This window comes from Nesoenas mayeri (genome assembly GCF_963082525.1).
Source record: "Nesoenas mayeri genome assembly, chromosome: 16".
NCBI lineage: Eukaryota > Metazoa > Chordata > Aves > Columbiformes > Columbidae > Nesoenas > Nesoenas mayeri.
The window spans coordinates 2,522,841-2,592,920 of NC_137562.1; the positions used below are offsets into that span (position 1 = coordinate 2,522,841).

A 70,080-nucleotide genomic window follows, 5' to 3' on the forward strand; every position below is an offset into this window, starting at 1 on the left:
TAGCAAAGGGGAAAATCAGTGGTGTGGGGAGGAGGAGAAACAGCGTTGAAACCCAGGGCACAGACACAGGCCTATGGTGAACAGCAGTCATCAGGGAGCAGCTGAGCAGGAGATCCCATTCTTATGTTCTTCCCTCACTTCCACTAACTGCAGAACATGCATAGATGCTGCGGGCTCCATTCCATGGACACAATCCTCTGACCTGGACACTGCGGTCAGAGCTGTACAGGCCTGTTCCAGCAGCCGAGCTGGATGCAGCAATCATCCGCTCACATGCCCAACTAACCTCATTGCCTTGCAACAGCTCTTTGATCACCAAGACATCCTCAGGACGTCCCAGGCCTCAGTCTCACTTGCTCCATGGGGCACTTGTCACAGAATAGCCCCAGCCCCCCCCAGCCGGCAGCTAAAACCACACGCCACTGCTCACCCCTCCCCTGCCCCTGGTGAATCAGGTGAGAATCAGGAATCAAAAGGCAAAACTCATGGGTTGGGATAAGAACAGTTTAACGGAACAGCAAAAACAACCTGAACAAACAGTAACAACAATAATAATGAAAGAATGAGGGACACAGCGCAGCCTCAGCGCGGGGCTGCCGGTGCCACCGGTGGGTTCCCGAGCGCAGCCTGTGCAAAACCGCCCCAGACATGACACCGGCACCGACACAGACACGGCCCCTGTGCAGCCCCTTCAGCGCTGTCCCCCTTCGACTGATTTTGGGTCAGCTGTCCTGGCTGTGTCACCTCCCCTCTCCCTCCCGCTCCCTGTGGAAATTAACCCTCTCTCGGCTGCCCCAGCTCAGCACCTCACACCTGCTTTGTGCCGCTGCACACTCAGCACATTCGGGGAGCGTTCAGAGGACCAAGGGCTGAGCGCAGGCTGGGAGCCCTCTCCTGGGCACAGCGCCCTGCAGCACCTCCCGGCCCGCACTGCAAGAGCAGGAACAACACAGGCTTAAGCCCCCACATCACCCACCGTGTGAGAAGAGGGAGAGGGAAGGTTTTGAGAAGCATTGGAAGCAGAGCAGCTACTCAAGAGCCCAAACCCACCCAGCTGCCCGGCGACTTCAGGTGTGTGATGCTCACACAGGTAGCTCAGCTCTGCGCATATCCACGCACCTATAACTTCATGTACACAGCTGGTCGGGCAGCTCTGAGGAACTCTACCTGGTGGCACTAGTAACGCCAGCCAAAAGGTGCTTTTACTGAGCGGTGATCTGAGAGGAACATAGAAAAAAAATGCTTTACTGCTGGTACCAGACAAAATCTGCCGTTTCAGTACTGAAGCATGGGAAGGCTGACGGAGTTAAATCACATTAGAATTGGACTAGGACCCCGACACGACAATAGAAGTTATCTGGTCTTTTGAAGCAGCAATAAATGTTTTGTCACTGAAGAAGTAAAGGAAGAGGGAGAAAAAAACATAAATCAAAGGTAACATCTTCTTTGGGAATTTAAAAGAATCTTTGCAGAGAATGGTGCATAATAAAGAAGGCGGAACATCTTCCTGCTAATGCAGGAGAGCTCTTGACCTGCCTCCTTCTGCTGAGTAACAAACTGAATGAGAACCCCAGAAGCAATATTAGATCACACTAGTCATTGGTCTTGTTAAGAAAATAAGTCCATTAAATGAACACACATGGGCAGTGTGAACTTCCAGCAACAAGGAACATGCACAGCCCTCCTCAGTGAAGTCTTGGTAATGAAATAAAGTCATTAAATGGCCCGCAGTGACCACGCCCCACAGCTGGGTAATGTGTTTAACAGGTCTCTGCTGAATTGCACTTGGAAGGTCTCTCAGAAGTCTGCAAAGCTCATAGCAATGATCAGCAGACTCTCAAGTGATGCCTTTTAAAGCTTGAAGTGGCTGTTTGAAAAAAACAAAAACACCACCAGACAAGAGGCCGTGCGTAGCACAAATGGAAGAAGTGAGCCCACGAGCCCACCCAGCACTGCCCCTGCCTGAATCGTCTCCTCTGCCCAGCTGCTGCAAGGTCTGACAGCTCATCCCTGCTCCATCGCCTCCTGCCCAGATGCCAGTTCACTTCAGCCAGATGTGCGGCTCTCCCAGGCGCGGCCAGGGGTGTCCTGTGGCAGGGGCAAGGCTGCACCCTGTGCACGGCCCTGCTCCCGACCTGCATGCCACAGCCCTCCCTGCAGAACCATCTGCCAATGGGGACCTGGCTCGGGGTCCCCTCAGCACACCCCTGGGTTGGGGTCACCCACCGTTTAACCTGTCTGAGCAGCTCACAGCAGTGTGAGGGACACAAGGACTTCAGCAGAGAAGGCACAAGCAGCACTGAGTGAATCCTTATTCATGTAGCTACGTAAAATCCTCCAGCAAACCTTATTAAAAGGACAATTTGCCTTCCTGTTACTGGGAATGGTTGACCTCTGCTCGGTGGGAACAACCATCCATGAGGCGCAGGTTACTGTAGAACTGCATGATACAAAGCCTGTTTTGTTGCTCTGTGGAGTAGGCGCTACCGGTGTGGGGCAGCCAGACCCTTTCTGACCAGCATGTGACTGCAGGGCCACCACCCTCCCAGCCAGGGCGGCCAGTACAGACTGAGGACACATCTCTAGGGTAGCAGTGATGGGGCAGTGCTCCCAGGGACAGCCACCCACTATAAACAACTCCTTGGACTGACTGGAGTAAGACTTTCTCCAGACAGCTGCATTAGCTGCTGAGTACTTACAAACAAAAGGATGGATCAGGAAAATAAAGTTGTTCTGTAGCACAACTGCATAAACTACAATATCCAATGCCAAATCTGTGAAGATGGAGCCACCCAGAGGCCCTTCTTCTTCACTGAAACCCCTTCTCTGCGAAAGAGCGACTTTCTCGAGCCAAACACATTTTAACTGCAAAGTTTGTGTTAAAACACGCGATGTAACCTGTGCTGCTGCCAGTGATGCTGGAACCCCCCTAGAAAAGGCAAAGCAAGCGTCCCCTCCCCCCAGAACACAGGTAAAGGCATTGTGGGGGGGAAGCTGTAATAACTCACATCATTAACAGGACTGCTTCAGGAACAGCCTCTTACCAGTTTGCTGAAGTTATGAGCAAATTTCACTGCTAACCTTCCAGTTACAGAATTTGCTTGGAGTACCCAGCATAGGCTCCTGAAGCACAATTAACAGGAACTCCCGCTGTTTAAACAGATAGCTTCATAAAAAATGGGTCAGATTCTCAAGGAAATTCACGTCCCTTGGAGATCTTTTCCCAACAGACATGGCCAGCTCTTTGCTTGCTCAAGTGCAAGGAGAATCTCAAATATTGTCAAGCCAAAAGAAACAGCACTTGTTTCATGCAACTTCTGATACCTGCAAGACAAGAACAAAACCTCACCTGCTTCAACAGTGACAGGCAATGTCTTTTCCAAAGGCATCTTCTTCAACAATATCCTTGATGTCCCTCGTTTCCAAACCTCAGCAGCCTGCGCTAAGCCTTCCTGATGCCACCAGCTCTTCCTCACACTTCCAGCTGCTCCCCAGCAGAGGGAGAAATAAGGGATTTTTGAATATAAATCAACGGCCATTTACTTTTTAAAAATTTATTTTAGAAATACCTGTAGATATGAAACTTGCCATCTGTATTAGGGTTTAAATTTATTGCAGTGTATAAAAATAATAGTAATTATCTTTATGCTCCCATCTCATCCAAAAGAATTCAGTCACAGTGATCAGAGCTGGGGGGAAAAGCAACATTTGCTGCTAAAAATCCACTTCTGACATATATGTGGCTAAACCTGCCTTTGGGTACAAAAAGCAAAACAACAACCAAACAAAAACCAACACAAAACCAAACCAAACAACAGTGCTGAAACCTGCAGCATGGGGTAAAACCGGCTCCCCACCTGGCGAGTCCTGCACGGGCCCCAGGCAAATGCTGGCCCAGCCCAGCGCCAGGTGTGAGCAGCTGCAGCAGCCGCCGCCTCCCGCTCCCTGCCCAGCGCCCGCTCTTCTCACCACTCGTCCTTCACAAATACCAGTTATGTCCTGAACTATTCAATGATTATGGTGGGAAGAGACATAATTTTTACAGGCAAAAAGACAACAAGTAAATGGCAAAGGGACACTGCGGGAGCACTCCTGGCTGTCGGCACCTTCCTCCTACCAGGTCCTCGTGTGCCATCTGTAAGATAGTGACTGAGCTGCAAACTTCCTCACAGAGGGGGAAAACATTCAAGTGTTAGGGCTTCAGTGGTTTGGAGTCTGGGAAACTTCTCTGCGCTTCAGCTAAGCATCCCTTTTGGTGTCCCGCAGGACAGGGAGTCAGCACCTGCCAGCCAGGCCGCTCCGCAGCCCTGCCGATGGCCGCGGGAGATGAGAAGTTGACGCTCTCGTTCCCTGCTCCCTCTCACTTCTTGCCTGCAAAGCTGAGGCCTGGCAGGGGCTGCCTTGGTTTGCAACCACGGCATAACGAGCATGAGCGCAGCGTTCGTGTTTCAGATCCGGGGGGCCCCTCAAGCTGCTGTGGACCAGTGCTGCTGGAGCAGCAGCTCAGCTCTGCTGGAAGCAGACAAGGTGCAGACCTGGCACTTGCTTGGCCAGGGACATACCTGGACCCCAGGAAAGGGTCAATTTCTGCTGCACCCTGACAGCAGCCCCTTCCTCATGAAAACACAAAGCCCCCCAAAGCAAGCTAGAACAGACCCGTCTGGGCAGGTGGGGCAGCAAGTTGGACCAACACATCCAGAGCAGCAGCTCTGATAGTTTGCATATATGGATTTTTCCTCCTATTGATTAACCCATTTGGAGTTTATTTGTAGTAAGGCTGCTTGCAGCTCATTAACGCTCTCTTAATGAGGCCCCTGCCGAGTCAATGCCTCCTGTGCATTAATTGTAGGCTCCAGCACAGCCCATGCTTTACGGAGCATCCTCCCACCCCTGCTCCAGCTCCACTGGTGGTTTGTACCACACGCACCCCGCAGGCTCCTGCACGGCCACAGCCCAGCCCTGCCCAGCACGCAGGCTCGGGGGGCAGGAGGGGGAGCAGAAATAGCTATGAAATAGCTGAGCACATTGGGAAGGAATGACCATTCACGGCACATCCCTTTTATAGTAACGGAGCTGCAGAACAAGCAACTGTCATAGCTTAATTTGACAATGAACAGCAATACCAGGGGAAGATAATTTCCTTTTTCAGATAAATGGATCAAGATGTTCCATTTCATCTTTTTCCATATTCCAGGAGTTCAGTGCCAGCTGCTCTGTCTGCAGCAGCTGGCACAATCTATGTCGAGCTCTCAAAGCAGTAGGAGAAATAAACATTGCTCTAAACAAAGATGGTATATGCCTAAGAGATCCTGAAAAATCTCTCATTCCTGTTAGTTGTTAGAGGCACAAATGGCAAATAGATGCCTACTGCTTGTTATTAGAAAAATAAGGGTACTGTTAAAGAAATGTTCTTGACTCTAGGTTTCCCACGGCACAGTCTCAGACATCTGTGCTTAAAAAAATAATTTAATCAAAAGATAAAATAAAAAACAAAGTGAAAGATACAGCAAAGAAACAGTCTGGACTGGGCACTTCTCAAGGGGAGGGACCCCGAGGCAAAAAGGTTTGAGCTTTAAAACCCTCACAGTCTCTGCACTCACTCTTCAAGCGTAATCCATGCGCCTTTTGGTCCAGTGGTAACTCTGGGGCTTCCTTGTGTCTTACTGGACTCTCTCCATCCTCCAGGCAGCTTTTTTGCTGTCCTTATCTTGATGGTTGGCAGCCTCTGCTGACGGAGTCACCCTTCTGTCTCCTGGTACTGGTCTTCAAGACCCACTCGCCACGTCACCAAGCAACCAGGTTAAGATAAGTTCATGACACACAGCCTGGAATTCCAGCAGGCCTGGCCACTCACCTGTTCGAACAGAACAATACAGCTAACAGAATATAATACAATTTAAAGTCAGTTTGATTAAACTTATTCTGCAACAGTACAATACTAAAAACAAACAAACAAACACCAAAAGCCTAATAAAAACAGGAAAAGACTTGAACTGAAACAAGATGCACACAGAAAGGCTAGGGTTACCATAAGAAAATAATGAGCAAATAATCAAAAATTAAACTTACCGTTAAGCAGTAAAAGTGAAAGCACCAAGGTGGTTCAAATAATAAGTAACCCTCAGTTCACTTCAGATTTAAAATCACAGCACTAACAAGCTACACAGAGTCACTGATCATTTTCTACAGCTTCCCCACCTGCTCCCATCTGTCTTTAGTTTGCATTTAGAGGGCAACAACATCTCTACATGTCTGGGTGGCATCTAACAGTGTACAAAGTTGGTGCTGTTCAAGCTCTGCAAGCACTGCTGTCACAGGAGCTAAAGCATTGCTGGGAGAGCTGGCACATAAAACCAATCTGAGCCGCTGAACTACACTGTGGCTGTTCAGTGACATGAAGTCAGCAGCAGCAACTGAGCTGAAAAAAAGACAGAAGCTGTCTGTCTACCTTTTTGGCAGCTGGGGAGGAGGTGATGGGAATCGCAAAGGAAGCTGCATGAACTGGCAGATCAAGACGTGCCATTTCTCTCCCCAATTAAAAAAGGGATGTACTACAACACCGGGATAAGAAGGCAGCTTTCTACAGCCTCGGGCAGCACATTCCACATCTTTAAATTTGCAGAGTTGATGAAACAAAAAGCAATTCTTTGGTGTGGTGCAGGACAACACAGAGGCCACATACAGGATAAATATCAGTCTCCAAACTCTGGCTTGGAGCCTATAGGAAGCCTATAGGAAAGTGAAAAAACCAACAAAACGAATAGCAGCTCTCATGTTTGAATACACTGACACTGGGCTTTGCAATGAACAAACAGCGTGCTGTGCATCTGCAGGTGTATCCAGTGGTCGGCTCACGCCACTGCTGATCCCCAAGTGATCACCTCACCGGCGCTGGGCAGGGCCCACGCTCCAACACAATCTGCAGTGAAAGCAGTGAGAGCATTTCGCAGCACAGGAATGATGCCAGTTTGCCTCATTTGCACAACTCTGGCATCTGGACAACTCTCCACATAAGCAGGAGGCCAATGTATCTCATGCTTCAGCGCCACTTCACAACGCAGCAAAAGCTGCTTGTCCTGACCTTAATTCACTGCTGAATCAGTGTTGCAAACACATCACATATTACACTTCATTAGCTTGCAGTAATGCGTATTTACACACACGCAATCTCTCTTTTGCTTTCAGATCATTATATTCATCTTAGCTGGAAGTAAGGGTAGTGTCATCATAGCCATAGCTGGCCTAAGACTATATAAGGACAAGAAAATATTCCTTCTGTTACACGTTACTGCTTTCCTTTCACACCCTCCTTCCTGATGACTTCAGCGGCAACAACAGCACTCTTCTCCCTCCCAAAATTTATAAGCCCTCTCTTGCAAACATCCAACATATATTGCTTCATATGTGACAGGCTCCCTTTTCCCCCCAAAGTGCGCAATTGATTCATGTGACAGAGTTGAATTCTGCACACCTCAACCTGCATTTAGCTAAAAGTTTGCTGCTTTTGTTCCACATCCAACAAAGGCACCGTGTCCCCAAAGGCCTTTTTCTTTCCCACCCATTTTGTGGGTCTGATAAGACAGATTATCTCTCTCTGTTAGAACCTCACAAAAAGAAAAAAAGCACAATGGAAGTACAATTATATTCTCTTTTCTCAGTTGCTAGAAGTGTAGCCCATCATGGGAACCTGATTTTTATGCACTTCAGAAGTTAATTTTCAGTTATTGTTTTTGAATTGAACAAAGAGACATTCAAATTAACTTATTCATCAAACAAGTGGGAGCATTGCCAGGCCAGCCCGCACGGCACCAACACTGCCAGGCCAGCCTGCTCTGCAGCCACACAGCGCTCGTCCCTCTCCCAGACACACGGCTATCCAGGCTCCATGCTACCTTCGCTACTTAAATCAGTGGCTGGTGTTCTGCTCCAAAGCAACAGAACCAGTCATCAGGTTGGTGTAAAGAGTCAACAGACTGAAAAGGCGTCTTTCATCAAAGCTGGGACCATTCATTAGAAGTGACGTGTCCAATCGGCAACTGCAAAGACAGCACTGCCTGGGGGTGCAAAGAGCAAGAGGAGAGCAGTCAAAGTACAGTACAAAACATCTCACGGGTGTTAGGGACAAGAAAGCACAGAACAAAACACTTGTCACATTGAAGTAACCTCCCAAAAGGGCCTGTAGTCAATACAATGTATTCAAAATGGACAAAACGAGACACCAGAGCAACAGAGTGCAGAGCCCTTGAGGAAAGGGAGGAAGCAGCACCGAGCTGCAGACAAGGGCTTCTGACAGCCAGTTCCCATGGCAAGTTCCTGATTATCTGGAAACACCTCGGCACGTACCTCCTTCCCAGAACGTGCTGCACTTTGTGCCATGCCATGTATCATTTTACTGTGAGTTGTCCTTGGATGTCACAGATAACCTTGTGATGTTACTTCTGGGGATACTGGACATCCCGATGAGAAAGAGAGGCCAGCGTCACTGTGCTATCAGCTTTGGCTAAATAACTAAAAAAACTATTCATACAGATGTTTTCTGTTGGAAAGGCTCTCTTGAGATTTATTTTGAACTATACAAATCTAACAAACAGTGTTAACTTGTGGGACATGTATACAGACAAATTCCTGAAGCAGTCAAACAGTAGCGAGTGGTCAGACTAAGTCCCTGTACAGCTCTGAAGAAGCACCACAAGTTTTCTTACAGCTGACCTGCGGGAAATGGAGAGAAAGAACTGAAAATACATAAGATTTCAAATTATAACAAAGCAGATGATCCAGTTCATGTGAAGTCTGATCTTCTATCTCTATCAAGATAGCATCTTTTTCAAGACCTGAGTGACCACTGTCTGATAACTCTGTTTCTTGTTACCAAGCTGTAAAACTTCCTTTTACATCAGGCTAAACAGAGTGCCAGCAGTAAATACAAAAGGCTTTAACAGAATGGGAGGAATAAGATACCTCAGTATTAGGGGTATGAAATGGGAGGAATTTTGCTGTGGCTTTGAGTCCTCCTCCACAACAGATCACTGCAATAAATCACAGTAAGCAGCATAAATATCCAATACAGTTTTGAAAGAGTTGTGGTTACATCCCTTGCATTATGCAAGCCTTGGAAGAGCAGAAAGGCTCAGCTCACAGCCTGGGGTCAGGCTGTCAAAGGTGCAATGACCAGTCACGTGGGCTCACATTCCTTGCTCACGGGGTATCAAACTGGAGCAGCAAAGGCTTCAAGTGTAAAGCCACAGACACTCTCCAAACAGGGTGCCACTTCCAGCCCAGGAGGACAGAAGGGATCAGGGATCTAGAGGTCAGCTGAGTACAGAATGAGGAGAACCTGCAGAACAGCCGGGGAAAAAATACAAGGTGTCCAAAGTAGCTGTGTGACAATGCTCAAACTCCTCCAGTAATTCTGGTTTCCTCGAAGAGCTAGGAATCCTCCTCAGTTTTCCACATCTGCTTCTACAGCAGCAAGAGGAGTCAGCTTCAGAAACAGACTCTAGGAAGCTGGCAAGGTTAGGGATGATGTGGAGATTTCTTTTAAAAAGCTGTTACTTTGTTTTGTTTAGTCCACCTGCACGCCCTCTGGAAGTTCCACCACTACAGGAGCGCAGTCATCAGGCTCTGCCTCAAAGTCCCATTTAAATTTCTTCGTTAGGTGAGCCTTGAATTTTTCAGCCTTTTTCCTTAGGGCCCCATCAACAGCAGCACTGCATGTGTAGGAAAAAAACACCTAGAAGAACAGAGTAGAGGTCAGTGAGAACCCAGTCTGGCCCGAGCTCTGCATCTCTTTCCTATAAGGATGTCATCAACAGGGTGCGTCAGGAAAAGGTTCAGGTTAGGCCACTAATAAGAGATCTACTACCCTGAAAACCAACTCCGGCTTTGGAGCTACCTAAACAAAGCCTTCCCTCCTCCTCTCATCCCAGAGTCAAGACAGACACCCTGCCCTCACATCACCGAGTCAGCGTTAGAAATATTTGCACTACGGTAATAACCTTGTTTCAAGCAGGAGTGTACATGTAATTCAATATGTACTATGGAATTTGAACTACTCTTAAGTGTAAACAAAGAAAAATATCTGAGCAGAAGGAAAAAAAACAAAGAGGACTATCAGTTTTCATCTGCAACACAGCCAATTCTGCAGCATGTGTCAAAAAGGCCAACAGGTAATCATACCCATTGTCTTCATGGTTGGATGGACCAGGATATTCCCCAAACTATTTTTGTAATACGGTATCACCAACACCTTAGGATAGAGAGGAAACTTAATAAAATGACCTTGAAGGTAAGTGAAGAATGGGAGCTCTCTGGAGAAAGTCCAGTTATCCCCAGCACAGCCATTCCCTTGAACACAGGGCACTGAAATCTGGACTGACCTCTAAGGCAGTTCCTCTATCATCCAAACACACACAGATCTACTATCTTTTCACAAATTCACAGCTTCTGTTAGCACTGTGAAACCTAAAGCACCTGTGTATGATTAAACAGGGCATTTAGCCTTAGAACCCATCTCTCATCAGCCTGCTTCTGCTCCTCTGCGGAACCTGCGATCCAGAATTCACTTTCATAGGAAAAAGCTTTTACTTCAAAGCCAAAGAAAAAGAAAAATAATTGCAGGATGCAAATAAAGGAAAAGGCGTCTGGGGAAAAAGCGGGTTGTTGTTTGGGAGAGACCTACTGACAGCCGGATAAAACACTGACAATGAGCAGCGAAGTTCATTGCCTTGTTTATGATCATTTGTCTTTCCCTTGTTCATTCTACTGTGAAACTGCCTCTCTGTAACAGAACTCCCTTACACAGCAAGGCTACTATTAAGAACAAAAAGATCAAAAGATTATACTTCCCACTCTTCCTCAACGAATTGCACATTAAATTAGTTATTTCATCTTTTTTTTTTTAAACACTGCTAGGGCTGCATATTCAGTGGAGGTTATGCTGTAATTGTCTTGCCTTAGATCAAACTCCAGAAATAAAGTTGCTGTATTGAAAGCTGAGCAAAAGCTAACCCAGATAATACGCCCCCCACACTGTTTGGCACTTCTGCTGCTGCACCTGCCCACATGCAGCTCAGACTGCTCACCGACAGCTGTGCGCACAGCGTGACTGGGGAAGGTGAGTCCCTGAGGTTCCCCGGCACTATTTGAGCACATCAGGGAAGTCTTACAGGAGCACAGAAACAGAGAACTTCTAGCAAGGAAAGGCTCCGTTCAACCATAAGGCAAGTTTGTTACTAGGAATGTGGTGGCTCCTGCTGGGGCTTAACAGTGATCACTGAAGCCAGCACAGCCACCTAAAGGCATCAGCTTCCACTGCTTAAGTGGAAAAACACAGACTGATGAAATTCAAAGGCGTACAAGACTCAGGTATCAGAAAAGGAAATATAAACAGCAAGACAGGTGCTTCCGAAATGCTCCTCAGATGGAAAGAATGGCATTCTTTGTACTGCTGTAAACTGACAGTTCAAAGCGTCGCTGGGAGTGTGCTGCAAAGAGGCAGGTTTTCCACCCTGTAATGGGACGGAAAAAAACACCAACAAAAATAAAATAAAAATATCAAGACTTCTATGAATCCAAATTCAAAAAAAGTGAAGAAGGTGACTTGATTAAAGCAATTAAAGCTATACCCAGCAAATTAAAAACAAACACTTTCTCTCTCACCAAATCTGCAGCAAGAACTTGTAACTCCAAGTACAGAAATGAAAGTATTCCCCGAGACAGGCAAAGGCGTTAGTGACGTGCAGCAAGCACCTGCTGGGACTAAGTTTCCATTGCTGAGTTTCACCAGTGTATCTAGTGTGTGGTTTTTTTCTTGTTTTAATTTTAAAGCAAGATTTGATTGGGCTGTTTGCTGAGCTGTTAGCATGGTTACAATCAGCAGGAGTAACTGGTATTACTAGTGCTGAATTGCAGGTGTGCCCACGACAGTCTCAGCAGCAGCAGTGTTTTCTGCATTTTGGACTAACCATAAATGCCCTCTGACTAAGAACTTGATTACAGAAAACCTTCAGCTTTGCTTAAGGCTAACAGGAACGAAGAAGTTTCTTAAATGCTATCAATGTCCTAAGATCAATAAGTTTTCACTGCAACTTCTCTGCAGTCTTTTATGCCAAAGTTTTGTGTTGTGGTTTTAGGAATTAATGGAATTTGGGAAGAAATAACCTGACAGACATCATCTCGCACTTGCTCAGCCTCTCTCACAGCTGTTCAGCTTAATGTAGTCAAAAGCCTTAACAATTTTTAGAAAAAGTATGCTGGTACAGTCCAGCCACATTAGATGCGCCACTCCAGAACTCTAGAAGCATGCCAAGGTAGCAGGCTACTTTCAGCATAAGAAAAAAGACAGCGTCCCCACTCTGTGTTGCAGCCATCTTCATTAGCCTTCCCCTTCGTCACCTTGCACTGCTGGCCTCTCTGCACGTGGCCTAACTCAATTTTATACTGCATTAGACTCTTCTAGGCACAGCTTGAGCAGATCTAACTCTGCGATGACAAGCAAATGGCATTTCTTTGTAAATAATACAGGGAAAAAGTTTAAGAAAATATGTGTGGGCTTAGATAGGCTCACTATCTCCCATGCAGCTCAACAGTAGCTTAATTCTTTTTGCAGCTTCTCCCAAAATTTGCTCTGATGTTCTGTATGCCCTCTCCTCCTGCTCCCATTTTTCAAGAGACAGCCACAAACGTACCTGTAAGGTGCTGGTTAAAAAGTTATCCTGGGAAATAATGTCCACAAAAAAATCAGCTGGGATTTCACTGAGCTGGTGATACAGCACAGAAATGAGATTGATGTAAAGGTCTTGATACTTCCCTATGGCATCTTCAGATCGGCACAGGATGTTTAAGAGTCTTTTCCAGTGTTCAAATGCATCATACACATTCCCGATCAGGAAGCAGATGAAAGCAAACTGCAATTCAGCTGTGTGTATTCAGCACAGGAAAACAAAACAAAACACATATAAGATTAAAAACATATCCAAGGTATGTGCCCTTTCAAAAACTCTGTAAATGATTGCATAAAACTCTGGGTTTGCCTTTTGCATAAGTAACCTGCCCTCCAGCGATTCTGCTAATAGCAATCAATACTCCAAACACTATTTACTAGTGTTCTGCTCTTCAGCTGGACGAAAAGCAAAGACTAATCCAGGCAGGGCCACCTGTAATGGTAATTTTTATCTTTGGAGAGTGACTTCACTGGCAATCAGAGTACACAGCCACCTAAGGGCTTCCCGTGTCATCTGTGTTCTCAAAATGACACTCAAAGAAGTAAGTCAGACGTCGCTGTTATTCTGCAAACACTCACTCCACCTGTGCATGGGTTTCCAAAGCCACACAGGAGTGCAAACGCTGCTGCCCTTCAACACAAAGGCTGTGGGAACACTGGGAGAGGTGAGCAGCACATTAACAGATGTTTCTTCCTCGTCAAATTAAGAGCCAGGGATCATCTCACTGGATGTTGAGCATCAGCTATTTTGCCAGAATGATGGCATCATCATTTCTTAAAGTGATTTGTTTTTTGTATATCCTAGAGTTGTCTTTGATAATTTTGATAAAGAATAAATTATATAATATTAATATACAAAAAAAAAAAAAAAAAAAAAAGGAGGACAGGAAAACCAAAGGCTTATTCCGAACCTCAGTAGCCTTGAGGCTCCAGCTCAGCTGGGTTCCCAAGCCCTCCATCCTGCCATGAAACAAAACCACACTTCAGGACTGCCACAGATTTTATATTCATTCATATTGGAGGTTGTCAACAAAGGCTGGCAAGTACTAAAAGACCCTGTGACGGGGAGCCACAGCCCTTGCCATGGATGGCAAACCCCAAGCGCTGCCCAGAGCTGAGCTGCCATCTCTCCAGCCAGGGAGGGGACCGGCTCCCACCTCGGGAACTGATTGCAGCGAGATCTGATACCACCTCATCACCAAAATGGGATCAACAATCTGAAAATTAAAATGCTCAGCCCCAATCAATGCTTCTAGGCCTCCATAGCCTCTGTTCTCAGATGTTCACTTTACAGGCAGATTGCCAGCTTGGTGCCAGATGACAGGCCCGATTTGCACGAGATGCTGTTCGTGGCAACATGCAATTGCTGCTTTTGACTTGATTTGAAGCAATCTGGGCTCTGAGTGCAGCACTCAGGAGCGAGAGGGACAAACGTGGCAGCTTCAGACACCGAGCATCTCATCCTCACACCAGCGCAACTGAAACAGGCCCAAGAGCTGCTAAAAACTCTACTAACTCCTGTCCTGCGATTAAGAGAGATGCTCCAGGGTGCCGGGGCACAGGGCCCACAGAACGGGTGCAGGTTTCATCCCCGGGCTCTCGTTTTGCAGAGAAATGACTTCACTCTCCCCAAGCACCCCAGGGCTCTACCAGGCAACAAATGGGACTCACCGAGCAGGTCCAGAGGCTGGCTGGCATATCGCTGCTGAATCACCTTCTCCAGCGCATAGCTGAGGTCCATGCTGTGCCTGGTGATCTCCTCCGGGGTCGCCCCATCGGGGAACATCTGCGTCGGCAGCTCCGTGAACCTGATCTCGGTGCCGGCTCTCGGCTCCATGCGGGGCAGCCGCGCCAGCCCCTCCGCGTAGCTGCGGCACTCGGCGCCCAGGGCCGCCCCGCGCGGCTCCGCCCGGTCGCTGCTGAGCCGCCCCGCCACGACCGGCAGCACCTCCGCGAAGGCGCAGATCTGCCCGCTCTCCGGCTGCAGCTGCTCCATCACCGCCTCGCCGATGAAGCTGGTGAGGGAGACCCACTTCTTCAGGGTCTCGTAGGGGTAGGGCCCGAGGAACCGGTCCATCTCCTGCAGGTTCTCTCGGAAGGCCTCGGCCTCGGCCTCGCCCGGGGCGGGCGGCGCCGGCCCCAGCGCCTCGCTGGCGGCGTCCCAGCGCAGCAGCCGCACCTCCCGCCGCCGCAGGCTGAGGAACTGCCCGGTGCGCGGGCCCGTCTCCCGGCGGCCGCCGCCCGCCCGCCCCGCGCTGCAGTGCACGAAGTGGACGCCCGGCGGGATCATCTTGACGCCGCGGAACCTGGGCCCCACGGCCCAGCTGCTGTAGTCGATGCCGAACTCGGTGCCCTCGGGCACACCCAGCACCACGACCGCGGCGCCCTCGAAGAAGAGCTGCCTGGCCAGCTCGGGCTCCAGCCGCGGGCCCGCCATGGCGCGGCCGCTGCGGGGCCCTCCTCACCGCCCGGAACCGCCGCCGAGCCCGCGCGGTCCGCTCCGAAAAGGGCCCGTGTGGCACCGCCGCTCCGGGCACGGCGGTTCCGGACGCGGCCGATCGGGGGAGCCGCCGGCACCGACAGCCCGGGCTGGGTGTCCCGGCCCTCACTGCAGGCCGGCGGGCTGGGGTCCCCTCACCCGAGACCCCAAACTCGGCGGCTCTTCCCCTTCGGCCTCCTGGGGCCCTCCATGGCTGGCGGCTGCTCCTCTCTGACCCAGCGTCTCTCAAGCCAGTCTCTGCCCCAGCCTGGGCCCCCAGCCCGCCCAGCTGGGGATGGGGAGCCCGGCGGCAGGACAGGTGGACTGAGCCCCATAGCGCGACAGACACACAGGGACCCTCACAGCAAGACAGGCGCGCAGGGCCCTGCAGTGGGAGCTGCCGTCACAGCACCGCGTCCTCCCTTCCAGGAGGACAAAGCCAGGGTCCTCGGGGCAGCTGCTGCCTCCTGTGTTCCGAGCATCCTCACCAACACCTTCGCTGGCCCACACGGCCATACCAGGGCTGCCGCTGCTGCACCAAGCCGGTCCCAGCTCCAACAGCCGCAACACCCGGCCCGGCAGCGTCTCCGCTTCGGGCAGAGCAGAATCCAGTATTTCCATGTGCAGAGACCCTGGTTGCAAGGTCCCCCCTTCACTTCTCCGTCCTCTTGGTAGGAAAGAGTCCACTGAGGCCCCAAGCTGATTTAGCATCAAACACATTTATTTCACTTTTATTGACTACAAGAACAGTGAGCACACACGCATACACCACCGAGCACTGAAAAAGAGTATGACCAAAGCGGGGAGAGGGAGAACAAGGGAAAAGGAGAGTTAGCGAAGGAACAACAGAGCATTGCAGTTGGTTGGTAAGGTGCTTCTCAAATAAAAATAAATATTATTATTATTTTTATTGTTACTCATGCGATCGCAGGCCAGGTTTGGAATGAATTTGTGAGACTGGGTAAAAACAGGCACTCGTGTCTCCCGCCCCTTTCAACAGAAAGGCCCCTGGAAGAAAACAAGTAGTAATCAGCTATCTGAAACAGAGCGAGGCGATGGGCAGGCTGGGGCTGCTGAGCCCACGGGAGCCTCGGCTGCTGCTGAGCAGCAGAAACCCACACCTCGCCAGGCAAAAAAGGAGTGAGCTTTTTTCTTTACTTTTTTTTTCTTTTTTAAAATAGTTTTTAAACACTGCCACCCATTAAACACGCTGCGGAAGCCAGATGAGTGAGCCAGATCTGCTCACTCCAAAAGTAACTCATCTCAGTCCAAGCACACATCAAGTCTAACTCTGTAAGGCCACTAATTTTAACAGTAACCTTTGATTTCATAACTGTACACAATGTCAAAAGCAAGTATCTGGTTTCACAGTAGCCTCTGGTGGGTTGTAAAGGTGTCAAAGCCAGGTGGGCTCATCTGAATATGCAGTGGCTGATGAACAGCAGTGCCATCTGCAGATCACAAGTCCTCTGCCCCCCCAACCCCGCCACTCTCTCTGAAAATGCCACTGCTGATTGCAGCTGGCTTGGGTCTATTGAAAAAAAGAGAGAAAAGTAGCCTCGTTACAACTGGCTTAATTCTTTTTTCAGTTGGGAGTCTGGTCTCTAAAGGTACCTGAAGGTGCTGGGGAGACCTTCACAACTTGGCAGCACTGGCACCAGCCAGCAGCTCTGTCCACTTCCCAAGCAGCCTGTGCTTGTGTCTTTCACGCTTTCAGGAGAAACCTCCCTGCCAGAAAGAACAGACTTCACAGGGACGTAACAGCAAGCAACTGGTGAACCGCAGCTGCCAGGGAGCAGGCTCTCTGCTAGGACAGCAGAGGCGGTGAGCAGGGTCTGCCCAGAACACTCTTGCAGCGCAGGCTCTCCTGCTCTCTGTCATCTTCTGAGTCACTGCAGGACCTGGCAAAATGCACCTATTTCTGGGCACAGTTTGTGTGAGGGGTGGGAGACTAAAGGCAAAATGGTGCAGAATCATGGGCCCTTCTGTTTCTGCAGAGCTAGAGATGATTCCAAGAAGGAAACTTGTTTACTTTCCTTTTCAATTTTGGTTCCATGTCTACCCTAACTGCCTGGTTCACAGTGTACAAGGCCCTGGTCTTGGCCCATGATCCCCTTCCCAAGGCAGCTGTAGAGGAAGCCTGTGGCTAATGGCTGAGCTGGGATGAGCTGGGGGAAGGCAGCTCCACGGACATCTCCTCGGCACCCACCTTCTTAGGCAGAGGGCCTGGGCTCTCTCGTCCAGCCTGGGACACTCTGCAGGGATGGAGACAGCACAGTCTCTCCACTGTCCATCCCCAGGCAGGTCCTGAAGGAACTGCCATCACCCTGCCACCACTGTCACCAGCCCACAGCGCCTTGGGCAGCCCTTGCCATCACACCCTGGGCTGCAGGGCAGGCAGGGCAGAAACAACCCCTCTGCCTTTGACCCTACTACAAAGCTCAAGTATCTTCATTACTGGGATCCAGAAACTAAGCAAAACCACCCCAACCACTGGCACAGCTCAGTGGGCTGAAGAGGAGCAATGAACGCAGTCCTGTTGCTGCTGCCTTGCTCCCAGATGACTCCCATGTCAGCTGCTGGAGCAACAGCCCCAACCTCCTTCCCTGCCCCTCCGAGTCACCACTGGCCCTCCAAATACAACCCCCATACACTGCAGATCAGCCGGCGAGACATCTCCCGTCTCTCGCCCTCTCCCTTTCCCTCCCAAACAACGGCGGCTGAAACCCTCCCCATTCTCCTCTTGCAGGACTGAGAGTCCCACGTGTGATCTAAGAGTCTCAAAATACACCAACCACAGTCAATCAAAGAGTTAATAATTTAAAAATGTCGTCTTCATATTTACCAGCACTGTTGAATTATTTCAGTATATTGTTCCCTCCCTCCCCCCTTGTTATATATAATAATATACATAACTTAAATGCACATCCATATGAAACCCCTACAGGCTGCTTTTTTATAAATGAGAAACCATATACATATCGTTTGTTTTATCTGAAATGAAATCCATTCTTAAATACCTTCAGAGAACAAGAGGTTGGACAAATGCACAGAGAAGAAGATAGAGAACAGACAGGGAAGAGTTAACAAAACCCCAAAAGATGCAAAAGAACCAGCATGGAATGAGAAAGGCAAAATGACACTTGTGAATCGGAAAATAACTCTAAGGTAATATAGTCAATATTTTTGTCTCTTCTTTCCAGAAGTGGGGAATGGTTTTGCTTCTGCTTGTGGTTTTTTATTTCAGTTTGCTTATTTCTTGCTTTGTTGCAAAGCAGTTTTCCTTTCCATTCAGTGTGCAACAAATGAACTCACGATTGTGTATGCTTTAATGTAACATGCAAGATGGTGGCTTATTGTATTACTAACAATATTATTGTTATTATGACTTTTTAAAATCTTATTTTATCACCAATCCAGTAAATTCTTCAATTTAACTGCAGAGGGTTGGCTTTGTATGTTGGTGGTGTTGTTTGCTATTCATTTCCAGCATATAGCAGCAGTGCAAGGATGCATTTTGTTTCCTGTTTTTTTTTTTTTTAATATATATATATATGTATGTATATATATATATAATATATCTGCTATTCCTTTTTTTAAAAAAAATTTGTCTCTTGCCATGAACATTGCAGCCAGGATGTCTATGTCTTGCTGACAAATCCAGCATGAAGGCTCCTTCTCCGCTGTTCTCCAGGTGTGAATGCAGATGCTGACTTCCATTAACATGTTGGTCAAGATTCCTGTACAAGGCAGATAGAAATGACCAGTCATGGGGGATTGATTTCTTTGGCTACAAAAGGGCTCCTCTTTGTATGATGGCACTGGGCAGTAAATTTGCAAACACTTGGGGCCACAGTTTGCACTTAATTACCAGGACCTTGGTTATTAGCAGAACTCTTAATTTACTGGGCTCGTGTTGGTGTATGGGGGAGACACCAGTGAGTCACTGCTCCCTCACTTTAATACATTCAGTGAAAATGGGGTGGCTCCCGAAGTGATGCAGAAGTGTCTGGGCTTGCTTGTTTGTACTGTGCCATAGGAGGTCAGACTAAGCAGATGCAAGAGCCTCCTCTGACCTTCCGAGAGGCCTCTCGAAATGCACCTGCAGCCTGGTTGGTGCCAGAGTTCCTCACACCTTTTTCAGCAGTGCAGCTGCATTTAGAAGCTCCCGCTCTCCTCTCCACTGTGCTCCTGCCCCCCAGCTGCCCTGCACAGAGCTCTGGTGGGCTGTGCCACCACGGCAGAGCTGCAGCAACCCAGCTGATGGGGGAACAACGGGGTCAGAGCAGGGCAGGATTCCTCAAGCCAGCTGCGGAAAAATGTCTGGGGCTGTGACTGCTTTGGGGCATCTGCAGGCGGGGGCAAACTTTGTGTGCTGCTGCCTGCACGTGTGTAAAAAGCCAGCCTGGGGATCTGACTGGAACTAAAAAAACCTCTTGTTTTGCAGACACTGTTCTGATACTTTGGAATAGCTCTGCAGAACCTGTAGCCACGTTTCTCAGCCCATCCACAAAACTGGTATCACCTCCTTCCCTCCCTGCCCCAGGGGGGAAGCAGGTCTTTTCTTCTTTACATGCAAATGACTCTGACCCCTCTGCCAAGCAGGACAGCAAGGTGACATCTGCAGGTGGCATGGCACTGGCTTTCTAACCAGAACCAGGTGGGCATGCCCAGAGCCACCATCACATGAGAACTGCTGGCCAAGACCTGCAGCTCAGTGCTGAGGAGCAGCAACACCTACCAGCACCTGCAGCTGCTGGGGATCAGAGACACTTCCCACCTACATCCACCCCCTCACACAACAGGTATAAATCACACCTGGTACCTTCTCCACCTACCTGAGGTTTCTTGTCCCTTTCCTCTGGAGAAGGTTCTGTTTCTCTGTATACCACAGCTTTGGTTACCAGCATGTCAGGATGCTGTAGTTTTGCCTCTTTGATTGCTAAAGCCAGTGCCTAGAAACCAGAAGGATGAAAGCATTTATCATCGCTTCCCTGAAATCTGGTACATTGCTCTCAGCCAGGCAGAACCAGTGGAGAGAAAGCAGCTGAAGATGAGTGGTATTTCAGGAGGAAACTGATACAGAGGTTCAAGCTGAACCTGCAGGAGCCCACCACTGATCCAGGTTCTGTACACCATTGGGACATCTCATACACTGCCTTTCTCCTGCTGGTTTTTTTTTTCATTAGAGATGCACTATGTCCCAGGTTCCCTACTGAAACCCAAGCAAAGGAACAGCAGCAGTTATACCTGCAGCAAAACCCTAGAAAAGTCTACAATAATAATCTAATTAAATTTGTTATTCTAATTCTAAAAATATATAAAAATTATTTTACAGCCTTTTAAATGCTTTAGTTTTTTATTTTTTCTTCTGAAGCAACAAATCCCAAATTGTTAGGTCACAGGAAAGTGACTTGGTAGCCCTAGAGACTTGTGTCAATCTGCTATTTCATCGAAAATTTGTCACTTTCTGTTCCTCTGTCATGGAGGCAGATACAAAATACCATCACTTAGAGTGAGTTAACCTGTAGTGAGACTGTGCTGGAAAGAGAGAAAGAACCTGCATTGCTTTGGAGTATTTCAACAGAAAAAGGGCAACTGGAAACCTGTTTTAAGAAAATAAAAAGGTGGCAGCACCACTAGACTCTGTGCTGAGGTTTCACCTTTGCCACTGTTCCAGTGCTGCAGCGGGCGCTGATGGGAGCTGGGCTGGGGCTTCACACAGGTGCCGCTGCACCCCACGGGGACCTGCACTGCAGACACAGCTCGTAGGTTTGGGAACGTGGGGTGAGTTTTTGGAGTGAAGGAGTAAACAGGTATGAGCCAGACCCAGCAGCATGCAGTGCTGTAGCTGGCGGCAGCTAGAGCTGGGCAAAGCCAGGGCCTCCTGCTCCTACCTGGTCCTGGTCCACATCTTCATCTCCTGTGATAATGATGCGCTTCTCTATTCGGGTCTCAGAAAAACCTCCTTTCACAGTCTGTACAACAAGAAGGAAAGCACTCACCCACAGCTGTCCGACAAGCAGCTCCCAGCAGATGTAGCTCTGCCCATGGGAGCATCACCTTAGGAACTCCCCCTGTAATTTAGTGTATCATCTCCCACTACCCTTGACTCAGTGCATAGTTAGAACTGGCAAGACACAGCTGGCCACAGGTGGGGAGGAAAGGAAAAAGGCTGAGTGGCAGGTACTGAGCACCCCTCCTTCTTGTTCAGGTCCGTCACTGGGCTTCTGCTTTCATTTATGTGCACTTAATTTGGGAATTAAATGGCCATGGGTGAGAGGTCCTCTAATGCATCCTTGTCTTCTTCATTTCCTACCATCACTCCTCCTTGCCTGGACCACTCCAGCTCTAATAAACCAAATATACCCCACGCTTACACGGCTCCCACAGCTGACACAAGGTGAGAGGCATGATGCCATATGCTTCTTGGGCCAGGGGACCTGGGGTCTGGCTCTCAGGTACCTCTGGGAACACTCAGCCCAGTTGCACGAGCAGGAACTCACAGGCACATTGCTGGCAGCCTAATTCGGAGTCCCTTCCACCCTGCAGGTGGCTTCAGGAGGTCAGTGACACTGCACGCTGCTCTTCCCTCTCACCCCACTGACTCCCTGCCCTCCCACTGAGGAGAGGTGAGCACAGGAGAGGTGCGAACACTCGCAGTCTCCGTGGGTGGTACACAGGTGACAAACACCCGATGCCTGGCTGTCCTTGCCTGCAGCCCCCCGTGGTCACGCCTGGCTGGGTGGGACAGGCAGCACAGCAGAGCTGAGCCAGGCATGGGGTGCTCAGAGCAAGGCATGGGGTGTTGTGCTGACTTGCCATGCCTGACAGGACAGCATACACTTTTTAAGCTTGTAAGGAGGAGGGGAGCTGTACCAACCACAATATAAATCCACCCATCCTCAAATTCCAGTGGCTTGCATCAGGAACCCCCCAGCTGTCCCCTTTGGAGATGCTCTTACCTTGGTAACATGGGTAGTGGTGGAAGTGGAGAGGGTTTCTGCGGTGGCACTGAATATGCTGGTGAGCACATCCTTCCCAGCAGAGCTGCTGGTGATCTACCAGATAGAGAGCAGCAGCATCAGTGGGGCCAGCACAGAGGAGTCCCCAGTGCTGGCTCCAGAAGAGCTGGGACCTCCCACAGCAGGGCACCTACTCAGCCAAGCACAGGAGGGGAAAGAGTGGCAAGGGAAAAAAGAGACACTGCACTGTGCTTCCACCTGGACCAAGGTTTTTTTGAGAAGCCAGGGAGGTTTCCACAGCTACCCCAAGTCCAGAGCTGCAAGAAAGGGCATTTGCAGTGGGGAGATGATTCCATGGCTGTGTTTTGCTCTTCCCCACCCATCCTCAGGGCCACCCTAAGTGCAGAGTTCTCAGGCCACCTCTAGTTCTGTCCATCCTGCTTTGCATGGCAAGGGCTGGGCAGGCTGCGCTGGCGGCCCAGCCACAGAGTGCTGGGTATGTTCTCTGAGCTGTGCAAAGTGACGAGCCTGGGGCAGCACGTGGCGTTTGCCCAGGCTTGACTCCATTGAAATGAGGCAATTGAGTAAGACACACTCTATTCAGGAAGACCTGCTGCTGAGAGTTGTTGATGGCCATCACCTCCACTGGCAGTCTGGAGACTTTGTGTGTGACCTTGTGTGGCCAGGCAGGACACCCAGGCCTGAAGATATCTCAGCCTGCTAGGAGACTTCACCAGGAACTAGGCTATTTTTTTAGGAATTCTCCTCCTCCAGCTCAAGGCATTTGTCTGGCACAAGAGAAAGGCCACAGGAGAAAGGCCATGGGCAGTGGGGCCTCTGTCACCTTGTTCCCCAACCTTCTGAGCATCCTTCCGTTCTTCCCAGTACCAACACATCAGCCCAGGGTGTCAGTGCTGGGAACACAGGAGGGGGTTCTGTGCGACCAACCCCAGCCCCACAGGGCTGCCTCCCCCTCTCCCAACCACTTGGCCTGGCTGGTGGTGCCACGTCCCCCCCTCACCGGTGAGAGGGAGCGAAGGTCCGTCACGGGAACAGCCCCTTTCCCGGCCTTGGTGCTGTGATCCTGAAAGAAGAGCAGACGGGCATGTTGGCTCTGACACAACACGGTGGCAAACACAGCAGGTTGCCCTCCACAGACATCCCTGGTGAGGCAGGGTCCCCCCCTGCCACAGCACACCCTCTCTGGAGCAGAGGGACTGCAGAGAACAGCGGTTTCCTCACGTCTCGAGGGGCCAGCCCTACTTACCGAGGCCAGCAGTGCTGTCTCTGCGGTGCCAGCGTGAGCAGTGGCTGCGGTGTCCCTGCTGCCTGGGGTGCCTCCTTCCACCTGCCAGGGCAAAGGGACCTGGTGAGCCTGGAGGTGACAGGGAGGGGGTGACACTTGCAGGGACAGTGTGGCTGTCCTTGCTGCCAGAGGAAGCTGGGGACGGCCATGAAGCCACAGACACATGTGACGCAGCGTGTGTGGTGGCTGTCACCCTATGGAGATATCCCATGTGCCAGCGTTGCCCAGCAACATGGCAGATGGGGCCAGGGATGCACACAGAATAGCTCTGGGTGGGCTTTGATGTTCTGGGGACTCCAGCAAAACAAGGGTGAGCAGAGGCCCCTGACTGCCCTGCTCAGCCACCTGCCCTCCCAGCGCTGCTGCCTGGGGACAGCTTCTGCTGGACAGGGGCTCAGCAGAGCCACTGGGGAGCAGGGCCACAGGAGGGTGGAACCACCACGTCACCTGGGCTGCGTCTGTGGTGCTGACCCGGTGGGGAGCAGAGCCGTCTGCTTCAGGCTTCTTCATGCCTGGCCCCAGGCCAACGGTGACGGCATCCATTTTCGGGGCTGGTGACTGCAGAAGAAACACGGCAAGTCAGGCACTGGGGCACGATGCCAACAGCCTTGAGTGCTCCTTGTGCACCAGCCTCCATGCGCAGAGCATCCCCACCCCACTCCTCTGCCAGTGCCACACACACAGGACGTCCTGCGGGCGTCACACTGAGCCCTACGTGGGCAAAGAGCAGAGGCCAGGCTGCTGCCCTGGGCGCATGGCCACCATGCAAAATGCCCTGTGTGACTGACACACCCCAAATCAGACCCGATGCTCTGTCCCCAGGGTTTTCAGGGATTTTTTTTATAGATTTATAGACATCATGGGTTAGGTCAAACTCGTATTCATAAGGTGGCTGAGAACCACCAAATCCATTTCTCTCACTCCCTGAAGCAGGTTTATGACCTGCACCAGCTCCTGATGGCTGTGGTTACACCCGAGGTGTCAGAACCTTGAGGGGATGGAGACAGGTATCCAGCACTCCCCTTTTACAGGGACCTGGAGCTGCCAAGGGCTCCTGCACAGGAGATGCTTATCCAGTGTTCAGCATTCCTGAGCCAACAGTCTCCCCTGCCTGGCGCCAGCCATGGGGCACCGTGCAGATGATCACCCCTGCCCACGGTACCGCTGTGACGCTGGAGCTCATGGTGTCAGACGTTCCACACAAGCGTTTCCAGGCTGGGTCAGAGAAAGATCCCTCTAATTCTGCAGCTTTTTCCTGGCTCCAGGTCTGGACTCCCCCTGGCAGCTCCAGGCAGCACTGGGCACTTACCTGCCAGGGCTGGAGTGCTGCCCCGGTGCTGATGGGGCAGGAGATGGCCCTGGCCCAGCACAGATGCAAGGCTACATTTTGTCCAAGCTGGGGCTGGCTCTACCGTCCTCTCCCTGTGGCATATATTCATTCCACCTGCATGCTGCATGCATTTTTCTTAGCCTTGTTATAAACACTCCCAGCACAGCAGTGACCCTCCACGAGCTTTGCAGTGGCTCCCACAAGCTACTCTGCAAATCCCTCCCAGCCCTGGCATGACCAGAGAGGTTAGTTGGCAGCACATTCCTCGTCATTACACAAACTGGTCACTGACTTCATGCAAAACACAAGGACAGAGCTGCTGGTTAGTGACACGTGCCCTTCCCAGCTGCTGACATGCTGTAGTGGTGTGAGGGGCAGGGTAGGCAGCCAAACGCAAGGGATTAAGGTGTGACAATGACTTCTCCTGGCTAGCAGATGCACGAAACACATGACAGAGCCATGCAACAGGTGACAGGGTGCACCGCGGGAAAACTGCTACAGTGGACAAGAACCTGGGCATGTTTGAAAGCTATCATGTTCTTCCAAACCAACATGGGAGCGCACACCAACAAGGCAATACTGGGCAGCAGGACAAGGGACACAGAAGCGTGATGGCACACAGTCTTGGTGGAAAGGCGTCCCTGTGTACCTCTAGCTGGGAGACATCTGGGCTGGGCTGGGAGACCTTCTCCCTGCCTTTGACATCCTCTTCCAGTCCAGGAACTACTTTGTCAGTGTGCTGGAAGGGAACCAGGGCCTCGTCTTCCATTTCACTCTTGTCCTTGTCCAGCTCGGGCAGGCTCCGGGAGATGTCCTCAAAGGCTGTGCCATGGAAGTCACCGATCACTGTAAAATCCACCTCTGCTTCCAGGCTGGAGGTCGAACTGACCGTGATGCTGGAGCACTTGCGCTCGATGGCCAGGTGGTTGTCCTTCAGAAAGACTGAGTCCTTCTCTTGGTCCTGCTCCTCATCGCCGGTGTCGCTCTCGGGAGCCCTGTGCCGAGGTGGCTTAGCTTTCTCCTCGGCGCCCTCCCTCAAGCCCGCTCTCTGAATGAGACACAATGGCGGAGAGAGACGGAGACAGTGAGCACCACACGGTGCGGCCGCGCTGGCAGTGCCGATGGGGGAGAGGGCAGGAAGAGGAGGAGGAGGAAGAATGCTACAGCCAGCATCACAGAGTCGAGTCAAACATAGCTCAAGCATGGAGACTGAAACCTTTCTGACAGCAGCGACTTTGCAGGAGTGAGGTAGAGGGAGAAGGGTTATTCAATCTGATTTTGCCAAAAGTCTTTTGGTAATTAATCATCTCAAGAAAGGGTCACTCACACAGAAAAGCTTGGCCAGCTTGGGAACATGTCAGTGCACCCAGTGGAAGCAGACATATGCAAAACATGTCTGTTAAGACATTCAGAAACAGCTCAGACACCAGTGCTATGGTATGTCAGTAAGGCTGGGCACTCAAAAACAAACAAACAAAGAGAAAGAAAGAGAGAAGAGTTTGAAAGAAAAGGGTCCCGTCAGCCACGTGTGGTGAAGGAGAAGCGAAGGACTGTGCCAATTCCACTGAGCATCTGCGTGGGCCCTGCAGAGCATCTCCCCGCCAGGGCCGCCCACCAGCCTGCACGCCGGGGCAGCTGCCTGTGCCGGGGATGGAGCTGCCCCCCAACACAACACTCCCATCCAGGGGCCTCACACAGCGGGGGTGAGTCTTAGGGATGACCCCATTGAGCGTTTGATCAGTGTAATTGACAGCACCATCAGAGCCAAGGGATGACCTCCCTCTGTTAGCCCTTCTCCAGACACAGACATACCTCTCAACTCCACCATCAGAGGGTACATTTCCCCTCGATATGTTTTGCTGTGAAGCCATGGGAAATCTAAACCCATGCTGGACTTTGCATCTTGCTCTAGGCAGTTCTCCCTCCCTAAGCCCACTGATGGCAGAAGAAACCCACCTCCTGGACTCTGGTTCGAGCACTGGCAGCCAGAGCCATGCCCGCAACGGGCCAGGCTGTGCCGGCAAAACCTTCCCTTGGCACTGCCAGGAGGTTGAGAGGTATGAGAAACAGAGTGTCAAACAAACTCAAGAGGAACACACCTGCATACATGTTTGTGTGTGTGTGTGTATGTATAAATATATACATAACAGCTCTGCAATGGGGAGAGGAGCTGGAAGCACACAGCCCTCAGCTGGTTAAGGTGAGCTTTCACACTACAGTAAGAAGCAGTTAGTAAAACAGCACTGAGACCTGGAAGACCACTGGAACAGCAGTCTTTAAATTCTCTTCTTTCAGGCTGGATTTTACTGATGCGTCAGATAAATCCTTTTCTTCCCCACTTGGTTCCTGAGATTTGCTCTGGATTAGAGAAAATGGTTAGTTGTAAGGAAATGAACTCTACAGGAGCTGATCTAGCACTTACAAGAGCAAAGAAAGCTATTTCATCATCCAGCCACCAGCTTGCTGAAGACAGGGGTAGGGGGGTGAGGCCGGCGAGCTAAGCAAGAAGGGATATCAACATAAGAAATGCAAGGGCGAAGCTGGAAGCATGGGCACGCTGCTGCTAGGTGTGTGTGCGTGTCCGTGACAGAGTTGCAGCTCCTTCAGCCACCCCCCCATCTCCCTTTCTTGCTCCTGGACATGAAGCTTGGGTGCCCACTCTCAGATTTAGTGAGCAGCATTCTCCGGGGAGCCAAAATGTCGGGGTGGTATCACAAAACAAAAGCTGATGAACCAACTGGCCAGTGGGTCTGCATTCAGCAAATAAGCCTGACCACACACACATACATAAAAGGACAGGGGATGCAAAGCGACTGCTGTCAGTCAACGGATGTGTGAGGAGCCACTGAACATGATAATAAAGAGCCACACAACATGCGCATGAACTTTCCATCCGGACAGTTCATTGGGACAGTTACCACGGCTTCTGCCAGTGTGAGTTCGCAGCCAGAGTCAGGGGAGGCCAGGTCAGCACTGTCTTCTCCTTCGTGCTCCAGGTCAACAGAAACATCGCCCTTCAGAGAGAGAGGCTGGGAGGTGTTTCCTGAACCAGCCCCCTGCCCGAGGGCCAAGGAGCCCACACAGGACGCAGGTCCCACTGGAGTGACCGGCACCGCTGGTGATGAGGCAAGGCCTGTGGTCAAAAGCATGTCCTGTGCCACACCTGTCTTCCCTTTTGATTTTGCTGATGTCTCAGCTTCAGGCGCACATTCCTGTCCTTCCTGGGCTGCCCTTCGCCTCATTTCGCTTTGCTCGAACATCTTAATTTTAGAGGCCACTGAGGTTTTCCTGTAGCTCTCGCTTTCCTGCCAGCTACCTGGGGCCACAGTGACATCTCCATGCTCCTGGGACACAGCTCCTGTCCTCCCAGCAACACATGTCAACAACCCAGACTCTATTTGATGTGTCCCACTGCTCACTTGCAGCTCTTCCCCACCCTCATAGATCAAGGCAGAGAGCTGGTAAGTCTTGCTTCCTTGACACAATCCCGCTACAGGGGAGTGGGATTGCAGGACATTGTCAGCTTCTTTGGGAGGAGACTTATCCTGCAGTGGCTGCTCCAAAGCAAGGTCACTATCCCTGGTGGTTTCTCCTATTGTAGGGCTCATGCCCTGCAGATCTTGTCCCACACTAATCTCCAGGTCCCAGGGTGGCTCTTGCGCTTTGGGATCTGCAGTGTGGAGCAGCCCTCCAGCCCTGAAACTCTCCTGGGGCACATCTCTTATTATGGCCTCAGTCTGTTTTTCTGGTTCTTCTGGCTTGGGAGATAGCTCTTCCATGCATGGGCTTTTGACATGGGACAATTCTTCCATTCCACAGTCTTCATCTCTGGTCAGCTTCCCTGATATGGGCCTTATGTCCTGGGAGAGCTCTTTTATGATGGGCTTCTCCCTCTGGAGCAGCTCTTCCGTGGCAGGGACTTTGCTCTGGGCTGCTCTCACCGTGACAGAGTCCATGCCCTGGGCCACCTCTCCTGTGGCCAGGTCTCTGATCTGGAATGGCCCTCCCGCAGCATCTGTGTTTTGGGGTGGTCCTTCTGCAACAGGACTTGCATACTGATGTGGTTTCCACATAGCAAAGCCCATGTCTTGGGGTTGTTCGTCAGATTCAGGATTGTTGCCCTGGGATATTGCCACATCTGCTACAAGGATCACGTCTTTGGCTGCTCCTTTGCCTGCTACAGGGCTTGCCTCCTTGCGTGCCACCTCCGCTGAGGGGTTTACGTCCTTGGGTGAGCCCACATGTTGTACAGGGCTGGTGCCCCTAGATGGGTCTCTGCCCTCAGGCTCAGTGCCTGGAGCCAGCTCTGCAGGGACAGCGCTGGATTGCTGTGGACAGGGCATATGAGCAGGAGTGCTGGGTTTATCCCCTATCGACCCCGCGGTGGTGTGAGGGTGGCCTTGCTGAGACACAGCTGATGGAGGTGACTTGGTCTGTATCTCTTCCATCTGAAGAACCACTCTGGCACTTTCCTCCTTGTCGCTGTCTGCTCCAGTCTCCCCCGAGAGCCCCTCCATTGCCATAGAGCTGTCTGGGCTCTGTACTGTCTTCCCTCTATGCTCCTCAGCCCCATGGCCATCTCCTGCCAGGCCACGCAACTTCAAGCCTCCCACTGGGCTTTGCAGCTCCATCTCATCTGGTCCCACCTCTCTGGAACCTACCTTGGCTTCTTCACAGTCTGTCAACCCAGCAGATGTCTTCTCTTGCTGTAGGGGCAGCCCCACCATGCCGGTCCCATCACAGCCTGTCCCGGGTTGCTCCAGTGCTTCAGCTGATTTTCCATACACTGTCTTCTGTTGCTGGCTTGCTGAGGAAGGGGGTTGGAACCCTTCTGCCACAGGTGCCACATGCCCAGATCTCTCCTCGCATGTGTTTGTGGTGGCTTCTGGTCTCTCCTCCAAGCCAAGCTGCCCACCAGTCTCCAAGAGCAGGTGTGTTTTACTGTCCTTCTCCTCTCCCTCTGGATCTCCTAAGTAGATGATCCTCTGGGTTGCAGAAGTCTCTGAGCTGTCGTCACTAGCCTTCACTTTAATTTTAACAAGGTCTGTGGCTGGCACTCTGGCCTCCTGCATCCTGGGGGCTGCAGAAGCATGCTCCTTGGAGACCGCTTTGCTTTCTCCCTGGGGAGGCTCTGGCCTTAAAATCTTGGCCCTTTGCCTCTCTTCAGGCTGCTGACATGGCTTGGGCAGACCTGGCTCACTGGCAGTTGCTTCCTCACTCTGCTCTTGGGGCTCTTTCTCTGAGCTCTCAGCTGGCAGGCCCTCTGCCTCCTGGCTGGGCTCCCCCCTGGTTTCCTTCTCATAGATCTCATCCTCCCAGACAGACTCAAAATCCTCTGGACTAGCAATCATTTTTGCTCTCGTCCGGGTATCCAGGGCTGCATCTGCTGGCTCTTGCTGGCCTGCTGCTTCCTTGGCTTTACCTACTGCCACTTCCACTTTTGATACGCTCGCACTCATTTCCACCTCTGAGGTACCTGCACGTGCTTCTTCTTTCTTGACTCCCAGAACTTTCTTTAGAGCTACCACTTCCAGCCTAGGACTTTCTCTCTCTATAAATACCCAGTGCTCCGAGCCCTGCATTGCAATTGGAGCAAGAAGAGTTAGCATCAAACATTACCTAACTGCTGATGACTGCTGTCATGAGTAACAGAAAGCTGATCTGCCTCAGACAGGGCTGACTAAATTATTATTATTACTCGAGCAAAAGTTGAGACAGGGTCTATACAAAGAGCCAGGCAACTCACTGATGGAGAGAAGAAACTGAAAATAAGGGGCCTGATGCCGTAACAGGGACTGGGTCCCTCTGTTCTCTCCAGGGACCATGTTTTGCTCTGGGTGGTGGCTCACTGACGTACCTGCAACATTGCAGCTTTATTGGAAATACAGAAGTGGGAGCAATATTCCCAGCAGACACACTAACAGCCATCAGGGCATCTCTCATGAGGCTGGGGAACACAGCTGGTTAAACCCACCTGGCACTCCTCGTCTGACTCCTGTTTTAAGCTGCCCCAAGCAATCTCTATGAGCAAAGGGTGAGGTTTCATTGTAGGCAACAGTCTGTGTTTTGAGTAGCTTCACCCTTCAGCTTCATCCACGTTCCGTAAGACTATGTCAGACTGCTGAGAGCATGATCAGGACAGAAACCACCTTTAGGCATCAGGAAGGTGCTTTCCCCTTCCTACCAGATGCTGCAGCTCAGTTTCACTCCAAAGTCCATCCTTCCTGTCCAGCTCTCCAGGGAAATCTCATCAGAAGCAATTATTTAGCAGAGGTTTCTAGCAATGCTGAAACCAAGCAGTTCAGAAAATGTAACCTGTAAAAGGTTACCTGTGAAATGCAAGAGAAGACCACAGGCTTGGTAGCTGAGACAGCTATGGGCACTGCATTAAGGACCAAGCAAAGGCTGCTGAGCATCCTGCAGCAAGGACACAGTGCGTATGCGATATTCCACACAGTGTCTCTGTGCTGCTGTGCAGGGAAGGATCCGACATTACTGTTACTACATACACTTTGTACACTCGCATGTTTGTCCCGCAAGACAGCTAAGGACTTCCCAAGTGTCAAGAACAAAGCACTGCTAAAATTCAAGAACTTCTGGAACAGAAGGTAGAAAATCACCTATGAGAAGACCGCAGCAGGAAAACATTTTCACCCAAGAGGAAGCCCAGCAGCCTCCCCAGGCATCCTACTGCAGGCAGCACACACCAAAGGGGGATGCTCGTCACGGTCCTGCAGGTTCCCAAGGGGCTGGCTCTGCCCTAGCACAGGCTGCCTGCGCACCCGCCGGGCGCAGGGGCAGCGTCACCTCTGCAGCCTGGGCAGGACTGACCTTGTGTGGCACCAGGATGCACTCCAGCCCCAGACGATGCACTCCCGCTCCCCACTCAAACTAGGAAAAGTAATCCCTGAAAATGTGAGCCATGCCTCACATGGGGGTGTCAGGGTGAATGTTTGCAGCAGTTGCACCTGAAATGGAAACCTAATAACTGAGATTGAATAAGGGGAAACAGGGGCAGAGAGAAGCAGAGTGAGAGGGAAGGGAAAAGAAAGTGAAATTAGAGGAAAGAAGGAAAACCAATCACTAGTGTAAAGGCTTCCACAAGGAGGAGAAATCGGTGAAAACCCCTGTCAGAAAAATGCCACCTCCTAGCTCCTGCCTTCTTCAGCAGGTGCCAAAGCAAGCAAAGCCGCCCTGGCACAGCGCCCCAGGCCTTGCCCTGGCAGCACCAGGCCAGCAGCAGACATGCCGCCTGCTCCCCTTCCCCAGGCTCTGGCTAAAGAGTGGCTGCCTCCTGAAAAACCCTGAGGGCACAGATAGGTGCAGGCTCTTGGCACTGCCAGGACAGCCCCTGGGGTGGCACACGGGCATTGCGAGCCATGCCACACTCATGGCAGTAAGGGCACCATCCTCCACAGATGGAAGTCGGATCCTTGCCAGGGATCTGCCGCGGCACCTGCACCCTGCCGCAGCCAGGCAGGCCTGCGCAGCCGCGCTGGAGGAGCCAGGTCTTCAGGAGACCTATCCCACGCCAGCTCCCTACAGCACCGCTCGCACATGCCTCTCCAGTATCCCTTTCCCCTGCACTCGTATGCACCATCTCCTCTCCAGGCCCCTTCCTCCGATGCAGGTTTTATTTCTTCCTAGTCCACGGAAATCACAACAGAGGCAGTCAGTGACTGCCAGGAGCCCCAACTGCACCTCGGTCTTTCACAGTTGGGTTTGACCCATGGAAGCAACGTTATCACTAACTCAGCAGCTGTGCTGGGCTTGTAGCAAGCCCAGGCTGACCTCTGCATTCCTTCAACACCAGTCTTCCCGTTCAGTAGCGATGCTTGTGAGCAATTCAACCAGGAGATGGCTTAGGTTCCTGAGGGTACAGCAGCTTCACTTCTGCTCCTACACTGCAGTCTCATTGCTGAACCCTTTCTGCAGCCAAGTCAAGGATGGACAGGTTGTGAGCACATGTACAAACCTCTTCAGTAAGGCCCTCTCATCCCCCTTCTCTGGCTGCAAACCAGAATCCTTCCAAGGAGACATTCCCTGGACAAAAATAAAGAGTTTCTTCAGGCTCCTTCTCTGAGTTAAGGCTTGAGATATATGTTGTAGTTTACAAAGCCTTATGACAAGTCTTCCGAAGCCTGGAATAATGTGTTCACCCATGGCGGCACTTCTTAACCAGTAAGGAAAAGCCAAAAGCTCCGGATTTATTTCCAATCCAGCTTCCTTCTCCACAAACTTTGTTGGGATGAGCGCAGCCCACTCCAAGGGAACAGCCAACTACTCTGTGATGTGATCTGAACTCTGCTCCCAAGGGCTCAATGCCAGCTCTGGCCACAGCTCTGCTTCCACAGCTCACGGCAGCACTTGTGTCTCCACAGCCTGAGGACTCTCAGGGATGTTCGGAGTAAATATCTGGATATTTGGGTATGTCCTGCAGGAGAGAATTTCTGGAGCTCTGGAGGTCAGAAGACCAGGACAGACTGGCAGGACAGACTGACCAGGACAGGCTCCAAGGCAGGAGCTGAGTCTAAGAAGTGATGATGCTGGGAAGGGTCTGTCCATGGAGCAACTTTGACTTCCTAAGGCACAGCTCCCTTTCACACCTCCCCCCTCAACACATCTGCTCTAGGAACAGGAGCATTTGGGAAGCTGATTCTCACTGTGGCCTACATAACACAGGAGAGAGCGAGCTGGTAGAAAGAAAAGAAATGAGAGTACGGAGCAGAGGCAGCCTCCTGCCCCTGCCAACACAGCCCGTACCCTCGGCAGAGCCCAGGGCAGGCAGGAGGTTCCTCCCTCTGGCATCCTCCAAGGTCCCTGCCATTCTTCTTTGTTGCTCGGGGAGACACAGCCCACAGCTCCCCTGAGAGAAAAGCACGAGCCTCACAACAAGGAGGGGAGAATGAGTGATCCGCGACTTTGAGACAACACACTAGGTTGCTTTTCCACTCAAAGCTGTAGAGACTCCCAGCACATTCCAGCCCTGCATTCTGGTCCTCCAGCAGGAGCGAGGACTGAGGGATGGAGCAGTGGGCAGAGATGTGAATAGCTGGGGATGACAGATAACACAACCTCAGTGTGTCCGAAGCCCATGGACGCTGAGGGACTTTCTAGCTGAGCGTGGTGAGAGCTACAAGCTCTGCAGATGTGCTGTCCACATGCCATTACACCCTTGGGGCTACAAATTCCTCATGGTGACCAAAGGCCAGGAGAGGACAAGTTCCCACCTATCAACTGCTGAGTCTCAGCCACTAATGCCTGGAGAGAAATCACCAGCGAGGCCAACTTAGCACCCGCACCTGAGTGCAGCCCTGGCACCCCGAGGTCTCCAGAGGGCGGAGGACAAGAATCGGAATCAAGAGACATGTGTGTACCTCATTTCTGCTCTTTCTGTCCACTAGCTCCTAGACAGTGCCAGCGTGGACCAGGAGATGCTGCTGCAGAGCCCAAGCTTCCCTGAAGGTGCCTGTACCCTTGTTGGAGCCCAAGGCTGTGCCCAGGCTCTCACACCCATAGTGCCTCCTGGGACACCTGCCCCAGCCAGCCCAGGCTCAGGGCACAGCCTGCCCGTGCTAGCAACTTCTGCACTGACTGACGGAGACGCCGAAGAGTGAGAGTGGGACTGGCCTCATACCTGCCCCTGCCTCGCCTGCCCCCTGCCTGACGCTGCTCCTGCTCCGCTGCCTTCCCTGGGGGCACTTGGGCATGACGTGCACCCCAGCACCACTGGGCACCACGCTGCAGCCTGGCTGGGACCAACCACACCAGAAGCAGATCTCAAAGACAAGTTCTCTTCCGCTCAATGCTATCTTCTCTTGGCTATCCTGGGAAACAACCACCGTCATGTGAGACACAAACTGCATGCAGGCAGCACTGAGAGCCCGCATTCCTCATCCATGGACACTGTGCAAGTACAGTGACGGCAGCACGACCCTGCTTTGCACAGGCATAAGTCCAACATTTCTGATGCCTCCAGAGATGCCCTACTTCAGGGTGCCTGGGCCTGGGGAACTGTAACTGTACCCAAAGTAAAAGGAAAGCACATGGGATTGCTAAAGACAGCTTGTAGCTGCCCGCCTGCCTGCACCTGGAGCAGACACCCGCGGAACGCCTCTGCACCAGCACCGGCCTCCAGCACAGCACCCTCACCCCCAGAGCCAGCCCGGGGGGCACAGCAGGGCTCCACTGGAAGGTCTCTCCCAGAACCCTGTCTCACAGCCCTGAACAAACAGCCAGGGGAGCAGATTTCACCAACAGCCCTGTCCTGGTGAGTGATCCTGCCCATCGCCAGAGAGGGGACCCACCCAATGGGGCCAGCAAACAGCTCTGCTCAGAGGGCAGGAGCCACCTCGGCAGGCTGGAGGGCCCCATGGGGGCAAAACTGTGATGGGGGGTGGGGTGGGGAGAGAAGTAGGATGGTGAGAACCTCAGGAGAAGAGACAAGGCTTTTCTGCGTGAAAGACTCCATGCTTAGGGAAGCTCCATGCTCAGATGCAAAATCGTCTAGGGTGTCCTCTTCCATCGTCTGTGCCAGCACGGAAACCCCAGCACCCACAGGGAAAGAGAGAAAGAGACAGAAAGACACAGAGAGAGAGAGAGCACATGAGAAGGAATGAAAGAACAAAAGGTGGGCAGGTGAGTGGGTGGATCGAAGGATGGATGGAAGAACAGAGGTCACAGCTATGCCAGCTCTAGATGCTCCATTTACATGTCTGCCCTTTATATATTTGCTGGTAAAACAGATGTGGGGTGAGGTCCCTCTTCCCAGCTCAGTGCTTTGGTGCAGGGCTGTGAGCTCGCCTCTGCCCGAGCCACCCTGCAGCCTCAGGTCCACGGTCAGTGCTGGACCAGCAGCACACGGGCACATCACAAACCCAGCAGACAGCACCTGGCCCAGCCGCCTCACGGCCCAGCCCCATGTCCTCACGTGCTCTGCAAGACTGTCCCAGGAGGGAGCCAGGGCAAAGTGAGCCCCACGTGTGGCACCCCCCTGCCTGCAGCCATGGCCACCAGTGCGGGCACAGGACGGGCTTCAGAGCCTCCTTGGGGCAGAGAACATCATGGAGGGGAGAGCGAGCCGGCGGGTCCGTGGCAGGGAGAGGGCACCCAGGCTGGCAGCGGGGATGCCCTTGCCACGCACTGCCTTTACCAAGCCCGCCAGGAATCCGGGACCACAGAGCACCTAGAGGTGCCATGTCCATGCCCCTCACACAGCTCCAGGGATTCTCCACATCCTGGCACCCCCAGTTCCAGCTCTCCAAGCACCTTCCTTTCACACTCGCTGTCCCACTGCAAAGCCAGCAGGCAAAACGCCAGGAGAAAAGGACATGCATGCAGGATGCCACTGTGGCACTACTCACCCCTTCGCCTACTCCCACCACCCAGATCCTGGGACACCTCTGCACAGGCGCCTGGTTCTGCTCTGCTGAGGACACCCCTCTGGCAAGAGCTGACCAGGCACCGCCATGCAGCAGCTCTGCTGGTATAAGGGGAGAGGAAAGCCCCATCTCATGGACCAATAGAGCCACAGCCCAGCTCTCGGCTACTCCCAAAACACAGCGCTCTGGAGAAGGATGAGGAGTTCAACCCATGCAGTGCCTGGGCACACAGGGAGATCACTGCCAGCAGTGTGCACATGGTTAGCTCGTTACAAAACTTAGAGATGCTGGCCTGGTCAAAGGCCTCCTCCTTCCACCCCATGTCCTCTTCATTTAATTTCCACAAGGTTCCCCAGGGTGGCACAGGATGCAGAGATTCAGAGCCCAACAGCTGAGGAACACCTCCCCGTGAACAACCTGATCCCCTCTATAAGAGAAGCAGTAGAACAAACCTCGCTGGCCTTTTCTGGGGTTCCCTTTGGTGTTTCATCCTCATGCTTGGGTGAGGAAGAGGCTGGTGAGGAAGGCAGCCTCCTGTCCCGGTCCCTGTGAACCAGCTTGCTGTTTGGCTCCTTCAGGGTCCGTTTCAGCTCATTGATGCTGGCCTGATGCTTCAGTAAAACATCTTCTGGCTTGTCTAAAAACTTGGGGAAGGAGAGAGGAAGATAATGATGATTAAAGCACTAGTCAAAGCAAGAGATGAGGAGGGGCACTGGGAGGGTTTGCTTCACAAAGGGCTTGAGTTCAAGGTCTCAAGAGCCCAATGAATGGTGTGTCAGAGCACCCTGGTCTGCTGTTCTCACTAGGACCATTGCAGGCAGCAGCAAAAACGCAGCACATGGCTGAACATGTGTGTCAGGCTTCTCCCGTGAAGGGTACAGCATGCCCTTCGGGCATCTCCAGCAGGGACTGCTGGGGACAAGCTAAGCCACCCAAAGGAAGAGAGTGGGGTCTCCCTTGGGATCAGCAAGGGATCGGGCCCCACTGGAAATAACCAGCAGCTTCCTCTGCTGCTCTCTCGTGCCTGAGCCTCTGTCCCAGCAGGGCAGGAAACAGGCGCTTCCAATGGAGCTCCTTCCCAGAGTCAAAGGGCAGGAGGTCAAGGGCTGGTCAGAGATGTCCAGCATGGATCCGAGCCCGGACCACTACGGACCAGCCTGATGCCACCAGCAGCCTGGGGTGGGGTGGGGTCTGGCCTGCTGTGGAGAGAGGACAGCTCAGAATGCTCAAGTGCAAGGTGGGGTTTAGGCATTAGAGCATCACCTTGTGATGATGCAGGCACCAGGGTGGCTCCCCTTGTCCTGCCACAGAGGTGGGCAAACTGGCTCAGAGCAAGAACCAGCAAGAGCAAGAACCCTGGCTTCTGCTTCAACCTCAAACTCAAACCTACTTGGAGGTTCGAAAGGAGTCACCTAAAATACCTCCCCAGTATTTCTCCTCAGCAACAGCTCAGAGACCCAAGAGTCCCGTGAAAAACTCTACCAAATTTTCCAGATCCTGATGACTCAGTGCAGCTCATGGAAAAAGTCCCCCCATAGACTCATGTGTCTGAGCAGTGGAGAAGTGCTTAATGGTTTGCCCACCTCTGGGTTCAGGGTGTGCCAGGAGAGCAGCACATGCACATGCAGTGGGGAAGCAATGAGGTGGGTGGGGGGCACCAGAGCTCAACTCCCCAGTGGGGTCTGCCCTGCAGTGCCAAGCGGGGCGGTTAAGTGCTGTTTGGCGGCAGTGTGGCAAACCCCATCGCCTGGCCAAGTTTGTCCCCTTTGACAGCTCCAGCGAGGACCTACATCCCACTGCAGGTGGAGGCAAAACCCCAGGGAGCAGCTGTGAACGCGATGAATCGCTCCTGATGCAGACACAGCAGTTCGTGCAGGGGAGGGCAGAGCCTCCCTCTTCTCTCTGACAGCTCTTAGGCCGGGCAGGTGCAGGGGTGGGTGCCAGTGCTGCCCCACAGGCAGCTGAGCGGGCGCTGAAGGCAGCTCAGAGACTCGTTCCCTGTGCAAGGAGTTCCAGTGCAGCTCTGGGGGAGGGGAGCCCTGCTGCCGGAGCAGGGGCTGTGGGGGAGCAGAGCTCTTTGGCAGGGGACAGAGGCAGCTCAGGTCAGGCCAAAGCAGAGAATGGGTCGAGGTGCCAGCGGGAGCGAAGGGACCAGTCTCCACAGGAGAGCTGGGCTGCAGGGCTGGATGGAGAGGAGACACGAGGCGAGGACATGGCAGAGTCAGTAACACGAGCAGAAGCCAGGTCTTCCCAATGGGCCAAGGACTCGGCATGGGGGCCTGCCCATTGTGCCTTGGGAGAGCTCTTGCTCACATGTATGATTACGACTACCTTACTTAGTGGGATAGAAGATGCTGTGTGAGTGCTGGGGCAGATCCCCAGCTGTCTGATCATCGGGCTTCTCTAGCATCCAACCCCCCGCCCTGGTGCATCTTGTATTCCAGTAAATAGGGTGACACACAGTGTTGCTTTGGGAAGGATGGACAATATGATGCACCGATGAGGACTAAGATACTCCAGACAGAGAATACCTCCTGCTTGTGCCTGGGAGTTGTTTCGTGCTCCGGCTGGCAGCAAAGAGAGGGTTAAAAGTAACCAGCAGGGTCAGTTGAGGGAACTTGTCACAAACATCACAGTTAAGCTGATGGACTGGTAGGGCACAGAAGGATGGGACCCCCCCTCCCCTCATAGTGTGGGGCTGAAATGGGCTGGGGTGTCTCTGGGCCAAGCCTGGGGGACAGGGGTAGGGAGTGGATGGGCTGTGCCTAGGGAGTGGTGGGCACGAGTGGGCACTGGTGTGCCTGTCCTGTCCCCATCCCCATCCCTGTCCTGGAGCAGGGCTGCTCCTCCCAGGTCCAGCCCTGATTGGGGATGGGCCTTGGGACCACCTGGAGGGTGCTGGGGAATGAGAGTTGAGCCACACCCCTGTGACAGCCCCACTTCCACCGGTGAGGCCAAGAGCCATGTCCCAGGGGTCCCACCAGCCTGGGGCACATCTGGCAGAGAAAGGGCTGCAGGGGACGGTACCCTCAGGTGACCCTTCCTGCCTGCAGCCCAGCCCTGCTGCCCCTGCCCGGTCCCCTGCCTGCTCTCTCCAGGTGTGAGCCAGCCTACACATCCACCTCTGCCTTCCTCTGCCCGCCTCGTCTGTACCTTCAGCTCCTTGATTTTCGTCGGGGTGGTCACCTCCTCATCCTCTATCTCGGACCGTCTCCTGCTGCCAAACTCACCATCCTCATCCTGCTTCTCACCCTCAGCGTCGTGGTTCTCGCTGACGGAGGCTGGGCGCGAGAACTCTGCCCATGGGGGAGAGCCTGGGTCACCTCAGCCCTGCCACCCCCAACCCCCCAACCCTCATCTCCTGCCCCCCACCCTGTCTGCGCAGAGCTGGGGAGAGAGGAACCCTGAACACGCTGCAGCAGGGACAGCTGCTCCCAGGGGTCCCAAGGCACAGGGAGCCAGGGGGAGCCTCATCCCCAATCTGCCTGACCCAGCCCTGCCACATCCCCCTGCCCATGTACAGTCTGAGCTATCACTTGAGGTGGAGACAGACCCTCTGCCACGGGGACGCGGGTGGGGACAGCCTCCGGAAGGAAGCCTGACGGCTGCTGTAACCCTGCCAAATGAGCCAAACAGCTCGCAGAGATGAGCCGAACAGCATCCCCTTGCACCCGCCAGCAGACCAATCTCCCCCCGCCTCCCCAATTTGGGGCATACCTCCGTCAAGGCTGCGAGACATGGTGTACCGTTTGCTGGAGGAGCGCTCAAAGAAGGGAGCCGGGCGGTCGATGAGGGCGCTGGCCTGCCGTGTCTGCGCCTGCGTCCGCCCGCTGTAGCGAAACTTGGAGCCCATCACCAGGAAGCCCTTGGGTGGTGGCTCTGGGGACACCAGCCTAGGGGTGAGAGAGATGGAGTGCCATCAGTGAGCCTCAGCCGTGCCCCCTGGCACTGCCTCCCACATGTATGCACTGCGACAGATGCAGGAGTGTGTCTGTCTCCAAGAAGGAAGGCCTGAAGAAGGTCTAGAGAAGGTCTACTCACCTGAAGAAGGTGTGATGCTCTATGCAGACCTTCCAGAGACGCTTGGCAGAGCGGTGGTTGGGCAGCTTGAAGCCAATGGTGCTCTCAAACTGTTCGTACTTGGGGGAGACAGAAATATGCTGTTACAGGCAGATCCTGCCCTGGAGGATGTGATGGGATGCAACCTGCTTTGCCAAGGTCCTCGGGTTCCCCTGGCAGGAGCCATGACCATGCAAAAAACTTCTTCAAAGCAGTGCTGGAAAGGTCTGTGTCCAGCACCACTGAGTGGTGGGATCACACCCCTACACTTTTGGCCTAAACACTTTCCTCAACTGCAAATGGCTTTTGAGTGCAAGATAAATTCCCTCGAGAAACAAAAGCCTTTCACAGCTCATTTTTAGTTGCACTGTCCTTGCCCTCCTGCCTGCTGGAAGATGTGGGTGGAAATGCATTCTCCCATCAGTGCACATAAAAGTGAAAAGAGAGAAAATAAAGTTGGAAAACTAACAAAAAAGACTCCCTTTTTTTGTGAAGCATGGAAGACACATCAAAAATGGCCCTCAACCCCGCTTCCTGGGTGACGGCCCTATGCCAGTGGAGTCACAGCATCTGACTGGTGTGAAAAGGGGTCTGGGGTGTCACCAGCCTGCTGAAGTCACATTGCCAGTTAGAAAATGAGAGCACAGACATGAACACATTTTCGGGAAGCCTCCATATGCTTCAGGAGACAGGCTCATTAACTCGGGACCCTTGGGGCAGAGGCTGGAGCCAGGCAGCACCTCCCCGCCAGCCAGCCCCGGTCCGGCAGAGCAGGCACCCTGCCATGCCCTGAGGCCACACTGGTGCATGGCACTCACCTCACCCGGGCGGATCTTGATGTAGAAGTTGCTCCTCTTATAGGAAATTTTGAGGATCTTGGGCCAGGCAAAGCGGTTGATCCTCAGCCGGTCCCTGTAGATGAGGAGGCCATTGGCACAGACACCCAGCATGATGTCGATACCCTCTGAGTCCTGGAGGAGGCAAGAGGGACAGGAGGGTACTGCTCAGATGCCCAGTAAGAACCTGCCCGGCCAGCAGTGCCATGCTCCCTCCTGCTCAGCGCTCTGCCACGGGGCACTGGCTAACAGAGACATCACTGAATCACAGAGCGGCTGAGGTTGCATCTCTGGAGGTCCTCTGGTCCAACACGGGCCACCCAGAGCCAGCTGGGCAGGGAGGGTGTGCAGGCAGCAGGGCAGGATGGGCCAGCACTGGCCATCGCTCCGGCAGTCCCACGGCTCCATACCTTGGCGTGGTGCAGGTCTACCCCATACATGGAGAGTTTCTTGGCGTTCTCCAGGAAGTGGATCTCCGCTTCTCCGGGGGTCATTCCCCTGCAGGGAGACAGAGAGGGGGGCACATGGAGAGGTGCCCCACTGGGCATGGGCCAGCTGTCTGGCGCCTTCTTCGTCACCAGCCCGTCCTCTCCTGGGGCTCACCGGTAGGTCTTGTGCAACTCCATGATGCGCTCCTCCAGTTCGCGCGTCTGGTTGGGGGCGAAGCGGAGCTCGCTGACGTAGTTGCCCACATGCTCCTCAGCATCATAGTCACCCAGCTCGGCCTGCACAGCGTAGGATCCCAGCAGGGCATGCGTGACAAAGGAGCATGGCAGGCGCCCCGTGATGATGTCTGCACGGAGCTGCAGGCACAGGTAGTATCTGCAGGAGGGGGCAGAGGGTGAGAGCAGGGCAGAGGCCTGTGCCCCCCGGAGCAGGCTGAGGCTCCCTGGGAGTGTGCACCCCATCTTGCACTGATGTCCGCAGGGACTGCCACCTCCCATGGCCACCTTCCTGGCCCCGCTCTGCATGATTTAGACACGTCACATGCAGCAGGAGGGCAGTGAACCCCCAGACAACCCCCAGCTGCCCATGTCACGCCTGAGCCCTGCCCCTCCACACACTCCCAGATGGTCCCATGAGGGGGTCCTCACCTTGTGATGTCCTCCGTGAGCTGGGCAGGGTCTGGAGGGTAAAACTTCACAGTGAAGGCAAAGTTCCAGGGCCCGCCTGGGGAAAGGAGAGAGCAGGAAAGGCAGCACACACGCCAGCTGCACGCAGGCGTGCAGGAGGGTGTACACTGGGGGGTACAGGTGTACACTGAGGGGTACAGGTGTACACTGAGGGGTACAGGTGTACACTGAGGGTCACATGACTCCCCCAAGCCCAGCACAAGGCAAGGACAAGGGGGTCCAGAAGCTGCCAAGAGAACAGCCATTGAGACACCAGCACGACTCGGGGAGAGAAAAAACATCACAACATCAGGAGCCATCAGCTCAGTGTGACTACCAGTGTTACAAAAAAAGCTTCACATGTCCCAGAAGGAGACACCTTGGGCAGCATAGCTTCTGCTGGCCCAGCGAGGCAACATCATGGGCAAAGCCATCTGAGGACCTTTCCCAGAAAGTCCCCTATCCCTTTCCTTGCTGTTCAGGGCAGGTAGAGATGGTGCCCAGACAGGCACCAGGTCTCAGTCAGCTCTCTTGTGGCACAGACAGTGTCCTTAGCCCCCCACGCCTCTCAGGAGTAAGAGGAGAGGAGGTAACAGGCAGCCAAACAAATAGAATCCCTGTCCCCAGGCCAGCTGCCAAAGGTCCCCTCCAGGGCAGGTGGGGAGGGGACCTGCTGGAGCACAGCCACAGCTGAGCCATCCAGGAGCTCCAGGAGACACACCAGGGCTGGGAAGGATGGACCTTCCCTGGGCACTTACTGCGGATCTGCTTCTTGATCTCCTTGGAGGGGTCCAGCCAGTTCTGCAATGAGGAGACAGCAGGTCAGGGAGGTTCCCCCTCCACGAAGGGGACAGCTGCAGAGGGACCCCCCATGCTCACCTTCTGGCTGTCTGAGTCGCAGAAGGTGAGGCCAAAGTAGTCCTTCTCCAGGAGGTTGAGGTGCTCACACACCAGGTCAAAGAGGACCTGGCCTCGAGCATGCTTCTGTGGGGGAGACACAGAGAGGCTGATGGTCGGCTCCCCTGTGTTCCTGGAGACCTGGCAGGCACAGGCAGGGAGCACTGGGGAGGATCAGGGCAGCCCTGGCCTTCAGGCAACCACCAAAAGGTGCTGGGCTGCCTTTGAGCACAGCCCTCTCACTCGGCAGCACAGCTTTGGGGACACCCAGGTGGCCCCAGGGCTGCGGGGACAGGGTACAGTTGAGCTGAGCCAGTGCCGTTCAGGCAGCAGGTCCCATGGGCCAGAGGTACCCAGCGCTCACCTGGCTCGTCCCCCATCACACCAGGAAGCAGTGATGCCAAACCAGAGAAAAGTCCAGCCAGCCCAGGCACCTCCAGCCCAGAGCAGCAACCTGGGACAAATGAGCTCCAGAGCTCACAGTGGCTGCTGCTGCCCGTGGGACAAGCTCCTTCCCAATACCCTCCCTGCTGGTGGATGTGGCAGCTGGGTCTGGAAGCACAGCACGACAAATGAGAGCCACAAAAAGCCCAAGCCACGTGCAGGGATGGAGAACTGCCTCGTTATCTGGTCCTTTGAGTTCCCCTGAATTTCCCTTCGTGACTGGTGGCAGCGAGGCCCGGGCTCACCCATGGCTATGGAAGAACAACCCCTCCCATTTGTGTTTTGCTGCTATTTACAGCCTGGCTGCCTGGCAGCTCCCATCTCCCTTCTCAATGGCATCCATTTACCGGTGCAGCTTCCCCACAGCAGCCCAGGACACCAAGCGGCACAGTCCCGGCAACTTGCTGCCTCCAGCTGCCACCCTGGGCTACCGCTGCCCTGCGGGGCTTTTCCAGCAGTTGCAGTCACTCCTCCTGGGTCTCCTCCCTCCTACCGACCCAGGTTTTGAAGGCACCTGCCACAGTGTCCCACTGAACAGTTGGACTCCCTTTTTTGATTTTTACTGGATTAAGCTTTAATTAAGTATGCAGGCAAGGAACAACCATTCCTACGGGGCCTGTGAGAAAGAAAGAAAAAATGTAGCACCAGACTTTCTACACTAAACCCTCTACCCTATGCCCCAGGTGGCTTTTTTAGACAGCTGCAGCTCTCTAAAAAGTCGACCCCATCCTCTGCACCACAACAGAAACCTCATCCTTACCCATGCCCAGTGAGAGGTATTGGTCTGCTCACAAAGCTGCCAGCGAGCCTGCAGCCAGGTTTATGCCCACAGCCGGGTTTGTGCCCACAGCCAGGTTTATGCCCACAGCCAGGTTTGTGCCCACAGCCAGGTTTATGCCCACAGCCAGGTTTATGCCCACAGCCAGGTTTGTGCCCACAGCCGGGTTTGTGCTCACAGCCAGGTTTGTGCCTGCATGCCAGGTTTGTGCCCACAGCCAGGTTTATGCCTGCATGCCAGGTTTATGCCTGCATGCCAGGTTTGTGCCCACAGACGGGTTTATGCCCACAGCCGGGTTTGTGCCTGTGTGCTGGTTTTGCTTGGCCAACACTACAAGAAGAACAACCCTGCTGGGGCCTGTGCAAGCCACTCCTGTGCCCCATGAACCCCTGCAGACCTTGGGGTTCTCTGCTCCTTTTCTTCTTTGGGAGGGCATTCATCTTTGTGACAACCCATCTTTCCACAGCTTTGTGACAAATTTTGCTTCTAAAGCGACAGTCAGGGCTGCAGGAGCATAGAGATCAAAGGTCCTGCTGCCTGTGCCATGGGCAGGGGGTCAGACACCCCCACCGACAGCTGCCTCGGTGTGTACACTCATCCAGGCAGCCATACTCTTTATGGTCATCAGTCCTGCACTGCTGAGACCCAGGGAGGCAGGACCTGGGGCCGCTCTGCACAGACAGCTCTGAGCTGATGCCAACAAAAACCCATCTGCCCAGTCACCAGCAGCAAGTGTAAAGGTCACCCTTGCAAAGGCTCCAGGATTTCTGCCTTTAAACAACCTCAAAATTTGCATTTTTAATCAAAGTTGCCAGTCCTTAAAACTGTCCCTCCCACCAGGACAATGCCAGTGCCACAGGTCAGAGCAGTGCTGCCTTCCCCAGCCTGCAGCCAGGAGACGGCAGCGAGCGCTGGGGACAGAAACAGGCACTCCGGCAAGAACTTCTCCTCCCAGCTGCCTGTGCCCCTGTAGCAGGGCCACAGGACCCTTTCACAAAAAGCAGCCTCGACTTCTGATTTCATCCTGGGTGTCCCCCAGTGTGCCCTAGAAGAGAGAGGTCCCTGTGCTGACGGTGGCTGGAGCAGCCCTGCAGCATCTCCCAGCTCCAAGGCAGCCACTGGCAGGCACCAGTCCCCTCTGCGCTCCCCTGCGGTGACAGCTCCCTGGCGCACACCCACGTGCACTCATGCACACCCGCGCCACACGCTTGTGACGCTGCACGAATAGCAGGTGGCCCACACCCCCAGAGCAGGGTGCAGAACCACCCTGCCTGCACACAGGAGGATGCAGCTACAAGGATGTGGACGTGTATCATCCTGTGTACAAATGCACACACACACCTCGCTGCCAGGCTCTGACGCCTCCCCGTACAGTCCCTGGCCCGATGGCTTTATGGGGAGGGACAGCAAGGGATGAGAAGATGAACACAGAGAGGGTGGATGCGAACCCGCCTGGGGCAGCCGAGAGGCTCCACGCGTGTCAGCCTCTTCACACCAACATGTGCACACACATCCTGCACCTTAGCACACGGGACACCTGCGCTCCTGAGGTGCTGGCAGACAGGCTGGCACACGGATGTGTCATGTACACATTGTGAGGCAGCTCTATCCCCCATGCATGAAGCTTCTGCTTTTTAGACACTGTTTTCTACTGTGAGTAGCTGCCAAATTTGGATTCACTGGGCTGAAATTCCATGAGAGGGTCTGTCTTTCCAGGTTTTTTCCTTATTTTGAAATTTCAACTTAAATGTCTATTTCTCTGGATCCTTTTCTCTAGGAGAGAAATACAACCAAGCTGTCCCTGGAAGAGCCCTGACATCGAGGACTTGCTGGGCTGGGCAGGGTCTCCGGGCTGGGACACATCCCCTCCTTGGTGCCAGCACAGCCCCCTGAAGCTGGGACTCACCTCCACCTCACATTCATACTCAGAAGCATCAAGCAGGGTCACTCTGCAGAGAGCACTCTTCACTTTCTTGGTGGTTTTCTGGGGTGACTTCTGGGTCTTGCTGGGGGTTGTTTTGTCAGAGAGCCCGTCTGTCTCACTGTAGTCCTTCTCCTCCATCTCTGTGCCCTGGAACGAGGAGACACACAGGGTCAGCGGGCACCACTGCCAGAATGGATAGACAGACAGCTGGGAAAAGCCCTCCAACAGTATGCAGAAGAGGGAAGCTGATGGAGAAAAGGCTGATGACCACTTGGGAGTTCATAGTCAAGCCCAGCTGCCCCACCCCACACCACTGGCACAACCAGGGTCCCTGGAAAATGGATGCCTTGTGAGCCCGAGGTCAGTTCAGCACCCACAACCTCCCTGGCCAGGCAGGGCCAGGGCAGAACTGTGCTGGCCGGCAGCAGCACAGCTTCCCGGCTGCTCCAAGGCTCACACTGGGGTGCAGCCACTGCTCCCAGCCCTGCCAGGGGCACCCCAGCCCTGGAACACAGGGACACCTCCTTCCTCCCCAGGCCCTGGCCAGCAGCCATGGCAGTGCTGCTTCCAGCACAGTTGACACTTCAGGCTGCCGGACTGTTCCTTCTGTCTGTCCTGCCCACAAGGACCGCAGGCCGCTGGGTGGCAACCGGCAGAGCCCATCGCTGCCCTGGTTGCAGGGGGCTCCGCTCCAGGATGTTCCCCCAGAGCTGCCCACCTCGCCAGGCTCCCTGCACCTCCCACGCTGCAGCAAGGACACAGCAACGGGCAGCAGAGAGCAGTGGCAAGTCCCCAGCTGGGCCTTCCTCTCTGCCACGTCTCACAACACTCAGCCATCACCAACTCACCGGCTCCGTATTTCGGGCATCAGACTGTGCCCCAGCCTTCTGGTTGGCCTCAGCGTCCCGGCCGGTGGGGCTGGCAGCTGCGGCGGTGGGACCGTGTGCGGCCGCCTCCAGCTGCTGCTGCGGAGCCTCCTCCTGCGCGTTCTTCACCTCCGAACCAGGGCCTGTCTCTGTTGTCATGGCCGCTGGTCACCTTGCTCTATGATATACGAGGAGAGACAGGAGGTGTCACCCAAGCATACAGGGATGGAGGACGCCAGCCGGGCAGCCAGGGATGCCCCAGCTGCATGGGCCAGTGTGGGACCTGCTGGTCTCTGCCCCACTGCCTGCATATGCAGATCTGCTGCCAAATACACAGCTCGCTGGCCACACCAGGGGGTGGCTTTGCAAAGGGCCAGTGGCACAGATTGTCAGGATTTCATACCAGTTGAACCAGATAAGAACCAGCAGTGGGGAGGGACAGCGGTGGCAGGGACCCAGTGGAGTCAGGGCACTGCACTCACAGCAGGGACCAGCGCTGGTCACAGCCCCCTGAGCACCAGGGCCCTTGGTACCTTCACGAGTATTTTTTATGAGTGGAAGGGTTTATTCTGGCAGGAAAAACCAAGCTGTGAGTCAGGTCAAAGGCTGCACTGACAGGAAACTGCAAACATGGACAACTGTACATATTGCATCTGGGATGGCTGTTTTTCCCCCTCTGGATGTCCCAGCAGCAGCACACTGGGTTCCCACAGCTGGTGCGGCTGGACCCTGCGCAGCAGCAGAACAAATCCTGCCTCCAGCTCCGGCTGCCTGTCCTGTGCAAGATGCAAAAACAAACCTTGGGTTCAGAACAGGGGAGGGAAGGCACTCTCTGTGCCGGGCTGCTCAGTAACATGCTTTGCAACCTTTCTGGTTTTGAAACCTTTATGCTAATGCTGTGTGGGGCTGGCAGGGCTCCTGGGACGGTCCACGCACACACAGGTCATTGAGCAGTGTTTGTGACTGTCACCCACCCACCACTCGGGCTGCTCAGGCCCATCACTGGGCTCCAGTTGCACAGGATCAGCTGGGATCGCTGGTGCCAGAGCATCCGAGGGCTGCGGCTGGATGAGCTGGCCCTGTTGACAGCATCTGCCCATGGTTGCAACACCCACCTTGCTCACACAGAAGCCACATAAGCAGCCCTGAGTAATGCCTGCAACACCAGAAAAACTGCACTTCGACGGAGTATGGAAGCCTATACAGGATATTTCTGATCCCCATTTCTGGAATGACAGCCCATGTGGCATGGGCAAGGGGCTGGCTTCTACCTGAGCTGCCAAATGGGTGGCGGCTTTGCCGCAGCCCTTGCACCACTAATGAAGGTTTGGGGTCGCAGCACAGCTCCAGGCCATGGACCGGACCTGACCTGGCTACCCTGGGGCTAGAGGAGTTGCTTGGTGACATCCCACCACCATCACCTCCTATAAGTCCCACCTACCTAAAGACAGATATGGGAGAGCAAGAGCCCCATCAGGACCGTGACCTAAGGGAGGCAGGGAAAGTCCACTTTTAGAATGACAGAATTATTTGGGTTGGAAGGGACCTTCAAAGACCACCTAGTCCAAGCCTTACTCAATCAGGTCGCACAAAGCCCCATCCAACCTGACCTTGAACATTTCCAGGGATGAGATATCCACAGCTCCTCTGGGTAAACTGGGTCACTGTCTCACTATCTTTATCACAAAACATTTCTTCCTTATGTCCAGCCTAACCCTACCCTCTTTTGGTTTAAAACCATTGCCCCTGATCTGGTCACTACAGGCCTTGGTAAAAAGTCTTTCTCCACCTTTCTTATGGGCCCCCTTTAAGTCTGGAAAGGCCGCACTAAGGTCTCCCCGGAGCTTCTCTTCTCCAGCTGAACAGCCCAGCTCTCCCAGCCTGTCCCCAGCAGAGCTGTTCCAGCCTCGGATCATTCCTGTGGCTCCTCTGGCCCCTCTGCAGCAGCTCCATGTGCGTCCTGTGCTGAGGACCCAGAGCTGGACCAGCACTGCAGGGGGGTCTCACAGAGCAGGGCAGAGGGGCAGGATCTCCCCAAACCTGCTGCCCACGAGGCTGGGGATGCTGCCCAGGATACAATTCACCTTCTGGGCTGCCAATGCACATTGCCAGCTCATGTCCAGATTTTCATCCACCGGTGTCCCCAAGGCTTTCTCTGCAGGGCTGCTCCTAACACATCCATCCCCAGGTCTTTGCTGGTACTGCTCCAACCCAGGTGCAGGACCTTGCACTTGCCCTTTTTGAACCTCATGAGGTTCACATGGACTCACTCCTCTAGCCTGACAAGGTCTCTTGCTGGATCCCGTCCCTCTGGCACGTCAACTGCACCACTCGGCTGGGTGTCATCTGCAAATGTGCTGACTTCCTTTTGCAAAGAAAACGTATCTCACACCACAGCTCATGTCCCACCTATGCCGGTGTCCTCAGTGCAACAGGGAGATGTGAAACCTTACCCAGAAAAACTGCGAAAACTGGATCCCAGGGGTGGGAGGGGACAGAGAGGAGACGAGAAGGGACAGACAGAGAAGACAGAGTGAGTCTGCCCGCTGAGCCTCCCGCAGCCGGGCTCCGCCTGCCTGGATCAGCCCCGGCCCGTGGGCCGCGCTGGCTGTGCAAGCGCCATGTGGTCACCGCAGAGGGACTTGGTTCACGCCAAAAGAGCCAGGATTTCACACCCTGCCCCAGGGCCACGCTCTCCTGGCCAGAACAGGCAGGACAACTTCTCCCAGCAGACCCCGGCGCTCAGGGGAGAGCACGAGAAGATTTCAAAGGTCACCAGTGGTTTATTTTTTCCACAGCGGAAACAGGGCTGCTGCTTTTCCACTGCAAATTCAAGCGACTGCATACTCCCAGCTCCAGACCCTGTGCGGACCATTCCCAGCCACTTCTGTTTGGTTCTCAGTGTGTGAATTTTTTCTCTAAAATCTGAAATCTCTAAAATGACAGCTGTCACTTTGGGGCAAAAACACACTGAGGTTTTCACTCTAGGTTTCTAAACTGTCTTCCAAACTATCTTTTCCCTGCACAAAGCAGCACTGATCCCTGACAAAATTATGGGGATTATTTAAGGATGGCAGGCTAGGCATTAATCCCATCTCTCCCAGCCAGCTCTGCTCTTGCATATTAAGCTCCAGGTCAAACCTTGTGATGACGGGCAAGGAGTCTGATCCAGGGACCCTAACTTCCAGCTGAAACAGGTGAGAGCTGACACAGCAGTGCCGTGGTGGCAGAGCCCCAGCAAAGGGGTCTGACGAGCCCCCAAGGGCCATCTCGCTGCTCCTGTCGTGGCCTGGCTTCTCCAGCCAGTCTGTTTTGGGATCCCAGCCAGTGCCCCCTTTCCCTGCTCCCAGTATGACCCACTGCACGCTCTCTCTCCTGCCCCAGCACTGCCGGTCCCCACACCTCAGCAGGGAGACAGGGCTCAGCACTGAGAAAATCTGAGCATCGATGGGCCCTGTCCCAGCAAGGGCCCATTGAGCCCACCCCTTAGTTATTGCTCCTGCCCCAGCAGCATGGAACACGGAGGAGTGGGAACAAGCCTCTCCATGCTCCCAGGGCAGGACAGGCTTGGGGAGGAGCAGGAACCCCCGGGTCTCTTGGCTTGAAGCCATACTGGGAAGGCTCCAGTCTCCCACGTGTAAATTCAAACTCACTGCCAGGGTAAAATGGTCCAGGAGATGCCTGGAATGAGATGGGGCTGGCAGGGAAGCCAGTAACGCCAGGGGTGCAGCAGGGCATGTGCAGCGGGGACGGAGCGCTCAGGGCTGGCTGGGCACCCAGGGTCGGCCTGAGCCTGGCAGCACCCCGCCCCTGGGGACGGTGGCGCCCAGCGCCCGGGGCTCAGGCCACCAGCGCAATGCTGACACCCTCCACCGCAGCCTGGTCATCTGCACCCAGGGCTGCTGCAGGCCCAGTCCTGGGAGAAGGCCACCGAGGCCGGGGCAATCGCCCACACCCCAACCATTCCCACTGCCAGGCTGGGGGTGCTCAGTGCCCTGGGCGGACCCGCAGCACCCCGCAGGGACCGGGGCAGCACTCACAGGGAAGCAGCCAGCACGACCTGTTTCAGCTCCGGCAGGGGGTTGGACTGGATGATCTTTCACGGTCCCTTCCAATCCCTGACATTCTGGCATTCTGTGATCTCCCCTAGGACGAGATTTTCCTGTGGCCTTTCCTCCAGCACTCAAGAGCTTCCAGAGCAAGATGATGTTTATCATGGGAGCATCTCTGTGCCTTAAGCAGGAACTACTGCTGATTTAAAGGTGGAAAGTATACTTTTATACAGCGAGAAAGAAGCCAGCTGTGGGGAGCACTTGCCATCACACAGCAGTTTCCAGATGCAAAACTCAGCTCCTGCTGCCCCACCTTGCAGGACAGCCCCCCCAGACATGAGGGCCCACGGGCTAAGAAAGGACATGGCTACATGCTACCAAAGGGACAGTTTAATGGACATATCCGCCATCACAAACCTTTAGAAGAGGTTTAGACCACAAATGCAGCAAATTTGATTGAGATTGGTGGAAATGCTGTCCCAAATAATCTCATTTCTTTCTAAATAGTACCCCCAGCAGGAGCAGTACTCAAGCCTGCAGGACAGGCAGCCTACCCAGGCTGTCCCAGCTCTTCCCAGCACCCAGCCTTGCTCACGTATGCTCCCTTGGGAGCGAAGCCAGGGCCGGCGCAGCTCCACGCCAAGGCTGGTAGCTGCCAAGGCAGCGGCTGCCAGCAGCAGGACCAGCGAGCACCATTGCCCCAGACCCTTCCTCCGTGCTGGGCACTGGCTGAAGGATTTCTCCACAGCCACGGCCTCCAGTGCCACAAGCTAAGCACAGCCCTGGTTTTCAGCAAAGGGTGGCTCGCTACTGCTGCAGCTAGACCCAAAATGGGCTGGGGGACACTCTCCTCAGGGCAGACATCAGGTGAAATGGTTGGAGCTGGCTGGAACTCCAGGCTATCGAAACAGGCTTGTGAGAAGGATGACTGCAAGGAAAGCTTTAGCAGGATCAGAGGTAGACCTGCTTGTCATGCCTATAATCCCCTCCCATCATCTCCCCGCCTGCTCTTCCTTCCCTTGGTGTTTTCCTCTTCTCCCCCACTTCAAGCTGGAGTGGGGATTTCACGGCTTTCCCAGACATTCTGCCCCCGCACTTCCCCAGCACATCCCAACTCCAGCCTCCGCAGCACACCCCTCCCTTAGCTTTTCCTTCCCTGCTACCTCCAAATGGTGTTACACCCGAGCATGCTTTCCCCTTCCCCCTGCCCATTCACTCCCTGCTGCTGGGCTGCTTTTCAAGGCTGAGCATCCCCCTTTGCTCCTGAGTTCTGCTTTGCCCTCTCACTCCCTGCTGAGGATGCTGCCCACGCATGATGCTGCAGAAGACACAGGCAGGCAGGAGTCTGCAAAGCCCCACGCTGAGTGCCTGAACAAGTCTCCATGGGTCCTAGTGCCACTGGGGTGCACAGAGCTGGGTAACAACCAAGCGCCTCCTTCATTGTTACTGCGTTCAGCAGCTGCTGAGGGCCCCGTGGGACCGATCCTGGCAGCAAAGCCCACCCCCGCACTGCGGGACAGATGGCTGCCACAGAGACAGCCAGAGATGGGGAGCAAGCTGGGCACAGGGAGCACCCTGTGGGGGTGGCAGTGGCTGTGTGACACTGGGCAGGGGGTCCAGGCACTTGCCAGCCCCCAAGAATGACGGAGGAGCTCATCAAGGCTGTGGCAACCAGCAGCCCTGCAATGGGGCTGAGCTGGTGGGGGACAGACAGGACGAGAGCACAGGCAACACAAGCAGTGCCTTGCAGCCATCCTGGAAACATGAGACAAGTCCCAGTGGGAAGTCCTGCGTATCCTTCCGGGACACCAAAAAAATGAACAAGGAAAGTGGTCCCTGAAACCCCAGTGACACGCAGCACCCGAGCCCCGCTCTCACCCAGCCCTCACCCCTGGCACTGGGTGACATGCAAATCCCCAAACCGCTCCGCGGTGCAGTGGGCAGACTGGGGAGCCCTCCTGTGTTGTTCAGCAGCAACAACAAAAAAATCGTATGAGCTGCCCTGTGTAGGGTAAAGGGGGAAGATCAGAAACACAGGGTGTCCCCAGCTCCTGGAGACTTCAAACCGCTCCTCCTCACCAGGGCAGAGATCTGCACTGCCCCAAACTATTTATTCCCCAGCTGGAAAAGTGCCTCATCCCCTCCACCTGGGCTCCAGGACCCACATCCCACCCAGGCTGGTGCTCCCAGAGCACTTGCTGCCACCTAAAGCCCAGAGCATCCTGTGGGCAGCCAGCAGCACCGCAGAGCATCCTCCTCCACGGCGGGGCCAGCCCTACCTTGGTGCCAGCTCCCCATGCCTCCGGCACCGCTCGCCGCTGCCGCCGCTCCGAGGCAGAGCTTTCTGCAGAGCCGCCTCTTCCCCAGCCCCAACGCCCCCACGCAGTGATTGATGTGCGCCGCAGCTCAGCCGGGATCTGGGCTGCCTTCCCATCCCAGCGCCAGGCGCCCCCCTCGCCGGGAGCTCCGTGCTCGCACTGCAGCCCATTGGCGTGGCGGGAGGTCCCACGTGGATGTTGGTGCCGGCCCCATCCGCCCCCTTGCCTGTAAACACCTGACTCATCCCAGGCCAGGCACAGGAGAGCTGGCGAAGGCTGCGACCTGCCAGGATGCTGCCCCGTGCACGCACTGCTGGGGCAGGAAAGAGCTCAGCTCCTGCACTGGCTGCTCAGCAAGCAGCTGGACCCACTATACATCTTCATCCCAAATTAATCTGGCATTTCCCTGCATCACCTTCCTCCATGTCTTACATGGGTCCTAGGGCAGCAAAGACTGCACCACTTCCAAAACACACCAATGTCACTAGTCAGCTTGGAGATGTAGCAGGAGAAAGAGCTGAAAAGAAGCCCTTTCTTTGTTCTTGTCCACAGAAAAGTTCAGAGCGGGATACCCAGAGCATCCCTGCCTACATGGCACATGGCTCCTTTTCCCCTCCTTGTCCCCTGGGAGGGACAACACCACAGACCAAAGACTAGGGCTAGGTACCACACCTCACATGGGCCTTGTACCCCTGTAGCACAACAGCACGAAGTGCCCGTAAAGCACAGGGACGGATCCTGCCTTCAGCGAGCACAGGCAGGGGCACCCGCAGAGCAGCTGCAGGCTGGCAGCAGGTGCTGCCCACACCCATACCCAGGCAGCCCAGAGGTGCCCAGGCAGGGCTGGCTGAGGCTGGGCAGGCAGGCGGGCAGCTTGCAGGCAGGGGCTAGGTAATATTTACCAGGTGTAGGCAGCCTGCCAGGTGAAGCAGTGTTCAGGCAGCACTCACCGGTTTGGGCATGTGCTGCTGAAAACTCCAGAGCATGCCAAGCCATCAGGAGCCCCAAGTGAAGAAGCATAAGCCAAGCAATGATTGGTGACTTGCTGTCAGGCTCCTGCTAGCAGGGTGCAGGTACCCACCCACGTGGTCCAGCCACACAGAGCCTGACCACGCTGGATACAGAGGGAGAAAACCCACCAGCTCAGCGCCAACTGCCCATTGGTCACCAGTATGAGTTCTCCAAATGGCACCTGTGGGTTTGGATGCTCGCAGACCATCCCCACACCCATGAACATCAGCTCAGATGAACTGGCAGGGCAGGGACCAGGTCAAAGCCCTGACACCCGTCCCCACGAGCCCCCTGTGGAGCTGGGCACCACTCAGCCAGGCTGGCACTGGCCACGCCAGCAGGCAATGAGCTCAGCCTCGCACAGGGACTTCTGGACGCTGGAGCGGGACAGCCTGGGGCAAGTCTCACTCAACTGAAATACAAAAGCCTGTGCAATAGAAAACCAGTCATCCCACACTTCCCAGCAAGCCCCCCTCTTCCATAATCTTTGCCTGGTCTGTTTGCACCCTAAGCGGACCCTCTGGCAGCACAATCCTCACAGTTTTAGCTGGGCCTGGGACCAGCCAGGCTCACAGCTTCTGTGGCTCCCAGTGGGGAGCAAGCACAGACTCGGCAGCCCCATGCACAAGGGGGTCTCGGCCTGGGCAGCTTCAGTATCATCAGTGGCATTTCCAGTCTTGAACCCCCGCTTCGCTCTCACCCTGGGGGGGTTGCAGCCGCAGCGTGTGAAGCCAGTGGCCACCATTTCTCATCTCTCTGCACCCATCCCACTGTGGTCAGAGCTGGCATCACCAATCTCTAAGCACCCACAACTGTAAAACCTCCTTGTCTGCCACATGAACAAGGAGGAGGAGACACTCAAAGCAAAGGGAAGAGTCAGCCCAGAGCCAAGAGCGGAGACGAAACACAGACAGGAAAAGGAGGGGCAAAGGGAGAGACAGCGGCAGACAAAGACCCCCAAGAGCCGAGCCATGTCTCAGATTGGACCTGACACATGATGGGAAAGACCTAATCTACCATGTTCTGTGCAACTCCCCCAACTCAGTCAAACTCCCCTGCCCCGGGGAGCGCTGCCCGAAGCAGGAGGGAGGCAGTAGGAGCTGCCGCTGTGCCACACCTTCTTGCTCCAGTGGAACGAGCAAGCCAGCCGGGGGGGGATACAACGACCATGGGACATCCGCCCTCCCTGATCAGCACTGAACCCCATGAAACATTCCCGCACTGGCTCCACAGGGTAGCCTAAGGAAAACAAGAGCAGAAAGGTTCTTCCCTCCAGCCCTGACACGATGCAATGATGCGCCCAGCCGGAGGTGCTTGGGCCCAGGATGTGAGGCTGGAAAGAACACACTGTGTGCCCACTGCCCACTAACAGGGATGGAGATGCCTGTGGAAATGCTTTTCTCCCTGGCCCAAAAATCTGCAGGGTGCACAAGGCAGCAACAGCACAGCTTTCAAATGTGGTCCTGCCTTGGTCCCCATGGCATCAGTGCCTGCCCTGCACCCTGTCGAGGACCCCACTGCACTCTGCTGAACCCCATGCATGCTGCCCAGGCTAGAGGTGGCTGCTGCATGGAGCAGTTCTATCTATTATACAAGCTGATTGAAGGTTTCCTTCAATCCCAGATTTAGCCTCCGATTCAAGCATCAAACTGTTTCTGAATAATTTGGTAGAAATTAAATTTGGGATGGGGGAGGAAGGACTGGCAAAGCCAATCCCTGCCCTGGAAATGCTGGAAAATCCATTTAAAAACTTCACCTAAACTTGCATTAAAAAAAAATAATAAAAAAAGTACCTTTTGATGGGCACTATCACCTCGCACATCCCTCACGTACCGAAGGCTCGCGGGGGACAACTCTCCCTGTGTTCCAGCACACGCTCGTCTGCCCGCAGGGATGGAGGGGAGCGCTGGGGTGCAGCCAGGGTGCCCAGGCTGCTGCACCGCCCACCCGGGAAGGGGCTGCCCGGGCGCCTCGCAGTCCCAGCTGCAGAAAGGCCGCATAGCTTGGGGCCGGTGTGAAGGGCTGTCCAGAGCAGTGGAAACATGGTGCTGAGCCCCAGGCTGCACCAAGCTCACACTCTAGGCTGGCTCTTCAGCCCACAGGGGCACGATGGCTTTCCCTGTTTGGGAAGGGGACTGTGGGGACATGGGGGCTGCAGTGATCAGGAGACTTGCCAAGCAGTTCTGCAGCACCAGCCCCTTGCCTCATGCTGGAGCGAAAGCACTTTCCCCCTGTGCTGAGTTCCCCAGGGCTGCCCCACCATGAGGTTCATTCCATCCCCCCCTGCCCAAAGCCCCAACACTGAGGCAACGTGGCCCCCACCATGGCAGGAAGGTCAGGCAAGGAGGGGAGGGCGGCAGAGCTGTGCGACCACCTTGCTGCTGGGCTCTCTGCACATACTGCCAGTACCCTCCTCAGACTGGGAGCTTGCCCAGCTTCCGGCAGGGGAAACTGAGGCACACGTGGCTTGATCACACAGCAGCCACAGTAATGCTCTCTCCCAGCCTCCCGCACTGGTGGGGATGTAGGCATTTGGGACTCGCCTCATCCTGCAACCATTGCCATGTCCAGAGCCTGTACCCAGCTGCCAGCTCAGCCCAACCACCCCCACAAGAGAGGCAGGGAAGGGTGGGCATCGGAGAAAACACAACATTAATCCTCAGAGTGCTTTAAATCCAGGTGAGGTGTAATCATTACTTGTAACCTCCAGCCATCAGGGGCACCTGCAGGCACTCCATGGCTGGTCACCCTGTGCAGGGACACCATACCCACACCTGCCCCTGCTGCCTTCCACAGCCTGAGCAGGAAGGAGGACTCGGGACAGGGGCCACAGTGCAGCATGCCTGCTTCATGCCCAAAACAGTCTTTTTGCAAAACACCCCACCTGAATCACCTGTCCCTGTCACTTAAGCTCTGTGCTCGTATTAGCAAGAAAGAGTTGAGCACCTACCTCATAGGTTAGAGGCTGACACGAGCACTGGAGGGGCTGTTATTAGAATATTTGTGGGGTTTAACCCGATTCCCTTGCTTTCAGGATGCCTAGCTCTTGCTTTCTGAATGCCTAAAGACACCAGCACAGCCTTCACTCCAGTTTCTCCCCATCTGACCCTCTTCCAACCGCAAGGAACATATATCCAGGAGGCAGGAGCTACGGCACCCCTGTGGCTGCACAGGCATGAACCATATTCCCACCAGTAACAGCAGATTGAAGCAGGATCAGGACCCCAAGAAACCACAGAATGTCATCAAATAAAACTAAATAACAAGAGCATGCACAGCACAGCCCCTGCCCACCTCAGGGTTCAGCATCCTGCTACCGAGCGGACAAGGCCAGCTCCCTGGGCAGCGCACAGCCGGGCGCGAGCAGCCTGTGCGGGGTGCACACAGCTGCAGCGACGAGCGGCAGGGCAGAGGAAGAACCCTCTCCTGTGCACGGAAATATCCCCCCGTGGTCCACATGGTGCAGTGGCTTTCTGGGCTGCTGCAGAGAAGGACGTGCACCCTCTGTGGGCACCCAGGCACAGGAGAAGAGAGTTTTTCAGCTTTTTCCACAGCAAAGACAGCTCTGAGACCTTGAAGATCTTCGGGTCTTGCAGGCAATTATCAAAGGTAAGAGACAAATGTTTCAAAGGCCAGAAGGGATGGAAGAGGGATAACAGAGGGTGGAGAGAAGAAAAAGCAAGTCAGCTCAGAGCTGCAGTGGGGTGTGGAGCAGCACAGCAGCTTCTTTCATCAGCTCTGACCTTCCACATGGGGGACATCATGGGACACGGTGGGACACAGCAGGACTCAGGCCATGTGGGCAGATCTGGGGCTACTGCAGAGAAAAAGAATGGTCCCAAGAAGAAGGTGCCTTGGTGCTGCCCCGGGCCTGCAGCTGCTGCGCGGGGCGCTCCCCGGCCCAGCACAGACCCCCCAGTGCCGCCCACACCGGTCCTGCCACTCCCAGCACCCCAGAGGGGGGACACGCTGTGCCGTGTCCGGGGGTCACCAGGAGGCTGTGCTTGTCTGGGAAGCCTCCAGGGGCCTCTCACACCAGCCAGGCTCACTCCCATCTGTCCTCACATTTTCCAGTTTGTCTGGGACAGTGTCCCAGTGCCCGAGGTTCCCAAAGACCCCCACTGAGCACCCCCAGCCCTGACGCAAAGCTTGCCAGGAGATGTGCTGGATGGATGCAGAGCTCTGGCAGGCACCCACTGGAGGGAGCACCCAACTTCACTAGCCTGGGGCTTGGTTACATAGGGTGAGCCTCGAGGGCAAGAAGCCAAGCGGCCTCCAGCCCTCCCCACCTGGCACAAAGGAGACAGGGAGGGGACAGGCCACATCACCAAGCCTGGAGGAGAAGGAGCAGAGCTGCCCCAGCCCCTGTGCTGCCCCACACCCACCTTCATGAGCTCCACATGCTCCTCTCCCTCTCCCATCGGCTCCCCACCAGCTCACACCCCCCAGGAGCTGGGACGCCGTCTCCCCACAGACCTGCAGCACAGCACCACAAGTGCCCACACACCAGACAACCAGTTCTTGGGAACGGATTTACTCCAATTCCCTCCTGCTTAATACCTTTTTTCTGCCCCCATTTGTCTTTCAGCAGCAATTGGCTCTGCCCAGGATGCTTCCCGTGCCTGCTTTTTATTCAGCACGTCTATATAACATATGTGTTATATGCATTAATGCAACATCATCACCACGCAGTGCACCATCACTTCAGAAGGTCTGAGTCCCAAAGCCATCCTGATGCTGGTCCCCAGCCGTGCCCGTGGAGACAGGCCCTGCAGTGCCCGCCCCTGCACCCCAGTCCTAACATATAAGTGCAGCATAGCTGGATTCCAGCTGCTGCGGGGAAACCTGTAACTTGGAAATTTCCATGCTCCAAAGCATTTCACAGATACACAAAAGTACCAACAAGGTGTCAAAGGAGCTTAAACAAGTCACAGGGCTGAGTAGAAGACAGAAATAGCAACCAGGAGCCTTCGTTACATGCACCAGGAAGGACCGCGGCGTGGGCAGCCAGACACCCCCCACTGAGCTGCCCCATGGCAGAAAGCAACCTCCAAACGGCTGCATCAGTGGAGATGGATAGCAGGAGGTTCTGGCCTTGAACAACTTTCTTACCTTGCTCTGACTCTACTTTGCAAAAAAAACACTTCACTAGTCTCACTTAAATACGTATTTGTAAGCAACAGCATTTGTCTCCCTGTAAAGCTGAGGAAAATCCATCCTTTAGCATCTGAATACTCAGACACTATGGACACCCAAACCAGGGACAAATGGAAAAATCATCAATGACTTGCAAAGTGCAACCAAAAAACCATCACCATGAAGCCTCAGCTGGCGGCAAGGCATCTGATCTGCAAAATCCTTCAGGAGGAAAACAGAGGCTGGAGAGCACCGACCTGGACAAAACGCACAGAGGACACAGCTCTGACTACAGCACTGGAGACAGGGCCAAGCCTCCCAAGAGGATTACACCTGTGGGCAGTTCTGACAGTTTACATCTCAAGTTGAGGGTATTCGAGCCTAGAAAGGACAGAGAAAGATGCCCAAACAATATTTTTGAAGCATAACAATGGTACTTGTCTGTCATCCTCAAGCTGGTTCAGAATAGCTCAACGCATTTACAGTTGTACTAGATGTGCTGAGGATCACCTGCCCCCCACCAGGAAGAGGGAGGCAGGTGACCCCTGCTTTTAATCTGAATTACAGAAACACCTGCTCAGCAAGGAGTGCTGCAGTGCAGCTTGCAGGGACCAGAGATGCCTCCCCATGCACATACAGGGAGGAGGAAGGTCACCATCCTCCGTGCTGGGTCGTGGGAGGGCAGGAGCTGCCTGCAACACAAGCAGCATGCCAGGAGGTCCAGCCAAGCCGGGGACTGCGCTCTCGGGTTAGGACAATGATGGCTTGATAAAGCTACCAGCTCACCAAGGTGCCAGGGCACCAAACCCTGTGCCCTGGCTGCTGCCAGCAAGGGAACCGAAAGGCGCTCCCTTTGCAAGCAGAGCACATCTCTTCACTCCAGCTCACTGCTGGTGTACCTCGCAGCCAGGCTTGGGAAATGCTGATAAGATGAAGTAAAATACCTTCTTTCCCTCCTCTCGTGCTGCCCTCCTTCCAGACAATTAATTTCCGCCCCGCGCCAGCCCGTGGCTGTCTCGCAGCGCTGCTGTGAATCACCGGCAGTGAAACGATGACTCACAGAGGTGAGGCTCCAGATGCGGCTGACGTGGGAGCTCTAGTCCTCACAGCCTCCTGCAAGCTCACTCCCGACAACCGTCCTTCAGGTCCCCACGCCACCTCTGTGAGCCACAGCAGCCTCTGTTGCAGCACAGAGATGGCGCTTCAACAGGTGGTTTAATTTCACTGGCTCCACACAGGGAGCAGCTCCATCCATACCGGCCCGACAAGCCTTTAATAGTCTCCTGCGGTGGAAACTCCTCTCCCTGCACCCCCACCCTTGCCAGGGCTTTATCCTCATGCCATTAGAGAGGTATTCTCCAGCATCTCATTTGATCTCCTTCCCTGAAGTTTTGGGCTGTGGTTGTCCTTGTCCTGAAGAGCCAAGGCTGAGCTCCTTCTGTCTTTGCATTGTTTCAAGCTCTGCAGCTCCCACCATCCCCAGGCCACCATGACCCCTCCACAGGAGCAGCGCCGCAGGGAGCTCAAGCCAGCAGCTCAGCCCTGCACAGAGGAGAAGGCAACACCGGTGGCAGCTCACTCAGCCCAGGGACAGCAGCCCCTGTGGCCACCATTCCACCCCAATGGGAAAGTGTCTTCTCAGGTCCATCAGGTTCCAGCCTTGGTCCTTCCCAGAGGTGATCTGGATGGCCTCAGAGAGTGGCAGGTCCACAGAGCCACTGAGCCAAGGCAAAGGCAGCTGCCCAGGGAGGTCCCTGCAGAACCACCAGCCCCAGGAGCACCTCTCTGCTCTATGCAGAAAGAGCAGCAAACAGCTGGTAGAGGCATAGGCAGATGGGCACTGAGCACTGCTGGGTCCAAACCAAAAGCATTCAGTTCCTTCTCCTGCCATCATGGTCTTGGCTGTGCCATGAGGGCCTAGTACAAGTGCCCTTGCTGCCTATAGTTGGATGGACCTTGGGGTTCATCTCTCAACTCTTGCCTGGTTCCTGCAGTTCCCTATTAGCTGAGACAGCAAGGTTTTGTGATTGCTGCACTGAGATTTGCCATCTGGTGTGTAACCACAGCTTTCTAAGACCCAGAAACTTGTCTCAAGCCCCCTCTCTATGTTCTCTCTTCATGTCCCACTATTTCCTTTCTGTTACTTGGCTCAGTCACACAGATGGATGTTTTACCATCCAAGTTTTATTTCCAGAAAAACACACACTCTTCTGATGTTCTCCATTTACAGTAAAGCAGTTCCCTCCTCACCTCACAGCAAAGGCATCCTCCAGTTCCCAATGACCTGGCTCCTCTACCCAGCAAACACTTACAGGTGCACACAACAGGCAGGTCTGGAGCACCAGAGCAAGGGCACCGCATCCCATGGGCACCCCGTGCAGCAGGACACAACTACTGCAGAAGCAGCAGGCCACTGGGGTGCTGGGAGAAGCTTTATTGCTCACTCACTCTCTGCCACCATGCACCCAAGCACCTCATCCAGTCCTCCCTGCAACCACGAGGTGCTTGCAGGTTTCGTCCCTCCATCCAGCCCTGAGCCTTGCACCCCACGTCTATCCGTGTCACCGAATACACATGTAGTCTCAGACACATTGCCTATAACTCTTTTTTTTCTCCATCACCTCCAAGCTTGTTCCCTCTCACCCACTTGCCAGAAGCTCTTAGAAAGGAGATGTCAGACCAACACAGCATGACACTGTCCTGCCCAGCACGATAGTGTGAGCTCAAGTAGGTCACACTAGGAACATGAAGGATAGAATCACAGAATAGTTTGGGTTGGAACAGACCTTCAAAGCTCACCTAGTCCAACCCCCCCGCAATGAGCAGGGACATCTTCACCCCGATCAGGTTGCTCAGAGCCCCATCCAGCCTGGCCTGGGATGTCTCCAGGGATTGCGTGAGGATTCCCTCTTCACCTCAGATGCCTTTCTCACCAACCTGTGAGCAGATCTCACACTGGTCCAGCTGAGCTCTGCTGCCCTGTCCTGCTAGCCAGACCAACACTGGTCCACCACACAGCAGCACAGGAGGACCTGGCCCTACCACAGCTCCTGCCTTCAGGTAGGGAAGAGCAATGAGGTTGAACCTGCTGGTGGAGGAGATTACCATCAACTAACAACAGGAGGCTGCTCCCAGCAAAAGTGCAGGCACACATCATCTTCTGCCCCTCTAGGTCAGAGCCTGTCTGGTGACGGAGGGCAGGAAGGTCTGATCAAGGTTGCCTGGACTAGCCCCTTCCTGAAGACAGGTCCAAGCTCGTCTTATCAGCAGGCCTTAAATCAATGTAGGGCTTTGATGGCTACTACAGACACCTTTGTCAGGAAAGGTGGGTGCCTTCCAGCCCTAAGCAAGCCAGGCAAGCTTGGGCTGTTGAGTTGGCGTGCTCTGTAACTGCCGACCTTACCTGGAGTTCTTGAGGGATGGTGAGGAAAAATGCTGGGGAAAAGAAGCCAAACCCAGGGCTGAGGCAGCCACCAAGCACAATGATGAGAAGTTCTTCACCAACAGGGTACACAACGGCCACACTGGAGCTGCCAAGCAATTAATTGGGTCAAGTGGGGAAAAACATGAGAGCAAAGGCAGCGAAGTTGAGATGATGCTGTGGCAATACACTCATGTGAGGGCAATGATCCTGTGTAACACCTCCAGAAGCTTTGAGGTCCACCACGTGGAAGGATCCCATGGCATGGGACTCTCCCACCTCTCTGAATGGGACTGGCAAAGCTGCTGTTCTGCATCAAGCTCAGACTTAATTGACGTGTTGAATCTGTGTTTGGGCAATTATGTATTTATATTATGTCAGCAGTTGCCAAGAGCCCAGACATCTGCTCGCTCATCATGTGCGAGCCAGGCAGCGCAAAGACATTTGACCCCAGAGCAGGATGCTGGGCTTTTGCAAACACAGCTGACAGGCAGAAAAGTGTCTCCCCCACCACAGGCTGCACTGTCCTCCGCTGGCACTGCCCTGGGACACAGGCAACAACCTGCTGCCCACGGCGGCAGCCTCCTGCTCCAGGGTTAATAAAGCAGCCTGAGCTTATTTCATCAAACTGCACTCCGGAAGCCAGGCTCAGCTCCCCTGCAGCTCCAAAGGCACCATGTCACGGGTCAAAAATGAATCATGAGAAAGTTAGGGGGAAAAAAAAATGGCGCCAAGTTAACACGCCAAAAAGTTCAGAGGGAGAGGGCAGGGCTGTCCCCCAAGGCAGCCCTGAGTTAGACAGCGATGGCAACTCACGGCCTCCCTGGCTGAGCTGCCGGCATCCAGAGCAGCCATCCAGAGAAGCCAAACCCTCCTTCCCACTAGCGCACTCCATTGCTTTGGTCCCACCCCTTTTGGCACCAGAAAAAAAACAGGGAAGAGGAGCGTGGCCTCTGCTGGGTTCCTGGAGAGGGGGAAGGGGACAGAGGCACCTCCTCTTCCAAGCCTGCCAGGATGCAACAGCAGCACATCCTCTTCCCCGCTGCCCTGCTCCCACCATGCACAGCGGCACACAATCATTTTGCTAGACCTGGGAAATTTCAGGCCATTTTAAATAAGATTTCACTCCTACCCTTTCGAATGACACCCCCCAGCTGAATAAATAAGTTCAGGAATAAATTGCTGTGACCTCTCGCAGCAGTCAGCTCAGGAAGCCAAGAAACACCATCCACACAATGTCATTAACATGCAAATGAAGATCTCTCAACTGGTGGGTCAGCCCTAGCAAAAAAATCCTGCACTTCTCCAGATGACAGTGCAGCCCAGATCCCGTCCACCAGTGAGATGAAAGCACTGGCGCAGGCTGCAGCCCCCAGCCACCTCTCACCCCGGTTTGCTCTCCCTGCTCCCGGAGGCCCACGTGAGACTGTGCGATGGGACGGCAGCACCAGCGCCAGCACAGCACGTGGCACCGCTGAGCTCAGACACCGCAGCAGCATCTTCCCGGTAGACCACGACCCACCTGCCTACTGCTCCGGGGACTTCTTTGCTTTCCTCAGCACCTGTGGATCCCTTCAATCTCACACATTTTCCCCTCCAAAAGTCAAGTCCAATCAATGTCCTTGGCCACACCAGAGCCCTACCTGCATCTGCCCAGCCCAGCCAGGGCAGCAGCTCCACAGTCCCACAGCCTTTGGAGATGCCAAAGGGCCAATGCTAATCCAGAGCTCTCTGGTTTCAGCCCAGCTCCCTCACACTTCAGCTCCCTTCCCCAAATGACAGCCGCTCGGTAGCACAAGCAGAAACACCAACCTATCATCAGCCGGCTGAAAACTGTCCCCTGCTCCCCCACTGCTCGCTGAGAGCCATCCCTGCTGCCCACTGGCCACCCACCCCGAAGCATCTGCAATGCAGCTGTGCAGGCAGACGCAGGCAGGCCGCCATGGCCGCCTTGCAGCCTGCTTTGGCAGAGCCTGGCAGCAAGGCTGCACCGCGCCAGCACCGGCACTGGCTCTCAGGGACAGGGGCATGTCTCAGCAAGGAACAGGTTGCCGGTCCCCTCCCTGACAGGGGATGACCACACTGCTATGCAGCACCTATGTGACAGCACAGCCACACCAGCCGCAGGCTTACAGGGGACACCAAAGCTCAGCCCACACGCAGCCCAGAGCACAGGCTCCCACAGCAGCTCAGCCACTCGGAGCAACAGGCGCAGTGAGGACAGATCCTCACGCCAGGATACAGCTGCAAACCAGGCAGCTCCTGTGCCAGAAACTGCACAACCACCAGCAACCCCAGCCCGCGTCCTCCTCTGCTGGCTGCTGCACCCTGCCTGCTGCCCCAGGAAAGAGCCCAGGGCTGTCTGGAAGTTCATTAAGGCTTCTTGCAAAACCAAAGGCTGCCCAGCTTGCCCCTTCTGTCACAACAGGCAGTTCTGTAAGGCCAGGAATGTGCCTCTTCCAGGCAAATGCCTTTTAAAAGGCATGCTTGTGCTGTCAGTAAAGTTCAGAGCACACTAGGAGCAGGGAGACAGGAGATTTATGATATGAGAGTGCACCCAGGCATTCAGCTCTTTCAGCAAAGGTCCAGCAAGAAGCACTGGCTATGGGCAGGAATATTACAGGAGAGGACAGGGAGAAAGCAGGTTGCTTAACATTCAGCACATAACATTCTCCAGCACAATGGCACATGGCAAACCAGGTCTGTGGAACCTCTGCATCCTCCAGCCCCTGAACAGTCATTGATACAACTCCTTCTCACACTGCACAATGTCATTTGATCCAAACACTTTCCAAGTGCCTTACAAACACCCAGCCTCGGGAAGGTCATAAAGAAAAGGGACCCAAGGGCACAGCTTACCCAGGCAGGGTTGTGGTTGCCCTGAGTAGGGACGCCTGAGCAGCACAGCCACCGACTCCTCCCCAAACCCTTCGGCACCACTCAGCTTTCCCATACCACCCTGACCATCCCTGTCTCAACACAGCCAACACCTAAGAAGGACCAAAGGTGCACAGGCTCCATTGGCACAATTGTCCCAGAGGGGAAACATGCTCCCATAGCATTTCACAGCCAGCTCACCCCGCATCCACAGCCCCCAGTCCAGACAAGGGGCTGTACATGAGCCACAGGGTGCAGTAGTCTTGGGGCTCCGTGCTTTTTGCCCTGCTTCGGTGCAAAACGGCAGACCAGGGCAGGGAAGCAGCACTGAGGTAGAAGCCCCAAACAAAAGGGTCAACAGAGTTTCAAGACAACTTCCTCCCCTAGGATGGTGTCAGTGATCCTGGGCAAAGAAACTCCAAATCAGGGTTCAGTGATGCCCAGAGACACCCTGGGATGCCCCCCTGCCCCTGGACAGTGTGCTGTGGCCGGCCCAGCCTCCCACTGTGCTGCCTGGCGAGGATGCAGGCAACACCAGAGCAGACAGGCAGCGGCACTGGGGATGGTACCCAGAAAGCTCCACCTCTAATGGTTTCTTAGCAACCAGCATCCCACAGGAGCCACCTCGCCTGCACATCCCTGCCAGCAGCACCAGCTCTGCTGCAATGGCTCTGGCAGCAGAGGTGAGACCAGAAACCTCCACCTGGTATTCGCCAGCCTCCCCTTCCTGCTGAAGCACCAGGGCCTGGCTATGCCGGGGATGGGCTCTGCTGCAATCTGTCCTCACACCCCAGCAGCCCCCAGCCTTGCTCCAACCCAGTGCCTACAGCAAAGGGAGCAACACCTCCAGATGAGACAGACCTCCCATCCCATGTCCAGCTGCTGTCTCCAGAGGCTGATAAATGCTAGATAGGGAAAGGAAAAGAACAAATGGAAACCACTTCAGGCTGTCTGAGCCCACCTCAAGCAGCCAGCCTGGCTGACTGGGAACGAGCATCTCCCACAGCACCACACAACCCGCTTTCCCAGAGACACTGATGCACCTGAGCCCACGCCCCCTGCTCTAGTGAGCATCATCCTTCACAGCTTGGCTCCCTCCCAAGCTGTAAGGGGCAAATGACAAGCCTCAGCATCATTGTTGCTTCCCAACTGATAGAGGCCAATCTGCTTGGGAAGATCCCTCCAAACATCCCAAAATTCCTTCGTGGGGAAGGAAATGCTACGTGTTTGCAGGAAGAAGCGCAGTAGATCAAAAAGTGAAACAGCCAGGAGCTGGAGCTTCAGGAAGAGAATTGTTCTTGCAAATGTCTTTTTGGACACAGCCTGCAATTTATACTGCTGTCCATCTCACTTCTGAGTGAAGACAGATCAGCTAGCTGGAAAGAGGAACAGGAAATTGCTGTATTAACCATAGAAAATCAAGACTGGAAAATAGACCTCATGGGGCTTCCTTAAACTATTCCCAGCACCAGTGTCTCTAGCAGATGCCTGACCTCTCATGGGTCAGAGCTACAGAGCAAACCAAACTTCTCCTTTCACTTGGCACCTGAAAATCCAATTAATCATCAGTGCTGCAAGAAATTTATGCAACTGCAAGCACGTTGCTCCAAAGTCTCATTAAAAAAGCTGAGAGGCTTCCACAAGCTTTCAACCCTGCAGTAACAGCCACCTTGCAGCTTGGCACAGCAGGTCCCATGCATTAAAGTAGCCCAAGATACCTGCAGTTGGGTCTCCAGAGGCAGCTGTCCCAAAGGTCCCCACCTTCCCGTGCACCCCCACTCAGGCCCATGCCGGATGGCAAGGGAGATGCCACTCTCTGGAGTGGCCCGGCATCCCACACCCAGCTCGCTTATGGGCGTCATCAAAGGTTTCTGAGTGAAGTGGAGCAGAACATATTAGGTAGGTTGAGTTTTTTCTAAGATATAGAAAAGAGATACTTTATGCAACAAAATGCCTACTACTATGTTTAGAATCACAGAACAGAAACATAGTATCACCACTTCAGTTGGAAGAGACCCTCAGGATCATTGAGTCCAACCCTAACCTAACTGGAACACTAAACCGTGTCCCTAAGAAAACCTTGTCTAAATACCTTTTAAACCCCTCCAGGGATGGCGACTCCACCACCGCCCTGGGCAGCCTGTTCAGTGTCTGACCATCCTTTCTGTGCGCTAAGGCGCACACCATGCTCCCCATGCACGCAGGCAGCTCCTGCTAGAGATTAATCTGCTGACACCTCTCCAAGCACTGGCTTGATCTGGTCCCAAGAGTACAAACAATGCCATCGCTTGGGATTAATTCCCAAATACAAAGATTAAAATCCTTTTTTTGGTTTTTGCCCTCTTCACCTTACCCCTCAGGTGCAGGCAGGTCTCTGCCCATCACGGGCAGCAGCTCCCCAGTGCACACAGGCAGCTGGGTGGGTGCAGCTCTGCTCCCACAGCCCCAGCTCTCATCTGCCCATGCTGCACCCACAGACACCACAGAGGAATCCAGCCCAGGTATGACTCAAGTTTGCTATTTTATTTTAACCCTTTTCAGCCCAGGCAGTGCTCCTCCACTTCCACATGACCAGATGCCAGCTCTGTCAGAGGGGTGGCAGGAATCAGAGTCATTTAGGTGATGCACAGATATAAATCTGATGGACTAACCCATGCCAAGGTCAAAACTGGGAGACATGCATGGAGACTCCCAGCTCCCACTGCAGAACTGCTCCAGCCCAGTCTTCCCCCGTCCAGCATCCTCCAGGTCTCACCCCAGGAGGGGACCCAAGACGCCAGCCGGCCTCCCAGGCACGAGGCAGAGATCTTCTGGTAAGCAGAAACTGCTGGTTTTCCCTTGCTCTCCACCAGCCCTTCCATTTCACCTCTTGGACAACCCTGAGCAGTTGTTTTTCTCTGCTGTTGAATCTCTCACCAGCTCCCAGCAGATGTACACTTAACCCCTGCAGAAGCTCATCTAGCTTTGATGTGTCTCAAATTCTGCCTCCAGGCAGGTGACGGTTATTCAAGGAACTTGGACAATTAAACGACAACAGAAGGAAGGGCTGGAGAAGTTTAAAAATAAATAAATAAAAACAGGGGAAAAAAGGCAAACCCAAATGAAGCCTCTCCTCCCCACCACACGCAAGGGCAGAGCCCAAGGTGGGCAGAGCATGTGGTAACCACGAGTGTCTCCTGCTCTCATGCATGGAGAGGAAGGTCCCAGTCTAGACTCCTGGGGCACAAAACCCTGCTCCCGGCACAAGTGGGTGCTGCAGCCAGCCCAAACGCAAGGAGCAGGGACCCCACCGCCACAGCTGAGCTGGCCCCACCATGGCACAACCCGAGAGATAAATTTGTCTCCAGGAGGTCCTGGACACAAGTGGCTGGCAGAGGTGCAGCACTCCCCAGCACACAACTTGTCCCAAACAGAGCTGGGCACAGGCTGGCACAGCTCCTGCCCTCCCAGCTAAACCCCGGCAGCCTCAGCCAGGACTGGGGACACAAAGTCAGTGGCAGCTCCCGGACAGATCCAGGCTCAGCCCAGTCCACCCCAGCCTGACCGCTCTGTCCCACACCGCCCAGCCTGGCAGCAGGGCTGCTGGGCATGAAGCAGTGACACCATGGCTGCCACAAGCATGAGGCTCCAGTGATCTCCACCGCAACATGAGGGGAACAAGACAGAGATGCCTCTTATACCTGGCAGCTGTCCCCAATAGGTTTGTTACTTCCCACCGTGGCCTCCCAACATTAGCAGGACACCCGTCACGCAGCTGGGAAAATGGTGTGTGTGGGGAACAGCGCTGGCAACTGCTGCAGGATGCTCAGGGCTGGGCATGCAGGCAGAAGGCACTGGGGTCTTGCCTGGAAGAGGTGTTGGATGGATGACAGCCATGAGGGGCTGCAGCCAGGGCTGCATCCCCAGCAGAGCACCAACATGCTGCACCCACCCCAGGCTGGCATAGCACCGTGTGACTCTGCTCATTGACCCCTGGTCACTCAGGGACATGAAGGTGGCCCATGACAGGTGCCCTCTAGAAGAGAAGTCTAGGCTTTCCAAGAGATGGGGTTGCCCATCTCGATCATCAGGTGGATGAGCCAAGCAGGGGCAAGGCCACCTGCCACCCCAGACAGACTCCCACCTGCCACCAGCACCATCCAACTGTGGCCAGCACAAGGGACTCAC

At 54.2% G+C, this 70,080-nt stretch overlaps 2 protein-coding genes across 4 annotated transcripts; both read right to left on the reverse strand.

Moving 5' to 3' along the window:
* Positions 1-5,433: 5,433 nt before the first annotated feature.
* On the reverse strand, positions 5,434-15,187 carry AAR2 (AAR2 splicing factor). Of its 3 annotated transcripts, XR_013922915.1 has the most exons (5): positions 14,393-15,187; positions 12,687-12,916; positions 8,344-9,730; positions 7,893-8,054; positions 5,434-5,854 (listed from the first exon to the last, which is right to left on the reverse strand). XR_013922915.1 is itself a non-coding variant. In XM_080354748.1 (3 exons), the coding sequence occupies exons 1-3, from the start codon at positions 15,156-15,158 to the stop codon at positions 5,801-5,803; spliced, it is 1,050 nt and encodes a 349-aa protein (XP_080210874.1). In that variant the 5' UTR covers positions 15,159-15,187; the 3' UTR covers positions 5,434-5,800. The 3 variants fall into 3 exon arrangements, 2 of the variants coding, with proteins under 2 accessions (XP_080210874.1, XP_080210873.1); XM_080354748.1 differs by lacking the exons at positions 7,893-8,054; positions 8,344-9,730; XM_080354747.1 differs by lacking the exons at positions 5,434-5,854; positions 7,893-8,054 and having other exon boundaries at positions 8,120-9,730.
* A 3,226-nt stretch (positions 15,188-18,413) lies between these two features.
* EPB41L1 (erythrocyte membrane protein band 4.1 like 1) lies at positions 18,414-47,257 on the reverse strand (the record flags this gene model as incomplete). Its single annotated transcript, XM_080354818.1, has 22 exons — positions 18,414-18,940; positions 20,039-20,155; positions 21,098-21,178; positions 22,166-22,261; positions 23,187-23,249; positions 23,433-23,513; positions 23,919-24,029; positions 25,451-25,849; positions 27,052-27,159; positions 27,720-27,788; positions 36,635-36,826; positions 39,336-39,478; positions 39,900-40,075; positions 40,224-40,321; positions 41,060-41,212; positions 41,488-41,575; positions 41,681-41,899; positions 42,172-42,247; positions 42,948-42,990; positions 43,069-43,173; positions 46,215-46,379; positions 47,081-47,257. The coding sequence occupies 22 exons, from the start codon at positions 47,255-47,257 to the stop codon at positions 18,932-18,934; spliced, it is 2,769 nt and encodes a 922-aa protein (XP_080210944.1). The 3' UTR covers positions 18,414-18,931.
* Positions 47,258-70,080: the final 22,823 nt, after the last annotated feature.

Bases quoted from the DNA above. Each gene is read 5' to 3' on its own strand.
- AAR2 (XM_080354747.1), bottom strand. From the start codon at position 15,158: ATGGCGGGCCCGCGGCTGGAGCCCGAGCTGGCCAGGCAGCTCTTCTTC. The intron at 12,917-14,392 runs GTGAGTCCCATT...GAATACACACAG, and splicing joins CCAGCCTCTGGACCTGCTCG to CTGAATTGCAGTTTGCTTTC. The intron at 9,731-12,686 runs GTACGTTTGTGG...CTGTTCTTCTAG, and splicing joins TTTTAACCAGCACCTTACAG to GTGTTTTTTTCCTACACATG.